The sequence below is a fragment of the Hemicordylus capensis genome, chromosome 1 (assembly GCF_027244095.1).
Source record: "Hemicordylus capensis ecotype Gifberg chromosome 1, rHemCap1.1.pri, whole genome shotgun sequence".
Lineage (NCBI taxonomy): Eukaryota > Metazoa > Chordata > Lepidosauria > Squamata > Cordylidae > Hemicordylus > Hemicordylus capensis.
The window spans coordinates 241,626,666-241,687,621 of NC_069657.1; the positions used below are offsets into that span (position 1 = coordinate 241,626,666).

Consider the following 60,956-nt stretch of genomic DNA (forward strand, 5'->3'; position numbering starts at 1 on the left):
TTCACCCAGGCTTTTAACTCATATTGTTTTGATTGTTTTAATGTTTTTAGAATATTGTTCTAAAATTTTAAATTGTGTTTTAAATTTCTGGCTTTTAATTTTTGTTTTTAATTAAAGTTTTACTTTTTAATCTTGCTGTAAACTGCTCAGAGATGTAAGTTTTGGGCAGTATAAAATATGAGAAGAAGAAGAAGAAGAAGAAGAAGAAGAAGAAGAAGAAGAAGAAGAAGAAGAAGAAGAAGAAGAAGAAGAAGAAGAAGAAATAGACCAAAATAATCCCAATGGTAATTGGCGCCCTGGGTGCAGTTCCAAATGACCTCGAAGAGCAACTCAACACCATAGGGGCCATAGAAATCACCATTAGCCAATTACAAAAAGCAGCTTTACTGGGAACAGCCTATATTTTGCAACAATATCTATAATAACCAACAGTATTGATGATAAAATTCAGCCATCCCAAGTCTTTGGGAAGGACTCGATGTCTGGATAAAACAAACCAGTCAATAACACCTGTCTGACTGTGTAAACAAGAAATAATAATAATTATTATTATTATTATTTTACACAGTCAGACAGCTGTTATTGACTGGTTTGTTTTATCCAGACATCGAGTCCTTCCCAAGGACCTGGGATGCCAGAATTTTATTGTCAATGTTGTTGCTGTTATTATTATACATATCGTCGCAGAATATAGTGAAGCTGTCCATACTGTCTGTGTCTCAGGTTAAATAAAAATAAAAGGCCAAGCCAGGATTGACAGGTACAAGCTATGCTGGTTAATTATTGGTCCTGACTCCTCCTCCGCCCCGCCCCACAATTGGCTCAAACCAATTTTTAAAAACCCCACAGCTCTGAGAAGTGAAAGTGAAGCAGCTTTTCAAACAGCACCACATAAAATGGCATGTCACTAATTTTTCTGTCATTTCAGATGGCAAACAACATAAAACTACATCACATATTTAGCTGGAAGACTTGATGTGTGAGCACTGCAAGATATTCCCCTCGGGGGATGAAGCCTCTCTGGAAAGAGCAGAAGGTTTCAAGTTCCCTCCCTGGCTTCTCCAAGATAGAACTGAGAGAGATTCCTGCCTGCAACCTTGGAGAAGCCACTGCCAGTCTGTGAAGACAATACTGAGCTAGATAGACCAAGGATCTGATTCAGTATATGGCAGTTTCCTATGTTCCTATGTCATTTTAAAATGTAGCACATCCCTAATTACAACTGTCTTAGGGGAACAGATCAGTAGATAAGTAGTTATGAGCTGCCCCAAGCAGTAGAGCCCCTGGTGGCACAGTGGTAAAACTGCCGCCCTGTAACCAGAAGGTTACAAGTTCGATCCTGACCAGGGGCTCAAGGTTGACTCATCCTTCTGAGGTCAGTAAAATGAGTACCCAGAATGTTGGGGGACAATATGCTAAATCATTGTAAACCTCTTAGAGAGCTTCTAGCTATAGAGCGGTATATAAATGTAAGTGCTATTGCTATTACTATTGCTAGTGTGCTGCAAGCCGAGCAGGGTATAAATATGTTTGTTGTTGTTGTTCTTTACACAGTCAGACAGGTGTTATTGACTGGCTTGTTTTGTCCAGACATCGAGTCCTTCCCAAGGACCTGGGATGGCTGAATTTTATTATCAGTGTTGTTGCTGATATTATTATACACATCGTCGCAGAATATAGGCCGTTCCCAGTAAAGTTGCTTTTTGTAATTGGATGATGGTGATTTCTGTGGCCCCTATGGTATTGAGGTGCTCTTCAAGTTGTTTTGGAATTGCACCTAGGTGCCAATTACTACTGGGATTATTTTGGTCTTCTTCTGCCATAGCCTTTCAATTTCAATTTGTAGATCTTTGTATTTGGTGATTTTTTCTATTTCTTTTTCTTCTATTCTGCTATCTCCTGGTATTGCTATGTCGATTATTTTGACTTGTTTTTCTTTCTTCTTGACTACAGTGATATCTGGTGTATTGTGTGGCAGATGTTTGTCTGTTTGTAGTTGGAAGTCCCATAATATTTTTACATCTTCATTTTCTACAACTTTTTCAATTTGATGGTCCCACCCATTTTTGGCTACAGGTAGCTTGTATTTTTTGCAGATGTTCCAGTATATCATCCCTGCTACTTTGTCATGCCTTTGCTTGTAGTCAGTCTGTGCGATCTTTTTACAACAGCTGATTAGGTGGTCCACGGTTTCATCTGCTTCTTTACAAAGGTGGCACTTGCTGTTTGTGGTTGATTTTTTGATTTTTGCTCTTATTGCATTTGTTCTTAGTGCCTGTTCTTGTGCAGCCAGTATTAAACCCTCTGTTTCTTTCTGCAAGTTGCCATTCTTAAGCCATTGCCAAGTCTTGGTGATGTCTGATTTTCCACTTATATTGTGCAAATATTGGCCATGCAGGGGCTTATTTCAACATTTTTCTGCTCGGTTCTTGACTTGTTCTTTCTTGTAGGCCTGCTTTGTTTCATTGGTGTTGAATAGTTTCGCATTATTGACCATTTGAAGTGCATCTTCTTCACTGTCCTTGATATATTCTTCAAGGCCTCTTTTCTCCTCCTCTACTGTTTGATGGACTTGCAGCATTCCTCTTCCACCTGAGCTGCGAGGGAGGTATAGCCTATCGACATCATTGCGGGGGTGCAGAGCAAGAGCATGATTGATGGTCATGATTTTCCTGGTCTTACGCTCTAGCATCTCTAGCTCTGCCTGGGTCCAGTCTATTATTCCTGCAGTGTATCTGATAACAGGTATAACCCAGGTGTTTATGGCTTATATGGTGTTCCCGCTATTGAGTTTGGACTTGAGGATTTTTCTAACTCTCCTGATGTATTCACTTCCAATTTTTATTTTCACTTCAGTGTGTGCGATGTTATCAGCCTGGAGAATGCCCAAGTATTTGTAATGTTCTTTCTCTTCCAGGTTCTTGATCTTGCTTCCATTGGGCAGTTCTATTCCTTCTGTTTTTCTTATTTTCCCTCTGTTCATTATTAATGCAGCACACTTGTCTAGTCCAAACTCCATTGCTATATCGCTACTGAATATACGGACAGTGTTTAGCAGTGATTTGATTTCTGACTGGGACTTTCCATACAACTTCAGATCGTCCATGTACAGCAGATGGTTGATTTGACTGGATGTTTTAGATGTTTGGTATCCGAGGCCTGTTTTGTTGAGTATTTGTGAAAGTGGGGTCATGGCGATTACAAACAACAGAGAGGATAGTGAGTCCCCTTGGAAAATGCCTCTTCTAATGTTAACCTGTCCAAGTGTCTCACCATTGATTGTTAACTGTGTACTCCACATGCTCATTGCTTTTTTATATAAATATCTGAATGTTTTTGCTGACCCCAGTTGTTTCTAAACATTTTAGTATCCATGTGTGAGGCAATGAATCGAAGGCTTTCTTGTAGTCAATCCATGCAACACTTAGATTGGTTTTTCTTGTCTTGCAATTTTCTAAAATCATTTTGTCAATCAGCAGCTGGTCTTTTGTGCCTCTGGTGTTTGGGCAATTTCCTTTCTGTTCAACTGGAAGCTGTTTGTTAGTTAATAAGTGTTGCATCACTTCATCTGCTATTATTCCAGTTAATAATTTGAACATGGTTGGCAGACAGGTTATCGGTCTATAAATACTTGGAAATGCACCTTTTGCTGGGTCTTTCATTATGAGGGGAGTTTTCCCAGTTGTTAGCCATTGTTCAATATCACCTCCTTGCAAAATGTGATTGAACTGTTTTGATAGTTGTTTATGAAGGCTTGTTAGGTGTTTAAGCCAAAAGCCATGCAGTTCATCATCGCCTGGAGCACTCCAATTTTTAATTTTCTTTGCTCTTTCACTTATTAATTCTGGTTATTGTTAGATCTTGCATTTGTTGGTTACATTTTTTGACCTCTTTCATCCAGTCTGCTTTTTTATTATAATCTATTGGATTGTCCCATAATTTCCCCCGGAATAGCATTGTTTCTTCTTTAAAATATGCTTCTTATTAATTATTATTATTATTATTATTATTATTATTATTATTATTATTATTATTCAAGATGGCAGCCACGTGAACATCTGAGGAGCAAGTGGTCTAATTTGTGGACTGTCTAACCAATTTAGACCAAATTAGGTACAGTTGCAGTGAGTGACATATAAGAAAACCTCAATGGCATTGTTTGTGATGATGTCATCCATGCTGATCCAAGATGGCAGACGGACTAACTTTTAGGCTCAAGTGGGCTAACTTGTGAACCACTTAACCGATTCGAACCAAATTTACTACAGCTGTAGCGACACATAGGCATGTCCTAATGGTGTGGTGTGTGTGTGATGTCATTCACTTTAATTCAAGATGGCGGCCACATGAACATCTGAGGCACAAGTGCGCTAATTTGTGGACTGCCTAACCTATTTGAACCAAATTGGGTATGTTTGCAGTGAGTGTCTGAGACACAGACACCTTGATGGCAAAGCTTGTGATCATGTCATCAAAGCTGATTTAAGATGGCAAACGCATAAACTTTTGAGGCCGAAGAGGGCTAACTTGTGGACCGCTTAACCGATTTGAACCAAATTTGCTGCAGATGTAGGGACACATAGGGACACCTCAATCTCAATCAAGCTAGTTTGTGATGATGTCATCTACCCCAATCCAAGATGGTGGACACATGAACACCTGAGGTTCAAGTGGGCTAATTTTGTGTACTTTCTAACTGATCGGAACCAAATTACGTACAGTTGTAGTGAGTGATACATAGGGACACCTCAGTGAAGTAGTTTGTGATGATGCCATCCACTCTGGCTCATGATGGTGGAAACATAAAGCTTTGAGACTCAAGTGAGCTAACTTGTGAACCGCTTAACCAATTTGAACCAAATTTGCTACAGATGTAGAGACACATAGGGTTTTCCAAATGGTATAGAAATCGAATAAACAAATAAATAATAAATGGTGTGGTGTGTGATGATGTCATCCACTCCAATTCAAGATGGTGGCCACGTGAACTTCTTAGGTGCAAGCGGGCTAATTTGTGGGCTGTCTAACCAATTTAAGCCTAATTAGGTACAGTTGCAGTGAGTGACACATAGAGACACCTCAACGGCTATCTGGTTGACTGGGTAGTTTGTTGTGATATCACCCAACCCAACCCAAGATGGCAGATGCATAAACTTTTGAGGCGCAAGTGCACTAACTTGAGGACTGTCTAGCCGATTTGATCCAAATTTGGAACAACTGTAGTGAATGACACACAGGGACACCTCAATGGTGCAGTTCGTAGTGATGACATCCACTCCAATCCAAGATAGCGGACATATGAACATTTGAGGCACAAGAGATCGAACTTGTGGACCTTGATTTGCACCAAATTTAGTCCAGATGAAGAGACAGTGAAAGGAAAGTAGGCTGATTGGTTCTTGCTAGATCAACTTGTTTATAAAGTGTTTTAAGCCAGCTTTGGGGAATACAGCCAAAAATATCAATATGGGTGAACAATGAAGTGAGAGGTTTTACTCACCAGTGAACATTAGATTTGAACAATTCAGAAGGAATTGACCTGGAGCCTTCTCAGATTTTAACTGTGCTATAAAATTGAATATCTCCGGCTCTGAGACTGGTTTCTACTCAGGCAACCCTTCAGTGGGGAACTCTGATTTAACATTCTGAATAGGGAACCGGTTGGACGGCACACTTTACTTTTAATTCTCTGGCAGAACCATTACAAGTGGGGGGGAAATGTTCCCATGTGATTTCAGGAATCGTTTGCTATGTCATAACCAGTAAGTGTTGCTGTGATCATTTGCCAACACTTTACTGTTCTTATTTATTGTGGCCACTATCAATATTTGCCAGCTGTTTTTTTCTGCTGTTTTCTTTCTTGGTTAAGAGATTCTTATAATTATTCCTCAGCTGAACATGGGTATGTGGTAATACTTTGACACTAGAAGCTCTGTATTGCTAATATTGATCATGAACATTCCTCTTCAGTTTTATACAATGAGGCAGCCCTCCCCTTAGCCCAGATTAGCGGACCGAGCGCTCCGCTAACCCGGGTATTTTGGTCGTGTGTTGCCATGGTATGACTCTGCACTGTGGCAAAACACAAGTAGACCCCTGGCGGAGAGCCTAATGCAGCCTCCCGGCTCAGGGGTCTCTCCATCATGCCCTGTGCGCTCACGTGGCGCCGTGTGGCCCCTGATCCCTTGCCAGCTCCGTGACAGAGTCGGCTATTGGTTCGGCCACCCAGGGCTGCATCCCTCTGCGGGGAGAGCGGCTTAATCCCGCTCTCCCCGCAGAACGCTATCTGGCAGGTCTCACTGATCGTGAGACCCGCCTCAATCTCTATCAAACTAACGATTTCCCCTTATTGAGTTGAAACATCCAATTGACTGGGTAATAGTCAAATGTTTATAGAGAACTACAATCACGGTGTCATAAGCTACTAATGCTGAGACTAATGAATCACTTTCTATGGCTTTAATGATAAAAGATCAGGACATTTTAGTAGAGCATATTGTCAAGTTTAAATGACCACCTAAGTCTCCTTGAATTGATATTTCCAAGAGCTTTAAGATAGGCTCACAATACTTTTTGTGGAAAGGGAAGACTGGCACGTTCATTCTTAATTCCAATGGTCTGCTGATGGTCACTAAAGACCTGGGTACTTATTGTAAAGCTATTGACAGTCGTTTGATTGGAGATTAATATCTCATCAATAGTTCAACTTCCTGCTAGAGTGCTGTAAGTATATTTGCCAGTAAGGTCTCCACAAGTGGAGCCATGTAAGTGTCTCAAGCGACTCCTCAATTTAAACTGAAATGATTTAAAAACTGCAGCATTGATAATATTGTCTTTAGAGTTTCTCAGCTTTACTCCAAAGTCCTCCTCATTTCCTCCTGGTTTATTAGACTTAGAGGAATAAAAGATATAATCAGTTCAAGCATTGAAATCTCCAGCCATGACCACGTAAGCTGATGGGTGTTCAATTCCTGACTTCAATAGACATTGTTCTTGATTAGTCCAGCAGGTCCCCTTACAATTTTTTGAATTGGCAGGTTGGAGAGATATAACTAATAATCAGAGAAATATGTCTAATTTTAACAATAAAAGTTATTGCTACTGCCTAAATAAGCTAGTGTGGCATTTAAAGTAGAAGCTAGAACGCTGGCATCTCATCCACATGGTCTACGTTTCTGCTCGGATGCAACTGCTTCTAATGTCAAACGCTGATGCCTATTTAATTCTATTCTATTTTGGGCCCAAGTGTTTTGAAATCATAATATATCAAACTGATGTATATATTCTAAGAACTCATTGAAGCTATTCTCACGAGCAGCAAAGACCAGGCGAGGGAAGCCCATCCCGGTTTTTGCTGCTCGTGAGAACCGCTGGGAGCCACACGACTTCCGGTGGTGGCGTGGCAGTGAGGCCTCTTAGGTAGCCCACCACTTCACCCAGGTTTTGGCCGCAAGTGTGCCCAAACACCGGGCTACATGATCGTGTGCCTGCTGCAGCTGCATGCAGCCGTGGTGGACAAACTCAGGGGGGAGAGGGGCTCCCAGGAATGCACCGCACACTTGCACAGTCATGATTGGGGCCCTGGGGGTAGGACACCATGCAGCAGTGCTTCCATGCACCTTCTCGCCCATCGTGAGATGGGCTTCATTATCTGCTGTCTTATTAGCCCATCCAGCTAATTCCATGAAAGAAAGTAGAAATAACTGGAAAATGTTTTGGATATTAGATTGTCTACGTGTAGGTTCAGTTATTCCTAGCTGATTAACGTAGGTAATGCCATTCTTCTGAGTTATGGGATTTATTCTGATTTCTGAGACTTCATTTCAGTAAGTGATTTCGTAGGGGTTGAGCTCAACCTTGAGAGTTCTGTTGGGGACTTTGGCTGCTATTCTTGAGGGAGCATTGATTTTAAATTAACTAATACTGAGTCAAATTCCTTTGGAGAAAAATTGCTACTGACATCGATTTACTTCATTAATCTTATCAATGGTAATTTGTGGATGTAGTACTGCACGTGTTTGTGGATTTTCTGAAAAATCATCGATCAAATCCTCTTCAGTTGTCTCTTCATTTCATTTACTAACACATCCTAAAGACACTGATCTATTTACAATAGCTTGTTGTTCAATTAAAGCAAGATGGAGAAGGATTGAAATAGTTGTTGTTCTTCAGGTTCTGGGCTTTCTATTTGCAAACATCTATCACTTAAAAACCTTTTTGACAGAACTTGTTTCTGGACTCAGAATTGCTTCTTTACCTGGATTAATTAGTGACATTCTTTTCACATTAGGAGGAATCTTGATAGTGTTAGTAATGCTAGGTGGTTGTTTAGCTAAATTACTTATAGAAATAGATAAAGGTTTTACAAACCTGTCTTCAAAGACTAGACTAGCTACTACTCTGTAACTAGACAGATCTTTTTGACTTTGTATCACACTCTCAATTGCACTCACAAAGTTTAACAAAATTATTTTCCTATACAATGAATCCTGTAGAATTTCTTTACCGATTAAATCAATGGTCCAACATACAAGAGAAAAACTCAAATGATGAAACACACTAGAAAAGGGCTTCCATGATGAAATAAACCCTTCCTAAGGAAATATAGTAAGAACATTTAGATTTCTATATTGTATTGTATGGGAGAACTAATTTCAAGATTATTCACTTCAGAAATAACTTAACACTTAACTGATGGATCATATTTAAAAGCAAGTTTTCTTGTTTTTAATTTTCAGATTTAGAGTGATTAGTTCAGATTTCCCATGCTCTTTGTTAATTGCTGATAAAACAAAATCCAACTTGACCTGAATTTCCCTTAATTGGTTATAAATAGATTGAACAGTCCTTGCAAGCAAGAGAGTTTGCAATCCTGCAATGATAACAGAAGGCTTATAAGGTGGTTTGACCAAGTTCAGCTCTGGGAGAACAGGGGACTGAGCTGCAGTATTCACATTTTTATCAAGGTCTAAATCAGTTTCCAGAACTTCATTTCTCACAGGAATCTCCGTTTTTTAGTTGCTCAGATTCTTCCTTTAAAAACTGATCAATTTTGCTTTATTTTTCCCGTTCAAGTATCAGCTGGGCTGGTTCCTTTCCTATGCCTTTTTTTATTCTTCCATTTAAAACTAACTATTGGCACAGAAGGGAAACGGCTTGACTACAAAGCCAAAGGTTGTCGGTTCACATCCCCGCTGGAATATTTCCCATTCTATGGGCAACGTCTATATCGGGTAGCAGCAATATAGGAAGATGCTGAAAGGCATCATCTCATACTGCATGGGAGAAAGCAATGGTAAACCCCTCCTGTATTCTACCAAAGACAGCCACAGGGCTCTGTGGTCGCCAGGAGTCGACACCGACTTGACAGTACACTTTATTAGGTTAAACAGAGGCAATCAAATCACAACCACTCACCCAGAATATGAGGAACGTTCACCAGATCATAATGGAGTCATGAACACAGCATTAAAAGGAGTCAGAGGTAATAAATGGGAATAAAATAAGAAGTTATCACATGGGTACCACACTGGTGTTAACTGACTGGTATACAGAAGATTAAAAACTTCTCGTTCAACTTAAGATTTTATTCTGCTGGGCTGGCTTTAGATCCACAGGCAAAGAGCCCTTTTGCTCTTGCCCTTTAGATCATGCCTCTGGCAGGCCCAGGCTTCTGAAATGTCTGAGGAAAGGGTGCAGAAGTAGGAAACAAACCCTCAGATTCTGACCAGGTGGCAAATTTTCCTTCCTTCTTCCCTCCACACCATTGAAACGATAGAATAGTGTGCAGCCTCCTGTCATCATGACTTTTACATTTGAAAAGCCTTTCCATGAGGTATTTGAGTTCACATAGTTCACACGGTTCAGCTGAATTCTCTCTCTCTCCCCACATGTGGAGATAACAAAGAGCCTGGACACCATGTTTCACTGAAACAGAAACTAACTTTAATCTTCCCTTCCAAAACCTCCCCTTTCTCCCCACCAGTGCTACCTAGTGTCCCTGAACTATATACGATTACCCCACACACAAACATTCAGCTGCTCCCCCCATAATATGATTCTGCTACCTGGCTGGTTGTTGCTGGGCTAGTCCAACTGCCTGTCAAAGAATTGCCGTGCTGGGTGAGCAGGTGACTGGCTCGGCTCTTGCTATGCCCAATCTCAAGAGCAATGAGTGACTTGTAATGGGTGCATTGACTCCTCGTGTACCTGGCCACAGCAGCAATATTTATTTATGATTTATGATTGATTTAGTGCGTTTTTATACCGCCCTAACCCAAGGTCTCAGGGCAGTTCACAACAAATAAAAACAAAACATTAAAATCAATTAAATATTAAAAACAGTTTAAAACATATCAATAAATAATCCAAAATTTAAAAAGTTAAAAAGCTAAAAGGCCTGGGTAAAAAGGTAAGTCTTTAGACACTTTTTAAAAGCCGCTAGAGATGGGGAGACTCTTATTCCCATGGGAAGCACGTTCCAAAGTCTCAGGGTGACAACAGAGAAGGCCCGTCCCTGGGTAGCCACCAGACGACATGAAGGTAGCCACAGACGAGCCTACCCTGATGTACACAGTGGACGATGGGGTTCATGCAGAAGAAGGCACTCTCTTAAGTACCATGGGCCTAAGCTGTTTAGGGCTTTATAGGTTATAACCTGCACTTTGTATTTTGCCCGGAAACTTATTGGCAGCCAGTGCAACTCCTGTAATATAGGAGTAATATGGTCTCTTCGAGATGACCCAGAGACCAACCTGGCTGCCGAATTTTGTACTAATTGCCGTTTCTGGACTACTTACAAAGGCAGCCCCACATAGAGCTCATTACAGTAATCAAGTCTGGAGGTTACCAACAAGTATACTACTGTTTTGAGATAATGATCCTCAAGAAACGGATGCAGCTGGCGTATCAACCAAAGCTGATAGAAAGCGCTTCTAGCCACTGCCTCGGCCGGGGGAACCAGGGAAAGGTGTGGATCCAGAAGCACTCCCAAACGGCGTACCTGTTCCTTCTGAGGAAGTGTGACCCCATCTAGAACTGGTAGATCAATATCGCTTCCCGAGTGAGGACCCCGCACAATAAGTACCTCCATCTTGTCTGGATTCAGTCTCGTTATCTTGCATCCAGCCCATTACTGCTTCCAAGCAGGCATTCAGGGAAGATATGTGTTCTCCTGATGATGTTGACATGGAGAAATAGATTTGGGTGTCATCAGCATACTGATAACACCCAGCACCAAATCTCCAGATGATCTCTCCCAACGGTTTCATGTAGATATTAAAAAGCATTGGAGACAGTATGGAGTCCTGAGGGACCCCATATAAAAGCTCAGATTTTGAAGAGCAACAGTCTCCAAGCAACACCATCTGGGATCTGCCAGAAAGGTAGGAACGGAACCACTGCAAAGCAGTGCCTCCCACCCCCAACTCCCTCAGATGTTCCAAAAGGATACTATGGTTGATAGTATCAAAAGCCGCCGAGAGATCCAAAAGGACCAACAGAGTCACACTTCCTCTGTCAAGTCCCAATTGGAGATCATCCCTCAGGCCGACCAAGGCAGTCTCCACCCCATAGCTCTTCCGAAAACCAGTTTGAAATGGGTCTAGATAGTCAGTTTCCTCCAAGACCACCTGGAGTTGGGAGGCCACCACCCTCTCAGTCACCTTGCCCAACCATGAGAGGTTGGAGACAGGCCTGTAGCTACTAAACTCCAAGGGGTCCAAGGCAGGCTTCTTAAGAATAGGTCTAATAATTGCCTCCTTTAAACAAGGAGGCATCCTGCCCTCTCTCAGAGAGGTATTTATAATTGCCACCAGGCTCTCCACAACAACCCCCTTGCCAGATAGTATAAGCCACGTGGGGCAAGGATCAAGCAGACAGGTGGTAGGACACACTGTTCCAAGCAGCTTGTCCACGTCCTCAGGAGTCACAAACTGAAATTGATCCAGCCTAACCACACAAGAGGAGTTGCTGGATACCTCTGCATCTGACACTGCGATAACTGTGGAGTCTAAATCTAGATCTAGATCGACCCGAATACGAGAGACTTTGTCCACACACAAAAACTCATTAAAAGCATCACAGCGGGCAACTGATGGTTCCAAATTCGGATTCAGGGGAGCAGGGGGCCCTACTAGCCCCCTCACAACCATGAATAGCTCCGCTGGACAAGAGCCTGCGGAAGCAATACGGGCAGAAAAGAAACACTTCTTTGCTGCACATATAGCCAGAGCACAGATCTTTAAATGTGCTCTATGTCGCAATCTGTCGGATTCGAGTCGAGTCTTCCTCCACTTGCTCTCCAGTCGTCGACCTTGCCGCTTCAGCTCCCGCAGATCTTCCATATACCAAGGAGCCACTTTTGAAGGAGGTCAGAGAGGACGCTTAGGAACCATTGACACCTTGGCTATGGTGACAACATGAGACCCAGCTTCTCCTGCTCCCAGATATGCCCACAACTGCCCCAGTTTCTCCAGAGCCTGACCACACTTGCAGTCAGTAGCAACAGGGCAGAAGGGTTGAGAGAGTGCTGCTGTACCTATTTGGCACAGTAATGCCACCAGCAGTAAAAGATCCTGAAAGGCAACATCTCATACTGCACGGGAGGAGGCAATGGTAAACCCCTCCTGTATTCTACCAGAGAAAACCATAGGGCTCTGTGGGCGCCAGGAGTCAAAATCGACTCAACAGCTCACTTTAATTAAAAGCCTGGGTGAACAAATGTGTCTTGACTGCCTTTTCAAAAGTTGTAAGAGATGGAGAGGCTCTTATTTCAGCAGGGAGCGTATTCCAAAGCCTCGGGACAGCAACGGAGAAGGCCTGTCCCTGGGTAGCCATCAAAGGAGCCTCTGGCAACTACAGACAAACCTCTCCTGATTATCTCAATGGGCCATGTGACTCATAGTGAAGAAGACATTCTCTTAAATATCTTTATCACTGCACTGCTGCTTACTCAGAGAGTTGAGTGGAGACTCAGCCTTCACTCTCCACCCCAATTATCTAGGTGCCTGGCCAGATGAAGCCCCACACTGCTGCCTGCTGCAGATACCATGAGAACGTGGGGGGGGGGGAGAAGGATCCTGCCTTGGAAGAAGTCTGGGGCACGTGTGGTCACAGTATAAAGAGGCAGTAGGGGACAAGAGCAGATTAGGGGCAGCAGGTGCATCTAGGCATTTTCTAGACTATGAGATTTGTGCCGGTTAAAGTGTTGCAAAGTACAATGGTATGAGGCAGCAGCTTGGAACCATGAGTACAGCATTTCTCAGTGCGTTTTTCAATGCATCATGACAGGGATGTGGCCGTTCAAATTGCCCACCATTGCAGTGGGCTTTCCAGGCAGGGGGTGTCCATATTCCACCTGAATCGCATTCACTGCCCCCCTCCTCCATTGTGGGCCAATGGGGTCGCAGAGGAGGAGGATGTGACAGGGTGTTTTATTTTTCATTTTTCTCTAGGTAGTTTTGTGCAAAGCTGCCACTAGGGGGAGGACCATGGCGCAAACAACAATTCATTGATTTATTCTTGCGCAAGAACCTGAGCGCGCCCCCCCCCCGCCAAAGAAATCTTATACGGAAAAGGGCTTTAGTTATCAACAAATCCTTGAACTGCAGAATGAGCCTTACACACCATTGAGAACACCTTGCAGACTTCCTGGTAAATGACTCAGTTCATTGGGCTTCCTTGCAGTAAACAAGAGGGGAAAGGTCCATTGCCTTGCAGTAAACAAGTAGGATTGCTCAGAAGTAAATGAGTCAGTTCAATGGGCTTCCTCTTAAGAAAGTGACTGTTCTCTCTCCCTCCCCTGGACTGCTCCATTGCCTTGTAGTAAACAGATGGGATTGCACAGAAGTAAATAATTAAGTTCAATGGGGAAGTGCAGCTCCTTCTGTTCTGCTTGCACAAGCAAGAGTACCAGGAAATGAAATGGAGAGAAGATATAGATATAGATATAGATATAGATATAACATATGCACTTACATATCCTCAGTCTGCCGAATGCTCCAGCCAATCCCCAGCACACACAAAAGGAGGAAACATGAACCTGTCTGAAAAACAAGTCTGATGAAAAACAAAAGCAAATGTGATCGAAATCAAAAGCTGAAAGCGGATGAGAATCGGGTTGCACATTTGTGCAAGTATCCGGGCGGAAAAATAAAAATAAAAATATTATTTCTCATGCAGAAGATGGAAAGGGGCTGTAAAAATCAACAAATCACTGCACCACAATTTGAACCGTCCACATCACATCATGCTGCAATGCATAAATGACGTGGCAAGCCTCCTACAATGGAAAAATACAGCTGTTTTCTTGCAATACACTTACAACGTTGTAGGGCTACAACACATCAATAAAATCTGAGACAAGGCATCGGAAATATGGATGGCACCCTGCTGACAGTGCAACAACTGCAATTCCGCAACATGGGAAATACGGAGGGGCACTTAGCGGACACATTGCAAATCTGTTGCAGCGTGTGATCTGGAAATGCCCTAGACCAGAGCAGCAGCTGCAAGGATGCAAGAACCCCCAATCTAGAGTGATGGAGGGAGCCGTGGATGGCCCCCAGAGATGGGTGGCTAGGGGGCATTTATCCCCCCACACACACACTCAGTTGTACCTACACCTTGAGCTGTGCCTTTCCTCTCCTCTGTAACTCTGAATGCTTTGTGTGTTGTACATGCCTACTTCTTTTCTTGGCCTCCTGTGCATGTGTGCCAACCAATAAGACTTTTCCTGCCAAGGATTTCAACAACCATCAGATTTCCAGCCAAGCCACTTCACCTTTTGATCTGGGTACCACCCAATATTAGCTGAAGTACCACTACTGGTATGGGTAATCGCTGGCTGGAAAAAACTGGTCTAATGTTTGAGAAGTTTGGTAAAGTAAGCAAATAGTGTTTGGCAAGTGGGCAAGAGTTTGGCGGCAGCAAGAATTCTGATAGCCAAATGCTGGAATTCAAGGATATTGCCGAGCACATAAGAAGATATGGTGGGTTATGCTAATGGCGAAAATAAGTGCACCCATCAAAATGAAAAATGGAAAAGCTAAAGCCATGACCATATTTGAAAGTGACTGGAGTTAGAAGGTTCTGAAATAATAAATCAGGAAAACCTGAGTGGAATGATATTATCAAAAAGTGTAAGAAATACTGATTGTCTATAGAATATAGTTATTCCAAATGCAGTTAGTTTGGCCAGTCAATAAAAATAATAATATAACAACCAAGTATATGAAGGTGGAATAACCCCGCTCTCTTGCCTTTTCTCTTCTCTTCTGTTTGGAAGGTTGGTTGGTACATTCTTTTTAGAACTGTGTGTGCATGCTAAGAATCAGGAGTGATATGCTTCCGTAAAGTTATGAATTTTAAGAATGTATTGTTGGAAATTCTCTGTGGTGAGAGAATCCCTTTCTCATTATAGCAGAGTGCACAGAGGCACAACACAGCGGAATTTACTTAGGCATGCGTGTATGCTGAGAGTAAAGTAACTTGGAGCTAATTCATAGTTTCAAATCAATATATAAGGCATTTATTAAGGAACTCCATTCTGGATAGGGAAGTGAGGAGTTAGGATCTCTAATCTATCTATCTAGCTGGATGCAGATGGATTCTGCATCTTCTCTGCACACATGGTGCAGGGAGAGGAGCTTGCCATGTTGCAAGGTAGAAGGACAGGAAGGGAAGAGAGAGAGGAAGGAAGTTAATCCCTAAGAGTACCAATCTACATTTCAAAGGGATAGTGTCAGAGCAGTGGAGAAGGGGTGACCAATGTCTTGACCCTCTAGCCCTCTGACTCACTAGTCTGTCCTCCACTGTCTGAGACAAGAGACAGCACAAATTCCTTTAACTTCCAACATGTATTTGATTGTGTATACACTTTGTCTCAATAAATTATTTCTTCGTTAAAAGCACTGATCTAACAACACCTGATGGGGCAAAATTCCAGTGGAAGCCGTTTGGAAAGAGACAAGGCCAGAGCAGGCAATCAAGAAGAGATCCAGTGGGAAGACTCCTCTGTGGACAGATACTTCAGAGTCACAAAAGGCTTTACTTTTAAAATTACAAAATGTCTCATGGCAAACTAACAATTCACTGGTTTGAGAATTACTGTTCTGCATGTATATGCTGCCACCTACAGCCAGACATTATGTACCAGTATCATAATTTCTGTTTTTCTCTAGCAAATGCAGAAAACAAAGTAATCCAGTATAACATTCTTTTAAACCTCACTTTACAGTTAATCAATCAATCAATCTCTTTATTTCGGTCAGCGACCAGCATGCGATTAAAACAAATGTAAAAGAGAGGACAATCAAACTTCTATTGCAAACAATAACACCAAATAAATTTTAAAAAGTCCTCCTCAGCATAGATCAGGATACTGAAAATACTACTAAAATAATTGGAGATAAAAGAGGCAGCAGTATTTCCTACTTATGAGGCTATTACACACAAATCAAAACTCAACCAGTTGCCTCGACTCCTAAATCTGAGGGGGGTTAAACAATTCAGGAGCTCTGGAAAATATTGTCATTAAACTTACAGCTGATATACAGGTGATACCAGTACCTGCGTGCCCACCTGCAGCTAGCCACATTATGGCTACAAGTTGCTCTGGCCTTAGATCCATCGCCTATTTTCCCATTATTAAGTTCTTCCGCAAACGGAGGGCTGCACTGCAAAATTTAGCTACCTGTCTGGTAGCGCAGGAATTGCTTCCTTCCAACAGCCTGTCAGTCATCTGAGGAGAATCAAGACCTGGGCATTTAGCTATCAAAGGGTAAATGAGATCCCGGCGCAGGTCTCTATAGAACAAACATTCCAATAGCACATGGGTGACTGTTTCCACTTGACCCTCACCACATGGGCAGAGCTTCTCCCCATAGGGAATCCCTCTATATCGGCCCTCTAAGAGGGCTGAAGGCAGGGCATTGCATCTTGCCAGGGTAAAAACTCTTCTAAGAGGGGGTTACAGTTAATCAAATCTGAGAGCTAATGAATTATTTTTCAAGAAAAATAAATTCCAGACAGAACAAAGCAAAGTTATTTCTTGCTCCAAATAGTTAGAAGCCTGTGTTGGATTCCTGGGCAGTTTTTGAAAGTCTCAGTGTGGCTAAGAGTGAAATCACACATTTATTTGAAGGATGTGGGTTTCCAAACCGGTGTTGGCTGCAGTACCACAAATGTGGGGCATTCATAGGGGAACATTTGTGGGTTAGAGGAAGGGATGGTTAACATGTCCTGCATATACCTCTCCTCCCATTTCCCCCTCACCTGAGTTTAATTCCAGTTTCAAAGCCTGGGGGAGAGGGATGAGTAAATGTAGTGGGAAGGAGAATCAATGATCTAGGGATCTGTTAAAACACCTTGAGTTTTCCCAGACAGCAAACTTTACCATGGGTTTATTGTGAGGCTTTACTGCAAGTTCAAAGTTGCCCAAAACAACCAATGCAAAAAGTGGATTTTTTTGTACTCTGAATATAAATTGGGCTGCACTCTAACATGCAATGAAAAACCCAAATCATGTGTGAAGCACTCCTCAATAGCTCACAGGGACTTCAAGTTAAACTCCTATATGTGAATGCACATATAAAAACAGCCCTGCTGGATCAGGCACAAGGCCCATCTAGTTCAGCATCCTGTTTCACACAGTGGCCCACCAGATGCCTCTGGGGAACCCAAAGGCAAGAGGTATGTGTATGCCGTCTCTCCTGCTGTGGCTCTCCTGCAACTGGTATTCCGAGGCATCGTGCCACAGCCTCCAGCCTAGCAGCCATTGATAAACCTGTCCACCATGAATCTATCTAAGCCCCTTTTAAAGCTATCCAAGCTGGTGGCCATCACCACATCCCATGGCAAGGAATTCCATAGATGAATTATGCACTGTATGAAAAAGTATTTCCTCTTGTCGGTCCTAAATTTCCCAACATTCAGTTTCATGGGGTGACCCCTGGTTCTAGTGTTATGAGAGAGGGAGAAAAATATCTCTGTCTACTCCCTCCACTTCATGCATAATTTTCTACACTTTGATCATGCCTCCCCTCAGTCATCTCTTTTCCAAGGTAAAGAGCCACAGATGTTGTAGCCTAGCCTCATAAGGAAGGTCCTCCAGGACCCTGATAATTTTGGTTGCTGTCTTCTGCACCTTTTCCAATTCTATAATATCCTTCTTAAGATACAGTGAGCAAAGCTGTACGCAGAACTCCACATGTGGCTGCACCATAGATTTGTATAAGGGCATAAGAATACTAGCATTCTTATTTTCAATCCCCTTCCTAATGATTCCCAGCATGGAATTATCTTTTTTCACAGCTGCCGCACACTGAGATGACATTTTCAATGAGCTGTCCACCATGACCCCAAGATCTCTCTCCTGGTCAGCCACCAAGAGCTCAGATTCCATCAGCGTATATGTGAAGTTGGTGGTTTTTGCCCCAGTGTGCATCACTTTACACTTACTTACATTGAACAGCATCTGACATTTTGTCCCCCAGTCCCCCAGTTTGGAGAGATCTTTTTTGAGTTCCTCACGATCCTTTGTGGATTTCACTACCCTAATTTGTTTAGTGTCATCTGCAAATCTGGCCACTTCACTGGTCACCCCAACTTCTAGATCATTTAGGAACAAGTTAAAGAGCACTTGTCCCAGTACCGATCCCTGGGGGACCCCACTTCCTACCTACCTCCATTGTGAAAACTGTCCATTTATTCCTACTCTCTGTTTTCTGTCATTCAACCAGTTACCGATCCACATGAACCTGTCCCCTTGTTCCATGACTGCTAACTTTACTCAAGAGCCTTTGGTGGGGAACTTTATCAGAAGCTTTTTGGAAGTCAAAGTATACTATGTCCAGGGGCGTAACGATAGGGGGGGCAGGGGGGGCACGTGCCCCAGGCGCCACTTGGGAGGGGGCGCCAAAAAGTACCCCTGCCAGTCCCCTGCTTTTGGCAAAAAAAAAAAATTTGTGTGATTTTTTTCCCCCGTCATTACGGAGATCTCCGGTGGGCGGGAGCTCCCATTGGCTGCCGGAGAACACATGACAACCATGCTGGTTGTCTCAGTTCCTCCCTCCCTGCTTGCTGCACGCAGGAGGAGTGGAGCGGAGTAGCTTGCGAGAGCTGCTGCTGGGGACGTTCTGTCTGCCTGCCGTTTGCCCACCACACTGCCCTCTGGCTGCATTTTATTCTTCTGTTCTGCATTAACAAAGTAAGTTTCATTGCTCAAATCTCTCTCTCTCCCCTGTGTGTGTTGTGCGTGAGAGAATGCCCCTACTCCCTTGCATAACGTCCTCCTCCCTTGCATAACGTCCTCCACAGCTCTTCTGTGCTTTGCATAGCAGGCTTCACCCCCACCCCCCACCCCTAAACCGAGGGTAGCTGCCTGCAAGTGGAGCCAGTGGCGCTCTCCTGGCTTGCATTGTGTGAGTTTCTGGCTTGCAATGTGTTTCTGGCTTGCAATGTGTTTCTGGCTTGCATTGTGTGAGTCCCGGTGGGATTGCAAAAGGAAACTCACGCAATGCAAGCCAGGAGAGCGACTTGTGGCTCCACTTGCATTGCCCGAGTTTCCTTTTGCAATCCCACCTCTGCAAAAGGAAACTCATGCAATGCAAGTGGAGCCACAAGTCACTCTCCTGGCTTGCATGCATGAGTTTCCTTTTGCAGAGGTGGGATTGCAAAAGGAAACTAGTAGTACTAGTACACAAGATCTTTGCAGCTCTGCTAGTAATTACAACTTCTGGATCATCCCTTAGCATGGGGGGTGGGGTGGCAATTTAATTTGGAACTCATTAATATAATTTTTGAATAATGTTCAGTCTGTCTGGATTAATACTAGGTTTATTCTTTATAGCAGATTTTTATTAGCAACATACAGTCTACAACATTTTCAGCCTTGTTCATTTGGTGCATATTGTAGATGTTCTGTCTCCAAAACATAAGTACAGCATCTATATTTTTGAAGCGGGGGGAAATCCCATTTAATACAGTGTGAACAAATTGGTCCAAAAAGTAGCAATGGGAAGTTTTTCTTTCTGCCCCTGTAGCTTTAATAAGATAGAGTGCACAAATATCACTTGATTAACAGCTGCGATATTAATTTCCCTTTTTGGTTGCTTGACTCACAGAGAGAATCATGTCAAGGCAGTGGAGAACCAATTAAATTGATTTTAATCTTTGTTAGGGAAGATAACATGCCTTTTTCTCTCCTTGTTTAAATAATTAAAGTTTCAGTAGGTATTATTTCTGGCTTTAAAGAAATTGGTATCTTAATGTAATGGAATTCTTCTAATTACATACTTAATAGTTTTTAAAAAGTTAATCACGGTTTTTCATTCAATGTGTATTTTGTTTTACATATTAAACTTATATTTTCCTTTGAGAGAGTTTTAAAAATAAGAGGAAATTGGGAAGGCTTTTTTAAAACAAAGAAAAATCTCACCCCTACTTATTCATGATCTTTTTGATTTGCCTGTGTAATTTCAAGCAAGTCAAATGTAATTGCAAATAACATGCAGAAGATCCCAGGTTCAATCCCTACCTCCAGGTAGGGCTGGGAGAAACTCCTGCCTGAAACCTTGGAGAGCTGCTGCCAGTCAGTATGGGCAATAGTGAGCTAGGTGGACCAATATCTGACTCTGTAGACAGCTTCCTACGTAATCAAACCATAACTTGCCCTTACGTTCAGACCAATTGGATGCATTCACATTCACAGCTTACATCCAATAAACTGCTGAGTAAGCCCTCCAAACTAGGATCACACAGTGTGGTTTGCAATTCTGGTATATGAAGGGCCCAAACCTCAGTTTTGCTGTTCAGGTGCATAGGCAAACGGTGATTTAATTAAACCAGGAGGTTATTTATTAAGATTGTGTATGAGAGGGAAGCAGAAAGAGGAGGAGATCATGGCTCAAATAATGGTGGCTGAATGTGGCCATTGAGTTTCCCAGGAATACAACCAACGTAAAGTGTGCTACAAATAGACATTATTATAGAATTAATAAACAGAATATCTATGATAGACTAGAATATATGTCTATTATAATTTAAGTCTCTATTATAATATAAGCATAAATCTTGAATAGACTAGAATATCTATGATGGAAAAGACTAGAATACCTGTCTTGTCTTTTCCATTTTGGGACACAAAACCTATTACTATGTTTAAAAGCATTTATTTTCTGGCCATGAGGACTGCAAACTTAGGCTGTTAGTATGCAAGACATTTCTTTAAAATATATATTTCTAAAGCCTCATGTTTCCTTGTAGCCTCATGTTTCCTTGTAGCCTCCTTGTAGCCTCATGTTTCCTTTTTCCTGTCCCAGTATACTTGCACGGATGCAGCCCACAACCCACATTTGACTATGACTGTGACACATTTCCATATTTCCGGGGGGAAGGAGGGGGGGCGCAATTTCAGTGCTTGCCCCGGGCGCCGTTTTCCCTAGTTACGCCTCTGACTATGTCAACTGGATCACTTTTATCCACATGCCTGTTGACACTCTCGAAGAACTACAAAAGGTTAGTGAGGCAAGACTTACTCTTGCAGAAGCCATGCTGGTTCTCCTTCAGTAAGATCTGTTCTTCTAGATGCTTAACAGTTTTGTCCTTAAGTATACTTTCTATCAATTTACCTGGCACTGAAGTTAAGCTGAACAGCCTGTAATTTCCCGGCTCCCCACTGGATCCTTTCTTGAAAATTGGAGTCACATTGGCTATTTTCCAGTCCTCTGGTACAGAGCCTGATTGTAGGGACAAGTTATATATTTTTGCTAGGAGATCGGCAGTTTCACATTTGAGTTCCTTCAGAACTCTTGGGTGGATGCCACCAGGCCCTGGCGATTTGTTAATTTTTAGCTTTTCAAGAGTCTTCCCTTATCACCTCAAATTGGCCCAGTTCCTCAGCTGCTAAACCTGAAAAACTCAATTCTGGAGAGGGTATATAGTCAGTATCCTCCACCATGAAGACAGATGCAAAGAACTCATTCAGCTTCTCTGCAATTTCCTAATCCTCCTCAATAATCCCTTTCACACCCTCATCAACTAAGGGGCCAACCTCCTCCCTTGCAGGTTTTCTACTTCTGATACATTTAAAGAAGTTTTTGTTATTCTCATTGACACTTCTAGCTATATGTTCCTCAAACTCTCTCTTTGCATCCCTTATTGTCTCCTTGCATTTCTATTGCCAGGGTTTATGTTCTTTCCTGTTCTCTTCATTTGGGCAGGACTTCCATTTTCCCCTTTATAGCTTCCCTGACTCTACTTGTTAGCCACACTGGCATCCTCCTAAACATTGTGGTACCTTTCCTCCTTTTTGTTATACATTCCAACCGTGTGTCTAGTACTGTGGTTTTAATAAGTTCCATGCTTTCTGGAGTGATTTGACCCTCCTGACTTTCCCTTTCACTTCCTTCTTACCAGTCACCTCATTTTTGAGAAGTTTCCTCTTCTGAAGTCCAACGCATCTGTGTTGGACTTCCTTGACAATTCTCCACTCGCATGTATGCTGAATTGGATCACATTATGGTCACTGCTACCCAATGGTCCTGCAACTCTGACATCTCACACCAGGGCCCGGGCACCACTCAGAATTAAATCCAAAGTCACCATCTCTCTGGTTATTTCCACAACTAACTGTTCTAAGGCACAGTCATTTAGCACATCTAGAAATTTGGCCTCTCTTACTCGGGTCTCCCCAGTCCTAGTCCAGCACTCTAACCACTACACCACACTGGCTCCCACACCACGCTGGCTGGTGTTTAAGTGACTGGAGCATGTTAGATTCTTAGTCCACACTCTTCAGTACAATTACAGCCATGTTCCTACACTCTCTGGATATAGACACCTATTGAATCAAGCCTTCAGCTAGTTGGAAGTTGATTTTTCTATTCTTATTTTAAACCAGGGGTTTCCAGCCTGTGGTACTGCAGTTGTTGCTGAACTACAGCTCCCATCATCCCCAGCTACAATTTGTTGATAGAAAGTTCTCTCCCTCTCTCACAATACTAGAACCAGGGGTCATCCCATGAAACTGAACGTCAGAAAATTTAGGACCAACAAAAGGAAGTACTTCTTCCAGCAGCACACAATTTACTTATGGAATTCTCTGCCACAGGATGTGGTGATGGACACTAGCTTGGATGGCTTTAAAGGGGGCTTGGACAAAGTCATGGAGGACAGGTCTATCAGTGGCTACTTTTAACATTTAACAATGCTTAGTTTTTTCCAGTAAGGCCCTGAAGCATGTCCTGCTCTCCATACTTGATAAAGGATCCATTTGCCAACCTGATATTTTGATTGCTCACAGCTAAAGGAGCACCTGTCCAAGGAGTGTAGCATGTGGGAAATGTTGAAAGAATCCCAAGCCATCCTGCTCTATTGGATGCAGGATATGGAAGTGACAGTGGAGAAAGAACAGAAACAGGTTGGTGAGACACAGCAATCTAAATCCTTTCTTTAGGATTGACCAAACAATGCAGTCTGCAGCCTACCCTCAAAGTAATATTAAGGCTAAAAGCTACAGCAGCTCACAGCTGATGGTAGATGATGAATATCATTATTACTACTGCAGTGCAAAGGTCCTGATAAAGTTTCTAGAGGGCAGTCCAGAACGTTTCTGCAGTCAGACAGCATGAGCATCCTCTGCAGTGTTTGGGCAGCACTGTACTTGCACAAAGTGGTGTACATGGGAGGGGATCCCCCCACCTTTCTGGTTCTCACCAGAGGTCTGTGACATATCCGTCCATGTGGAGCCAACACCACCCTACTTCCCCTCGCGCCAGCCTTGACATTGCCCCTCTTCCCTCTGCGCCAGCCTCACCTCCTGGGTGTGCCTACAGTTGGCACATGAGCATCCCACTGGCTTCTTCTATTGCACTAGTGCTGGAACAGTAGTGCAGGCGAGGGAGGTAGGGACTGAGCTGAGGGCTGCTAAGGGGAAAGACGCATGGGGAGGGCAGCAAAAGTCAGGTGGAGCAAGAGAAAAGTGGGGTGGCACCCAGGGCAGGGCCCACATGTGCACCATCTGAGGCTATTTCCTGACATTGCTTCATAGAGGGACCACCCCAAGATGTCTGACTTTTTCAGCAAAGCAAGATTTCCTCCTACACTATTTCCCTTCAGGTGTCTTGCTTAGATGTCTCAGTGTGCTTATAGTTTTCCCAGCCTCAATCAGGCAATACATATCAAGCACATATTTATACCTCTTCCCCACAGTATAGGATCATGGGATTTGGGTATATGAAGGAGAGTCTATGGGCAGGGAAGAGGAAAGGGAGACTCCTTCATTTTCTTGTTGTCTTCTCCTACTGACCTGGAGGATCTATTCTGGGACTGACTACTAGCAGGGTTTGGGTCTGGCAGTCAGAGAGTGGCTGACCAACATGAAGCAAGAAGTTAGATATAGATCTTTTCCTATCATCATGTACTTCTGAATAAAGCAGATTAGTTTAATCTTACATGAATCTCCATTCTTATCATTTACAAGCTGTTGCCCCTGAGAACCTCTGCTGTAATGGGAGTGAGTTAGCTCCTGAAATACTCTGCTATATAAGTAATCACAGGGTTATGGGCGTATCCCCTAACAGGCTTTTTGGGACTCAAATCTGATCTCAGGATTGATAAAGGCACAGCTACAATAATAAAGAGACAGCATGGATTCCAGGAAGATTAGTCTCAGCATTCCCAAGTTGGATGGCTCAAACTGCAGCAACTGGTCATTTCAGATAAAATCCTATCTGATGAGCCAAGGACTCAACAATGTTCTGGAGGACACACAGAGACCTGTTGAGCAACAAGCAGATGCAAGAAAGATTTTGGATTCAAAAGCTCTGCAACTTGAAGCTAAAGGAGAGACAAAATCCTACTGAACATATAAGCCAAATCCAGGATCTGGGAAAACAGCTTAAAGACTTGGGGACAGACCTCAGTGAGGCTGCAATTGTGGGATTCATTCTGAACTCATTGGCTGAAAGTTATCAAGCTTTGAAAATGGCAATTGAAGTATCAGATGTATCTATAAATTTAAAATACATTTCCCGGCACTTGGCGGAACATTTTTGTGCAAGCAAGAAATGGCTTCTCCTCCTGGAGATCATGTTACAGCATCTCACTCAGAGAATACAGAACAAAGGTGTATTCTCTTCTGTTTTCTGTGTAGAAGCAAAAACCATTTGTATGCTAATTGCCCTGATAAGTCCCTGAAAGCTCCTGCTAACATAGGCAAGACAAAAGGGGAGACAAAGAGGGTTAAGATTCCTGATGCTACAAGCCATAGAAATTCTATACCAGGAGGAGATCTTCATAAACAGAAGTACATAAAGGGCAGACCAAAGCTCAAAACATTTTTTAAAATGATTGTTTCATATTTTTAGTTTAATACTTTTAACTGTCATATTTATTGTATGTTTTTAACTTCTGTAAATTGCCTTTGGATTGTTTTTAATGAAAGGTGGTATATAAATTTAACAATAAATAAATAAAATAAAATACCATGACTGAAATGAATAAAAATGTATTTTGCATAGATTCTTGAGCAACACAAAATCTTTTGAAAGATTTTGAACTGTTTACCGAATTGGAAATGGATTACAGAGTCTCCATTTGTCTCACAGAAGGTAGAAGTTGTTTTGCACAGGGGAGAGGTGTTGCAAAAGTGCAGTGTAAGCTACCAGATGGACAATGTGTGGCTGTTACTATTAAGAATGCACTATTTGTGCCATCATTGGAGAATAATTTGATTTCTATGAAATATGGAGTTGAAAAAGGATGCAGAATTGAGCAAAGACAAGCATTGTTATATTACAAATGGAGGTGATTTGATTATGGCTGCAACTCTAAGAGAGTGGATTGTTTGAATTAGCTCCATAAATGAAAGAGCAAGTCAAGCAACAGTGTGCAATCACAAGTCATGTGACATACTTTGGCACCGTCATTTTGCCCATCATGATATTAAAGTGATTCATGAGCTTGAGAAGGGGAAAATAATTAAAGAATTTAAAGTGCAGACATGCAGAGAGGCTGCATCCAGATGTGACTGTTGCCTTCGTGCTAAAACTGTGAAGCCTACCTTTCATAAGAGAGAGGAGAAAGAGTCACAACACCCCTTAGAATTTATTCACAGTGATCTTTGTGGTCCATTGGAACACAGCATGAGTGGCAATCCCAACATACTCACATTTATTGATTTTTTCAAGATTTGCTTATGTTTATACTCAGAAAGAGAGAAGAGTCAAGTGCTTCAGAAGTTTAAAGAGTACTAGCTGGCCCTGTGCATAACAACTGCTTGCTAGGACTTTATTGTTCTCCTTAAAGTCCCACCACAGCCCCTGCTTTATTACTCAGTGTCAGCCACTCCACTCACAGCCACCACCTCCCCTCCACTCCCCCACTCACAACCACCAATCCCCCACTCTCAGCCACCTCCTCTCCTCCACTCCACTATCCGCAGCCACCCCCTCCACTCTACTCCCCCAATCTCAGCTACTCCTTGCAGCCTCTTCCACTCTCAGCCACCCCACTCGCAGTCACACCCTCTCCTCCATTCCCCTACTCATAGCCACCCCCTCCTCCCCTTCACCACTTTCAGCCACCCCACTCAGAGCCACCCATTCACAGCGACCTCCTCCCTTCCACAACTCTCAGCCACCCCACTTGCAGCCACCCCCTCCCCTCCAGCACTTTCAGCCACCCAACTTGGGGCCACCCCATTCACAGCCACCACTTCCCTTCCACAACTCTCAGCCACCCCCTCTCTTCCCCTCCAACACTCTCAGCCACCCCACTTACAGCCACTCCTCTCCTCCACTCCCCCACTCTCAGCCACCCCACATGCAGCCGCCCTTTAATCCCCCACTCTATCAGCTGACCCAATTACCGCTCACTCCCTCAGCTCCAGCCACTGGCCTCTGATGCCCTGCCGAGTCTCCTCACGAGGAGGATGGCCAAGCCAGGGTGAGAAGGAGTACCGAGGGCCATCCATGCAGGCTGGATGGGAAGCGCCAGCTCAGCCGTCCTTCTCATGAGGAGACTCGGCGAGACAACAGAGGCCGGTGGTGGAGCTGGGAAGTGAGCTGCGGCTGGGTGAGCTGAGGGAGGGAGGAAGCAATGCCTCTGCTCTTTCTTTGGCTCTCCTGCTCCTCCTTGGCATCAGCTGCCCCTTCATCTGCTCCTCAGCCGCCGTCTCCATGTGCGTGTGCTTTCTCTCTCTCTCTGTCTCAAACACACACACCAAGTTTTGCCAGAACACTCACAGGATTTGCTACATACCTCCTAAGGCTTTTATGTATAAAGATGTTGCACTGGTCAGTAACAAATTTGGAAGAAAGCCTCAGACTAAGGTTGCACAATGGAGGTGAGTACATGTCAAATGACATGAAAACATTCCTGAAGGAACAGGGGATTGAACATGAGACTACAGTGCCATACCCACAAGAATTGAATGGTGTGGCAAAGAGGAAGAATAGCTCAAGATGCAGGTTTGGCAAATAGGTTTTGGGGAGAAGCAGTGATGACTGCCAGCTATTTACAGAACAGATTGTCAACCAAAGCAGCAGAAGAGACACCATTTGAACTGTGGTTTAGATACAAGCCTAGCCTTAAGCATATCAGAGTATTTAGATGTGAAGTATATGCATATGCAACCAAAGCAAAGAGAAACAAGCTGAACTGCAGAAGAAAGTACTCTGGGGATATGTACTAGGATGGAAAGGATACATAATCCTTAATGTTGAAACTGGTGATATTGAAATTTGCAATGTTGTGTACTTTGATGGAAGACAAAGGCCAACCAAAGGTTGAGCCAAAAAGTTGGGCCAAGGATCCAGATGAGTGAGGAACTAGGTGAGCAGGCTTTCATAATCTCATGCCAGCCAGTGAACCCAAACCAGAACTGGAGGCAGATTCAGAAGGGAATGCCTGAACCAGAACTGCGATGCTCCCCAGAGGCCCAGCAAAGGGATTCCACCCATCAAACTCTCACTCATCAACAGAAGTGAAGAGTTACAGGAACCCTGCACATGGCAAGATGTTGAAAAGACAGAGGTGTAGCTAGGGGAAGGCAGGCAGGGCATGTGCCCTGGGTGCAGCTGAAGAGGGGTACAAAGTGCCAGATAGATAGATAGATAGATAGATAGATAGATAGATAGATAGATAGATAGATAGTCCAGGCCAGCAGCACCCCCCTCCCCCTCCCCACTCCTTGGAGTTGGTGCAGTCGCAAGATCTGTCAGGGTGGGGAGGGCGCTCTCCCATTGGCTCCTGGTGAGTGGAGGAGCAGAGAGCGTACATGCGCCGTGCAGCTGGACCATAAGGAGCAGCACAGCGTGCTGCCCTCATGTTGTGTGTGCTGCTGCTGCTGCATGGCTGCCGACACAAGGAGGGACAACGATGGGAGCGGCAACAACAGGCAAAGCTGTGTTTAAGGTGCTTAGTCCCCTTTGCTAAGCCGGGGAGGGGGAGGCAGACAGACAAGAAGTGGGGGGGGGGCAGACGCAGAGCTTCTGATTCACATTCGACTAGTGCCTCCTCATGAAGAGGCGCTCTATCTTCCTAGCAGATCATACTCAGTCTCAGAAGGGAAGCGGATCGTGAGCAGGGGCAGAGTCTTTTGCAGAGCCAATGTTCCTTCCTGCCCTGCCTGGTGCATTTCCTCAGGGTGGACCTGGAAGCCTTTCTTGAGGGACCCAAGAATCCCCACGTTCCTGCTTCTATACAGAGCTCCTGGAAGCTACCTGAAGAAGGGGCCGGAGTTGGCAAGAAGCGGGGGGGAGCGGCGGGCTGGCAAGAAGTGGGGGAAGCGGGCTGGCAAGAAGTGGGGCGGCATCCTCTGTCCTCAGTCTCAGTCAAACACTGTATGCGCCTGCAAGCTGCTACAAAGAGCCAGAGGCACAGAGGAGTTACTGCAAGATAAACTCAGTCTCTGAGTGACAGTCGCAGCTGCAGCTGCGACTGACTCAGAGACTGAGTTTATCTCGCAAACTCCTCTCGTGCCTCTTTGTAGCAGCTTGGGCAGCTCATTCTGCCGGTCTCCTCAGCTCTTGGAGTGGGTTTTCCGCCGTGGGAGGGAGTCCCTGGCTGCCACGTCCTCCTCTTATCCCTCTTGTCCCTCGGGATCAGCCTCTGAGAAAGTCCCCAGTTCTTCTTCTCGAGCTGGGCTTGCGGCTGAGCTGTTGTCCCTCCTCCTTAGCAGGTTGCCGAGCAGGGAGGTGAGTGGAGTGCTGAGCTCTTCCTTCAAGTCTGCTGGGCTGGCGATTATTTCTCACCTCTACTCTGTCTCCGAATGAAAACCGGAGGCAGGAAGGTCTGGAGGGCTGAGAGTTGAAATGATGGCAGCGGTGGGGAAGGGGGGGAGGGGTATATTGAGAGGGAAACTCTGTGGAACTCTGAGGCAAGGTGCTTGTAGCATTTGAATGCATTTCCAGCCCAACTGTTGCTGCTCCGGCCGTTGTGTTGCCGCCTGCACAGCCTAGGGCTGCAGCACGTTTTAGGGTTTTTTTGCTTCGGGTTCCCCTTCACTTTACATTGCAATGGCCAGGGGCCCTGGGGAGCGGGAATGAGTGTTGTGGCTTCCTCTGCCTGTTTCTCTCACTGGCTCACCTCTCCTTCTGTTATTTGGAACAGCAGGGGTGAGAGAGGCTTTTGTTCTGGAAACATTAAAGGTATTTGGGACTAGGGGGTGGTGGGAGACAGGGAACTCACAGTTTTGAGGCAAAAGATGATGCCTGTCATGCTTCATTGTGGTGGCTTTTGCTGAAGAAGAAGGAAAAGGATCAAACTTTCTTTCTCTCCCTTCTGGGTGCTGTGCATATGAATTGGCTAATGAAGCTGCATTTTATACATAGCTGGAAGCTTATTGTATTGATCTACTGCTCAGTGTTATTACTCAGAGAGATCTGGCTTAAGAAGCCTGTTGGAAGCCTGTAGGGAAATTAGAATTCCCTTTTTGGGGTGAGGGGTTGCCTTGTTGCTTATTACTGTTGTGTTCTATCTTCTTCCCCAGAGTGGGGGCGGGCGAACGAATGTGAGAGAGCTACTGGACTCCAGGCACCTTTGGCTGCCTTGGAAATGCTGCTGATTTGGTAACTGGAGGAAAACAGCATGGCTGGGGAGGTAGAAGTTGATGCCCCCAGGCTGTAAGGGACATGAATACCAGTAGGACTCCAGTCCAAAGTGAAGGAGTTTCCAAGTCATTCAGCTGCTCTGCTTTGTCACCAGCACGCTTCATAAATCCTAAGACACCCTTTGGGGAGATTGGCCCTTAAGCACTGCTGTTACTTGACTGACCTTCCCTGTCTGTGAAAAGGGGGAGACCATGGCTCATTCTTCATACCCCACAACTTAGTAGTAATTGTTGGTTAGCACACAGAAGTAGCATAACCCTTACCCGTGAGGGATCACAGTTTTTACAATAAATAGGATAAAGATGAATAAATGAAGTATTGTGAGGAGGGGTCATCCTGGTAAGATTCTGTGGAAGAAATAGGTTTAGGAGAAGGATTTGGCTTGATGGAGAGGATGTGTGAACCCATTTCTTTCACAGAATATTTCCAGGGTGAAGGCTGCTGCTTGGGCATAGATGTAAATAGTATTATATACATACCTGGGAGGAGCCTAAGTAAGGGCAAGTGAAGCCACAGACTAAGTAAGGGCAAGAAGTATGGGCAAAGTGAAGTCAGAGCCTAGTAAGGGCAAGACGTCACCAAGCCCCGCCCACTGAAGGGCAAGCTGTCATCAAACCCCTCCCACGGAAGGGCATGACATCACCACAGCAGGGAGGAGTTGTAAACCCTCCAGAGAACATGCCCAGGCATGCCTAGAGCCTCCTGTACCATGAGCCCTACCCACCTGACCTGTGAGGACCAATAGGAAGGAGGTCCCAGCCAGCCGTTCAAGGCTTATAGTGTTGCTGCTGCATGGAGTATCCTACAAGGCTTGTAGCATAGCCCCCTTTGCATAAAGGTAACAATTCTACTGTTTGCTTGTGGGTTTGATTATGGAATCTCCTCAGAGCCCTAATTTGGCAACAAATCAGCCAGATTCTACACCTAAGCCAAGAAAACGCTCTATTAGCACCAGTTCAGATGATGAAGGACCTCCTGTGAAAACCTATGCTGAAGAACAAGCTGAGACAAGGGAAATATGGCAAGAGATCCTGGCAACCATGGCAGCTGAGCCACAGGTAAATATATTTTACAGGCTAGGTTTTGAAGCTGTGTGTGTGTGTGAAAAATGACATTAAACTAATAGTCTTTTTTTGTCTCCCTTTAGAATTCAGCCCTTTTGAAAAGTCTGAAGCCTTCTTGTGAAGCAATGCAGAAATTCTTGGGTCTGAATATCAATGAAGAACCTTATATTGCCCCAGCGAGGCGTAGAGGGGCTATGAAAAAACTTGTGAGAGTTGTTATCTATGGAATTATGAATTATTGCCTGAGGTCTTATGCCAGGGATGCCTGTTCTGGCTGCAGCATTCGTGCCCCGGGTCAAGAAGCGCATGACTGCTTACGTTACTCTGAGAATCAAATTGCTACATTTATTAAGAAGCTCTGTTCTAAATTGTGTCTTAAATCATTTTTTCACCTACTTGTGTGTTTAGGGTTTGCAGTAAAATGTCTGGTTCTGACCGAGGAAATAGTCCACGAATCTTTAATTATTTTTACTAAACTGTATACTTCTGATAATCCACGGAATGTTCTGGACAATATTTTGAGGCCGGGAGATATGGAATTGTATTTTTTTGTGAATAATGTGATACAAGAAAAAGAGTATAAAACATTTCTGAAGTCTCTACCACCTCAATAAAGATAATGATTTTTGAGCTAAAAAATATGGCTGTCTGTCTCCCTGCATTCATGAGTGCTGGAAGGGTGGTGGGGGGAGCAGGCTGCTGTCAGGAGATAAGACAGCAGCCTATGTGCTGGTCTGTGTGCGAGAAGGAGGGGGGGCTGGGGGGGAGGCTGTATTTTAAATCAGCCCTGTTAGCCAAAAAGCATGACAGCTGGGTGGGATTAGCAATTAACACACACACACATACTAATTAAAGGCATCAAAATTACTGTCCTGTAGATGTTAGAGAAGGCTAGCAATCTACACTTGGCTTTCTCTGAAAAATAAAAAATGATTCAGAGAGAGAGAAAATGGAGCTTGTCTCCATTCTTTCTGAAGTTAAAGCAGCAGTCATAAGATAAGACCTAACAGAAAAACTCCGTTCCTGTTGAGCATAGCATGCAAGTAACACATAGACGTTAATTAAAGACATCTACATTGGCTAGAGAAATCTACATTTCTGGTTAGAGAAATCTACATTGGGTTTCTCTGTAAATAAAGAGGCATTTTTTTAAACAGTTCTGGTATTCAAAAAAACCGCCAGGGTTCTGGTATCAAAAAACGGTCATAATTAAAAATGTGTAAGAATTAGATAAGACCCGGAGGGTCTCTGTGTGTAAGAAGGGGGTGGGATGGGGTGGGAGTTAGAGAGGGATGGTCAATGCTGTAGGTTTACTATAGGCTAGTTTTCTATAGAGCAGCTATGCAGACCAATAGAAATTTCACCCCATCCTTGGTTTTCTAAGAAAAAACCGTATGTTCTGAGAACAAGGATACGTTTTTCTGTACCCCTCAATAGCTATTGGTGCATATTCTATAGGGTTTATGCAGACCAATCCAGAGGGTGCCCAGCCCTTTCTGACGTGAACCCCCCTGGGGGGTTAAATGCTTGTGCTACACCAGAATTTTTCCTCTTTCTCTCCACAAAGACCCCCCAAAGAATCAACAGGAGGTAAGTACATGGCCATTTTTTCTTATCAGTTTATGACCATGTGCTCAGCCTTGCTGAGCCGTTACATTTTTAAATATGTTTCAGAACTGAGCTTTCTATAATTAAGGAATTGTTTAAAGTGTCTTCTCCTTGCCTTTCAAAGCACATGTTCTGTCTTTTAAAATCTCCCCTCAGAGTTTTTTATTATTATTATTATTATTAATAGTTAAGCATGTGCTTAAGTATTAATAGTTAAGACTATTTTAAAGTATGGGCTGATGGTGATTTTAAATATATTTCAGAACTGAGCTTTCTATAATTAAGGAATTGTTTAAAGTGTCTTCTCCTTGCCTTTCAAAGCACATGTTCTGTCTTTTAAAATTTCCCCGCAGAGTTTTGGTTTTTTTTATTAGTTAAATGTTTTTATTAGTTAAATGTTAAATAGTTAAGAATGTTTTAAAAGCACATGCTTTTTATTTAAGCTCACAATAATAATGATTATGTTTAATAGTGTTCTATGTTCTTCATGTATTTCAAACCCCTCTCTCTGCCACAGAAACCCTTTTTCACTCAATTATTGTCATTATACCCTCTTCTCTGACCGTTTTACACCCCCCAAGCCTTGTCACTGCTTCCTCCAGCATGCCTCAAACGCCACCCCCCTCCCCAACAATGTACTCTCATACAAACACGTGCTACCCCCCACCACATGTGCTCTCATGCAATCACATGTGCTCTCACCCTACCATGTGCTATTCCTCCACACCCCTCCTCCTTCCTCCTCCCCCCCAACATGTGCTCTCTCTCTTCTTCTCTCTGTTTTAAATGATTTATATATATAATTCTTGTATTTCAAATCCCCTGTTCAGTTCAAACCGCTCTTTTAAACTATTCCTGCCTTGAAGCCATGCTTTTTATTTAAGCTTACAATAATAATGATTATGTTTAATAGTGTTCTATGTTCTTCATGTATTTCAAACCCCTCTCTCTGCCTCAGAAACCCTTTTTCACTCAATTATTGTCATTATACCCTCTTCTCTGACCGTTTTACACCCCCCCAAGCCTTGTCACTGCTTCCTCCAGCATGCCTCAAACGCCCCCCCAACAATGTACTCTCAACCAAACACATGCTACCCCACCACCCCACCACCACATGTGCTCTCATGCAATCACATGTGCTCTGACCCTACCATGTGCTATTCCTCCACAACCCTCCTCCTCCCTCCCCCCCACATGTGCTCTCTCTCTTCTTCTCTCTGTTTTAAATGATTTATATATATAATTCTTGTATTTCAAATCCCCTGTTCAGTTCAAACCGCTCTTTTAAACTATTCCCTCAGAGTTCTTTTTTTTTTTTTGAATAGTTAAACATACATTATGTATGTGCTTAAATAAAGTACATACAATTCATAAAAGTAATTACAATTAATTCTTTTGATATATTCTAGCCATCCATGTAGATATATGGCACAGGAACAGCTTGCTTATGCAGCTACACATAGAAATATGGATACATCAGACTATGATTCAGCAGGTATTGATCATAATTAATAGGTATTATTATCACATATTTGTGAATCACGTGTATTAGTAAGTTTATATATATTTTCTGTCTTCTATAGATGACTTTATACTTACACAGCGGTCTAATTCACCCATGTATGAACCCTTAACTCCCCCTTCTGAAGCAGAAGGACCGGAACCAGAACAAGAACCAGAAGCTCAAGCTCACAGGGCACAGTGTAAATAGTAGTAATTATATATCCTATATCTGGGAGCTAGATTTGTACATGTGTATGTGATAGACCCCGAGTAACTGTATATTGTTCTGATTTTAGCCAAATCAAATACCTCAGCAGGAAGTGTGAAAAGAAAGCAGCTGTTTTAGGGTAAGAAACACATATGTTCATTATTCTTATTAGGATCAAACAGTTACAAACAGCTTAACAAAGAATCTTCCTCTCTCTTAACAGTCAAACAAGTACCAGAGGATTTGCCTGAGCTCCTTATCACAGATGAAGATCTTACAGGTTAGGTAACATGTCCTAACTAACACATTGATGATGTATATATGTTATAGGCTATTAGTTTAACAAATAATCTCCCTCTCTTCACAGCCAACCAAGTACAAGTGGAATTACCAGAGATCATTATCACAGATGATGATGATCTTACATGTAAGAAAATAAAAACCCCTAACTAACACAATGCTGTTTAAGCATATATGTTATAGGTTCTGTGTAAATGTATATAATTTCTATCCTTTTTTCTATATTATAGGTAAGCCCAAGGTCTCTGCAAAACAGGGGCAGCCGTCTGCAAAGGGATGCAATGGCAAGTAACTTTTCACTCTATGATAGTTTATAATTATGCAGTTGCAAACAGGTTAACAGAGAATCTCCCTCTCTCACTCTCTCCACAGTTAACCAGGTAGCTGAGGGTTCTGGTGTTAACAATAGCGTACAGGAGCTTCCAGGTAAGAAAATAAAAACCCCTAACTAACACAATGCTGGTGAAACATATATGTTATAGACTCTGTGTAAATGTATATAATTTCTATCCATTCTTCTGATTATAGGTAAGCCCAAGGTCTCTGCAAAGGGATGCAAAGGCAAGTAACTTTTCACTCTATGATAGTTTATAATTATGCAGTTGCAAACAGGTTAACAGAGAATCTCCCTCTCGCACTCTCTCCACAGTTAACCAGGTAGCTGAGGGTTCTGGTGTTAACAATAGCGTACAGGAGCTTCCAGGTAAGAAAATAAAAACCCCTAACTAACACAATGCTGGTGAAACATATATGTTATAGACTCTGTGTAAATGTATATAATTTCTATCCATTCTTCTGATTATAGGTAAGCCCAAGGTCTCTGCAAAGGGATGCAAAGGCAAGTAACTTTTCACTCTATGATAGTTTATAATTATGCAGTTGCAAACAGGTTAACAGAGAATCTCCCTCTCGCACTCTCTCCACAGTTAACCAGGTAGCTGAGGGTTCTGGTGTTAACAATAGCGTACAGGAGCTTCCAGGTAAGAAAATAAAAACCCTAACTAACACAATGATGAAACACATAGGCTCTGTGTAACAATATTTTATTTATTTTTAAACACAGGGGAGCCTGGTACCTCTGAAGGAGGGAGAGTGAAAAGAGCTTTGAAAAGAAGACATCTTGGCCAACGTAAGAGATACAAAATATTAATCCCTAATAAATTTATTCATTCCATTTCTATACCACCCTTCCAAAAAGTGCACAGGGTGGTTTACACAGAGAAATAATAAATAAATGAGATGGAACCCTGTCCCCAAAGGGATCACCATCTAAAAAGAAACAGGATAGACACAAGCAACAGTCATAGACCTGTATAAATAAATATATTCCTAAGCTATAAGGTCTTGAGGAATAAACGTATGTATCTTTGTTCTTGTTTATAGCTCATCAGTCAGAAGGAGTTCCTCCTGTGAAGAAATAAAAAAAACAGGAACATGAGGAATCGGGTAAGTGATCTATGTATTAGAACCCCAGCCCCTGTAATACCTTGGGTAGCAACCTTAACACATAATTATGAGTTTTGGAGATCCCCAGGTGTATTAGTTTTTAAAAAGTGATAAGACTTATATCAGTAGCAGGGGTGTGGGAGTTAGGGCTTATAGTTTTCTAATACCTGTGTATGTGTTCTTGACTTTAGAACTTGCTGGTGATGCTGTGCAACAGCGGCCTGACCAAGCCCAGGTGCTCATATTTGCAAAGGAGCTAATCGAAGCTGGTGAACGTCTAACTCAGTTGAGCCGCAAGATAACAGAAAATGAAAACAGCATCACAGAGAAGCAGAAAATTGTCACGAGGTTCAAGCAGTACCAATCATGCATAACAGAATTTCTGGAAGGAGATGTCAGAAGATACAATCTGCCTGGCATGGCTGACTTTCTGAAATAAATTAAAAATGAACTGATGTATCCCTATAGCAAAACTACATTTGCCACACAGTGGGGAGGGGGTAGGACACTAAACTCTGATACACAAACTGATTCTGATTCTGTACAATCTACAGAAACAGAAGCAGAAACTCTCCCTGAAACACAGAACACTGTTGATTCAGTTGTGAGTTACCACTCAGACACTGATGATGGTGAAGGTGGGGATGTGTACTTAGAGCCTATCAGGAATTGGGAAAGGCTCAACAACCGCTACAGAGCCCGTGAAATGTATTTTGAATTTCGTTTTGTGAATTTACATAGAGCACGCTCCTATCATGAAGCCATTGCGGGCATACACACTGCCATTCAGAGTCTATTAGACACTGTAAATAGGGTGATAGGCCCCAATGATTATGTTCAACTCCGATTACAGGGTGACCGCCTGAATAATCCACTGTTTATGTTCAGAAGAAACAGGAATGAGTTAAATGCTGAGGAATACTTAACAGCCATTAGCAACTTACTCCAAAGTTATGCTGAAATCTGGGGGGATGATACTTTAAGGTTAAATGTTGTAATAGTAAACCCTCCAGAAGGGGGCGCCCGAAGATCCATAATGACCATCCCTTATAGTTCTATCATAGAGAGAAAACAACAACATTTGATTGATGCTCATATACAAGGTACCAATCTCTGTTTTGCCGGTGGCGTGCTAGCCCTCATGTCAAATAGTCCTACACTTGAACAAATAATAGCTGATGCTGAGAAAATGCACATGGACCTTGGTTGGTCACATCAGAAAAAGGTTTCCCTAACTGATGTGTCAGCTGTTGAACAGTATTTACAGGTCAAGATACCCGTTGTTCACTGGAATGGCACTAAGTGGGGGATTTTTAAAACTGATGAGCAGAACTACACAGACACCTGCCACATGCTGCTGTACAATGATCACTATTATGGGATTAAGAATATTGGTGGGTTCTTTGGGTCCAGAAACTTTTGTCAGATATGTAGTACACCCTATTCTCACACACATGATTGTATGTACACGTGTCGGCGCTGTTTGAGAAAAGAGTGCCCTAAAAAAGTAGGGAGAATACACAGGTGCCCCACATGCAAACTCCAGTGCAGATCCAAGGCCTGTCCAACCATACACGAAAAACTTGCATCAGAGGATAAGGTAGATTGCACTCTGAGAATATTATGTTCAAAGTGTGATCATTATGTAGATTTAAATCATGAATCTAAAAGGGTGTGTCAAGGGAAACAGTGCCATACCTGTTATGACTATTTTGAGGGAGATATTGAAAATCATGACTGCTACCTAGGAAAAATTAAGCAACCTAAACTATCCATCAGATATGTCTTTTATGATTGTGAATGTAGACAGGAAAGTGGGGTACATATACCGAATCTAATTGTAGCAAAAGCTTTTAAAGAGGAAACAGTGAAATCTGTTCCTAAAAAGAAATGGAAGCCCGCTGGTGAGAGTTGGGAATTTAAGGGAGACACCTGTCTAAAGGACTTTATTCGGACATTTACCTCAGACCTGAGTTTCAAGAAAACCCATTTCATATGCCATAATTTTCATGGATATGATGCCTATCTAATCCTAGGGGGGGATACTCAAGGAACGGTTTGATGTTGATTTGATTACTCAAGGTGGCAAGCTGATATGTATAACTATCAAAAGATTGGGTATAAAATTTCTGGACTCCCTATGTCATTTACCAATGGCCCTGGCAAAGTTACCCAAAGCCATGGGCTTCCAAGAGGCTAAAGGATATTTTCCCCACTTCTTTAATACAGAAGAAAATTGGGAATATGTAGGGGAAATGCCTGACCCCATACATTATGGTTTTGACAGAATGATGCCCAGTGAAAGGTCAGCGTTCCTGGCTTGGTATGAACAGAACAAGTCAAACACCTTTGACTTGCAGAAGGAACTGGCCTCTTACTGTCATCAAGATGTAAACATCTTAATGCAGGCCTGTACAAAATATAGACATGAGCTCATAGAGATGACCCTCCGAACCGTTCCTGTGCGCAAGGGTAAGAAATGGGTCTTTGAGTGTGTGGGTATTGATCCTTTTCAATACCTCACCTTGGCTAGTGTGTTCTTAAAAATGTATCGCTACAAGTTTCTTGAGGAGGGCAGGATTGCCATACCCTCTCCAGATAATTATCACAAGCAGTGTAAAAGATTCTCCACACCCTCTATTCAGTAGTTGGCATATATAGAGCAGAAGGAAAAGATAGATATTCAGCATGCTTTGAAGGGTGGGGAATTTAAAGTTGTAATCCCCAGAAACCTAAGGTATGTTGAAGATGAAGCCAAAGAGTATTACCTCGATGGCTATGCTGTCATAGAGGGTAAGAAGACAGCCTTTGAGTTTAATGGATGCTTTTGGCATGGCTGTCCCCAGTGTTATGATTCACAGGCCCAGCACCCCCTGCTGGCCAAAACATATGAATTTCTTCACAATGGTACAGAAAGAAAAGCAGCTGTGCTAAAGAAGATGGGTTTTGAAGTCAGATCTATATGGGAGCATGAGTGGAATAACATCCTAAGAACCTCTGCAGAAGTGCAGAGTTTCTTGGCAGAGCAGCAGTTTCCAGAGCCTCTGCAGCCCAGGGATGCATTATTCGGGGGTAGGACCGGCTGTGTTAGCTTATATTACAAAGCAAAGAGGGATGAACAGATCCATTATAGGGATTTTACCAGCCTGTATCCTTTTATTATGAAACAGAGAGAGTACCCTCTGGGGCATCCCAAAATCATTTATGAGAACTTTGGACCCCTCTCTGACTATTTTGGCTTAGCCAAAGTGAAGGTCTACACACCCCGGGGACTTTTTTCCCCCGTAGTACCCGTCAAGGTGGATGGGAAACTCATATTCCCTCTATGCATGACTTGTGCAACTACCAAACAGTTGGAAGAATGTGAACACACGAATGAGCAGCAGGCGCTTACTGGTACATGGTGTACAGTCGAACTGATGGAGGCTATGGCCAGGGGGTATAACGTTGTGAAAATCGATGAGGTGTGGCATTTTGAAAAAAAATCTGACAAACTCTTCACAGGTTATATCAATACCTTTCTCAGGCAGAAGCAGGAAGCATCGGGGTTTCCCCAGTGGTGTGTTAGTGCGGAGGATAAAGAGAAATACATCCGCGATTACCATAAAAGAGAAGGAGTGCTCTTGCGCCAGGATCAGATTGATGTCAACCCTACAAAGCGTCAAATTGCCAAATTGTTTTTAAATTCTTTGTGGGGTAAGTTTGCTCAGAGAACAAACCTGCCTAACACATCCATTCTGAGGGACCCTGATATGTTTTTTCACTATCTGTTTTCAAATAAGTATGAGGTTTCAATGTGTGAGTTTATTGATGATGACACATGCTGTGTTTGTTGGAAACATACCCAAGACCGCATAACAACCTCAGGTACCACCAATGTTTTCCTAGCCTGTTTTACAACAGCCTACGGCCGTCTAGAGCTGTACCAACTGTTACACAAACTGCAAGACCGCTGTTTATACCACGATACAGATTCTGTGATATTTGTAAGCCGTGAAGGTTTGTACAACCCACCCCTCAGTGATTTTTTAGGGGAGCTAACCAGCGAGCTTCCCTCAGATCAATACATCACTGAGTTCGTGAGCACCGGTCCTAAATCTTATGGGTACAAGCTGTCTGGGGGCGATACCTGTGTAAAAGTGAAAGGAATAACTTTGAATTATGCAAATAATCAAAAAATTAATTTTGACACTCTCAAAGATCTTGTCTTTGCCTACACTGCTGGTGAGGACCCTCCGCGTGAGATTGTAGTGGAACAGAAAGGTATAGTAAGGAACAAAAAGCAGTGGACGCTCGAAACAAAAACTCTAAGGAAAACACAGAGGGTTGTTTTTGACAAACGTGTCATTGTTAACGGGTTTAAAACAGTGCCTTACGGTTTTTAAATGGATACCCGCTGGCAGCACCCCTTCTCAGCCATTCTGGCTGGTCCTAGTAACTGTGGCAAAAGTTTTTTTATAAAAAAACATGTTGGACAATGCTCACTCTGTCCTATCTGTTGTTCCTGATAAAATTGTATGGTGTTATGCCTGTTGGCAGCCTCTGTATAAAGAACTGGCCTGTAAATATCCAATCATTACCTTTGTGGAGGGTATACCCTTGCAGCTGACAGATGATGAGCTGTTACCCCCCCAATAAAAACTGCTTTCTTGTACTGGATGACCTTATGGCTTCTTGTTCTGACAACAGTCAGATTGAAAAGGGGTTTACGCAATAGGTTCACCACCGGAACCTGAGTATTTTTTTCATTACACAAAATGTATTCTGTAAAGGAAAAGCCGCACGTACCATAAGCCTTAATGCTAAGTATATGGTGCTCTTCAAAAATCCTAGGGATAAGTTACAGATTGTAACTCTGGCACGTCAAATTTTACCAGGCAATGCCAGATATTTCATGGAGGCATACGCTGATGCTACTCAAAAGCCCTATGGTTATCTGGTTGTGGATTTAAATCCTGAAACCCCAGAATCCTACAGGCTCAGAAGTGGCCTTTTCCCTCCTGACTGGCCAGTGGTGTACACCATGAAGAAAGTACAGCCCGGATACAAAAGGGGAGGTCTTTAATCTTTGGTGACACATATTACAACCAGGCCTCCTCTGAGGGACATCATGTCTAAATGCCTGAAGAGAAATCTTGCCCTCTTAAAACTTATTATTAAAACTCCACCAAAGCAGAGAAAAGCCATTTTATGCTCAGCATCTGATGACCTAATTGCTGCTATATCAGAGATAGCATTGAACACCTTGAAAGGGAACATTCCTTTATCCCCAAGACAGGTGAGCTTACTAAGAAGAAGGCGCAGCATAATTAAAAACCTGAGTAACAAACGTGTGTCTCTAAGAAAAAAGAAGCTGCTTGTAAAACAATCTGGGGGATTTATTGCTCCTCTCTTAAGCATTGCCATTCCTCTGATAACGGGTCTTCTAACTAGATGCTAATGGAACACGCTGAAAAAATGTTCTTGGTTCCTAAAAGTCAATTAGAAGTTTTAAAGACTAATTTTCCCAAGGAGGAAAACATCAGGACTGGTGCTATCTATGCTTTAGACGCTGAAATGCAAGGGGTTCTTCAGAGGACAGGTTTAACAGAATATGAAAAAGCTAAACTCTATGAAGCTCTACTTCAAAAATATTTAACCCACATAAGAAAGGGTGATGAAGAGAAAGGAAAACTAAACCTGTTTCTACCCCAACCCGAGCTGCCTGCTGCTGAAGGTCCACAAACCCCGGATCCCTCCTTTCAGGAAATCTTGGACACTTTACCTGTGCGTTGTAGGAACCCAGCAAAGATTTTGTTAAACAAGCTGAGGCATAATGCTCCAGTTACAGCGTGGGATGAGAGGGGTCGTTTTGTCTATAAAGGTGCTGCTGTTGAAGGTTCCAACATGGTTGACCTGATCAAAGCATTCACCCAAGTTCATGCACTGCCCCCCAAACATTTCCCTAAAGGCTGGGATCTGTTCATGAGCGGTTTGGCAGAGTTAAATGTCCCTACCTCTATTGCAGGAAACCCTACCAGCAGGGAGTTTTTGGAGCATGTGAAGAATCCTACCCCTAGAGCTAGCCCTCTACTCTTAACTCCTACACCCCGGACTCCTAAAATACCCTTGAGAACTCACTGGCTCCAGTTGTAACCTGTTACATAATGTGACAAATAAAATTTTTCTCTGAAATATATATATATATTTTTTTCCAGCTGGTAGTTGCTGTTTTTGCAGGTAAGGAAGACACAAGCACACATATCCTTTTTTTCTTTTTCTTTTTCTTTTTTCTTTTTAAGCCTCAAGGCTTACTTTATTGTTCTGTGAAAATCAGTACAAGATCCACAGACTTGGGTGTTTTGGAAATAATTTGGGGCATGTCTAGGTATGCATTTCTTTTTCTTAACATACATCTCCACCATTTGGTCATTTCTTTCTAAATCCTCAGAATACAATTCTTGAATCTGTTTAAATGTTAACCCCTTACTCCTCTGTTGCAGAAAAAACACACAGTGGTAGCCACATGTCACGGCATCTGAAGCTTGTAGCTGACGTTGTTGAAAGATTATCTGGTTGGCATTTTTTCTTAGGAAATTCATGATGGTTTTGGGAAACAGAGGGTGATTTGGGCGGTGTCCATAAGAATAAAAAAATTCTCCCCGGTTGTCCTCTGTTAAGTAAATGGCAAGCCAATGCTCTCCGGCCTGATTGGAAGGATGCGTGTTCACCACTAGACCGGACGGTCTTTGTAGCAGTCTTTTTCTCGGCAACCCATCATTAGGAAAAACTCCAAAGAAGGTCTTTTGGGAGCAGGGGCTTACAGACAACACACGCGTTAACTGTATGCTATCCATTTCACATATAGTCAAACAGCACATTCCTCCTGTGATTTATCTCTATGAGATTATCGAATACTGCATACACAAGCATGTTGATTGTTGTCGGTAGGGGTCTGGCAAAACGTATTTCTGCTCTCAGGTTCCCGGTTTTAATCAGGGAATAGTGACCCCCACATTCTTGGTCTGGAGTCAGATCAAAAGCTAGCAGTGTGTAGCCCTTCCTATATTCTTCCCTGTTAATGAGCAGTGCTCTATCTTCCAGATGCTTACCAGTGGCCTGCGCAAGGCCCATGTACTCACGGACACAATTACCGGTTTGAAAGTCAGGCTGGTACGGCTTCATGGGCACAGGGGTGCTGTCCATATAAAACATGCAAAGTTAATTTCATAATGCTTGAAATTGAAGGGGTTCTTAGAGAATGTTCCGCTAAAGGCATCATTATCCACAAAACCAATTATGACAGTTTTGGGTAGTTGTCCTAAAAATAAATTTTCCTAATTGCTGACACGACTTCCAATCGGAATGCTAAACACTTTCATACTCACACGGTCCACAGGGTATTTCGCATTGGCTGTGAGCAAAGCCTCTGCATGTGCTAAACGCACAACAGGGTTCAGGTAACATTTCTTGATAAAGAGAGAAGCTGACACTATCTGCAACTTGTATTGGGGGTTAGCCCCATCAGCCATCAAACAGAATGCATCCTTGCTGCGTGTTAGCTTAATTTTCACATCTACACCATTTAACAGTAGTTTTTCTTGAAAAAACAGATCTGCATGAAGACACCCCAGCAGGTCTACCTTCCGGCTTCTAGCCGTAAAGGCGGCCCTTTCTATAAATCCAGAATTTTCGCCATCCAACTTTCGGACGTCCTGATGGGCGGCCGTGTCCTTATAAAATAAACCTGCTGAGAATTGGGTGGCTAGGGTGTTCTCGCTGTAATTCATCAGCATTTTGATGATAGCCCTGTAGGGATAGGTACTGCTGCTCTGACTGACAAGACGGTCTCCCAGGGTTACATCCACCTGGCTAAACAGGGTCGCAATAGGGTAATTCACTAGCCCTACTGCTGCATCCTGGGCAAGAGCCGTTCCATCCTCATTGACAATTCTACAGCACATGTATAGAAGCGTGTTATTTAAGTCCATGTAAAAATCCCCTGCCCCTGCAATAAAGAAATCCAAAGGGGCATTGTCTGCCAGAGCTGTTAAGGGTGGCACTTCAACATACACGCTTCTTTCAATACTGGTTTGCGTCAGAGCAATTTGAAACAGGTCCAGTTCAGACTTAACACATTCTTCAGAGCTGCTATGTATAAAAGCCATTGTGTGTTTTTAAAAGATATCCCCGGCGGAGCCTCTCCTCTTCCTCTTAGGGCCACATTTACGCTTATGAGCCTTCGGCTGTCTCACAGCTTTTCTTTTAAGAGGACAGGGAGGTCCCTTTAGTTGCACACGTGATGCTTTTCGTTTTCTCTTGATATACATGAGCCCTGATCCTCTTTAGGTGGTTGGGTTATGGGCCATCCTATTCACAACTGTTTGAGTGATGTGACTAGCAACGTCTTTAGCAATACCTTGGGCGGCTGTTTTAAAGTGTGGTTTAAGGATCCCCAACCCCTTTATCAAAAGGGGTGCTGCCATCCTGAATAGGCGCCGGAATATACCACCTATGCCGGCACCATACATGACAGGTGTGCCCGCATAACTGGTGAGGGCCCTTCCTGCCTGGGCCCTGTAATAGTTTTTGTAAAGGGTGGGATCCCCATAACTTTTCAGAGTTGGCATTTTTAATTTTTTTTAAAAAACTGCGCACCTCTCTGGGGCCGAAAGTGCAGCTTCACAATCACCTTGCCGAAACGGAATGATACATTCCGGTCTGGGTCGTTCTTTATTTCTACTGTTATCGTGTTGATGTGGTTTTTGCTCACTGGGATATAGTGGGGCTTATCGTAGACAATGGTAACACGTTCCCCATTTTTCCCTTGTAGGGGTACGTTCCGCAAAAGGCGCACATAGTGGTCTCCCACTATCTGATGTTCCACAATGTCTGTATAAACAAACAGCGTGTTAAACCCCCCAGTTATGTCTGCAGGGAAAGGGAATATTTTGGTAGGTGTGTCAGGATGGAGTCCTAATATGTGGGCTAATTCTGCTTCCGCTGAAAAAGCAAAAGAATTGTCACGACCATCGATCTGTATATATGAATTCACAGGGTCATATTTCAGGGTCGTACCCTCCATGGCTGCCTTGGTGCTTGCGATTTCATTAATATTGTCAGCCAAATCTGTAATGCTTGGGTAATACCCCTTTCGTACAGTGAAGAGCCGCATCCTTGGCCACCTGGTATATTCAAAGGGTGTCTCCTCCGTAATAGTGTTCCAGCTGTGCGGGTACTGTATCTCAGCGAGGCCCACTTCCCACTCTCCAGGAAGATCCAGGGGCTTTGCTAATTGGATAGTGTAGGCAGAACTAGTGTTCTGTGGGAAGGTCTTATGGCTGGCATTACTGGGCAGAGTAACAGAAAACCCTCTGCCTGCCATTCTACACCGGTTTGCATAGATCTGAAGCAGGCACCCAGCTGTTGAACTTATCAGGCCAACCTGCCCACTTCACTAAATGTTGTTTTACTCTTCCACGTCCTTTTGTATCAATAATTTTTTCAACCCTGTACACCTTGTCCGCCCCCTCTTTAACTTTCTGCATTTCTTCCGGATAGAAGCTGCCGTGAACCGCCTCCCCCATGTAATCTTTTAACAGGTAAACAGGTCTTTCCCTTCTTCTGATGACTTGGTCCACTATAAAGAATTCTGTGGTGTAGTTCTGTTCATAGCCTTTCTCAAACCTTCCTTTAATCTTTGAAATCCTGACATGATCACCTTTTTTTAGCGTAAGAGTCTTGGCTTTTTTGTGGCTAGTGTTACCGTAAACAGTTTTCCATACAGCCAACTCATTGGAAGGCTTAACATCCACAGGCCTGTTTTGTATGGTTCTGTGAAAACTGTGGTTATAGCTCTTTATGAGTTCCGGTAAAACATCGATATATCTGAAGGTATTGTGAGCTGTGAAAAACCTCCACATTCGTGTTTTTAGTGTTCGGTTAAACCGCTCAACCACAGCAGCTTTGACATCATTGTTCATGACGAAATGGTGTATTTCTTGTTCCTTTAATAGGGCCCCTACTGTCTTATTTAAAAATTCACCCCCTCTGTCCGTCTGGAGCTTTCTAGGTTTTCGGCCTTCACTGAAAATAGCTTAAAAAGCCCTGGCCACTTCCCTGCCCTTTTTGTCTTTTAGAGGTACACACCATGCGTATTTAGATAGAATATCCACAACTGTCAATATGTACTTGTAGTCATCGTTGTATTTAGAAAATTGTTGCATGTCCACTAGATCGGCTTGCCATTGTACATCAACCCCTGAAACAACCGTCTTGTTTCTTTTAAAATGTATCCTCGCAGGTTTATGCAGTGTGTAAGCATCCTGCTCTGACAGCCATGTCTTAACTTGTCTTTTACTCAGCTTAGTGTTCTGCCTGGCCTCTTGATATAGAGGTTCTACACCACCGTAGCTCCCTACGTTCCCTGGTGTGTAATATATTTTCTTTAGGATTTTCTCATGTTCCGCCATGGTGCTACTTAACACAGGTATGAACACACATTTTTTCAAACAAAATTCTTTTATTGATCGTTTTCAGCACAGACACATGTGATACAGGAAAGGTTGACATCGCCAAGATGCATGTTCTCAAAGTTCCTGGCCTGTACAAATAAGAGGGGACAACACTTTAATAAAACAGGGCATTAAGTAAAACAAACTAATCATACACAATAAAAGGCATGTGGCTCACCATCTTGGGAACCTCCACATTTTCATTTAGCTCTTCAGGCATGGCCTTGGTAACCATACCACTATCCATACATTCCTCCTCACCTTCGGCTGCTGATGTAACGCTTACATCCCTTAAGTAAGCCTCTGTAGGGCTGGATGGCCATGGTGTCTCACAATCGTCGCACATCCAACAACGCTGATCGGCACACCGGTACTCCCAAGGCCTGTTTGACATGAAAGATAGGGAGCCACACTCATCAGCACCCTTATTCAGCTGATGCTTCTTATTCACCCTTTTTTTCCTACGCAGCTTTGGTTTCACAGGAGCTTCTGTTTCAGAATCTGAGGATGATGAACTCACGTTTCTGGGATTGGGGGGTACTCGTTCTCTCCCCTCAGGTTCCACAATCGCCTCTTCAGACTCTTGGGGTCCAGTTCCCATAGATGGTTCTTCAACCGATTCGTCCTGCTCCTCAGCTGCTGTTTTCTCTGCAGGTATTGTAAGTACACATCCATCAGTGACATCCTCCTCACTCTCAGATGCTGATGTGAAACACACAGCCCTACAATAAGAGTAATGATTCTGGCTAGGACTCGGCGTCTCACATTCACATGATGACCAATCTTCGCTCGAACTGCAGCATTTGAGCAAACGATAGGATACCCTTGGCCTGGATGACCACTGCTCAGATCCGCACCCACACTCATCAGAATAAGTATACTCCCCACATGAACTATCACAACATTGCTCATCACACCAATCAAAGTGGGGTCTGCTCCTAACCCGTTGCTTTTTCCTACGCAGCTTTGGTTTCACAGGAGCTTCTGTTTCAGAATCTGATGATGATGAACTCACGTTTCTCTGCTTTAGGGCTGTTACTGGTGGTTCTCGGCTCTCAGATTCCCACTCTACTTCTTGAGGGTCTCTGTTCTCCGTTTCCACAGGCACACCTTCAGGAGTGGCACAGGAGTCCAGATCTAGTCCATTTTTCAGGCTCGAGGGTGGAGAGTAGGAGAGGCTCCTCATTAAACCATATTTGGAACGACCCCTTCTAGGCTTCACAGGTGCCATCGGTAAAGGTAGGGTCATGGGGCGTAAGGGTGTCCTGTAATCAGACATTCTCTCTGCAAAACTGTACAATGGTCCCTTCTGCAGGAACCTACACCCGAGCATGCTACTTATATCCACCAGTATCCCTTATCAACCAATAAGAGCACAATGACACGCAGGGTGGGACCTCCTTCCTATTGGTCCTCACAGGTCAGGTGGGTAGGGCTCAATGTACAGGAGGCTCTGGGCATGCCTGGGCATGTTCTCTGGAGGGTTTACAACTCCTCCCTGCTGTGGTGATGTCATGCCCTTCCGTGGGAGGGGTTTGATGACAGCTTGCCCTTCAGTGGGCGGGGCTTGGTGACGTCTTGCCCTTACTAGTCTCTGACTTCACTTTGCCCATACTTCTTGCCCTTACTTAGTCTGTGGCTTCACTTGCCCTTACTTAGGCTCCTCCCAGGTATGTATATAATACTACTGATGTATGTGTCACATAGTTAGCCTCCCAGGGAGGATTACTGGATGTCTGAGAAAGGATTCCAGTACAGGGATGAAGGAAACACCATAATTATAGCCTTGCAAAATAGATGCTGATATTGTTGAATTTTTTCCATTGACAGGTATGGCGTTGCATGGTGGCACGTAGGGATAACAGTGTATATGGACCACCACCCCTAGCTTATAGGGATTGCAAAAGCATATGGGCTCTATGTTGTGCATGTATATGTAATGTGTAGCTTATTCCTTCCAAACATGCACAAAGATGTGTGTTAATCACATTTCTTTTTCCAGCTAAGCAAGCCCAGCTTCTCCTTGTCTCCTTGCATAATTTCTGATGCAGCATTTGTGGGTTATGTTATGGTATCTATGCAGAACTAAGGGGCTTCATGGTAAAGTAGCTTAGTTTGAGTGCAGTGGTAAGAAACGATGCAATCGCATGTGAATGGGAATAGTTTGATCTAGTGGAACTGTGTCTGTACCTAGTCATGTAGACTGTTCTTGTACATGGATCCTTTTGAAGATATAATTAAGGAGGCACTTAAGGGGCACCATAACTTTATGGTAAAGTTATCTGAAAGATGGGTGTCAGATGTTTGGACGGGGTGGCGCAATTTCAGTGCTTGCCCTAGGCACTATTTTCCCTAGATATGACCCTGTGAAAAGATGCCAAACCAAAAGGCTGAGAAATGGAGGAAAGCTGCAGAAGAAGAAATTTCTGCACAAAAACAAAAACTGCACAAAAACAAAAATCAAGAAATTTCTGCACAAAAACAAAAAACAAAAACTATCTGCTGGAAGAAAGACTGTTGGATGCAAATGGGTCTTTAAAATCAAACAAGATGCAGAAGGGGATGTACAGGACTCCAAGACTAGCAGCCAAAAGATATGATGAAGACTACGATGAGGCACTTCCATCCTGACTCATGCAAGACAGCCACAAGGTTGTACAGCACCTGAATAAGGAAATAGAGATGAAGGAACTCAGGAGCATTTCCTACTACCTTGGCATTCAAAAAGAAAGAGAAGGGGATGGGACATTCCTTCTAAACCAGAAGCAGAAAATAAAGGATCTTCTAGAATGCCTGGGACTGACAGATGCCAACGAAGTCAGTACACCAATGGATACAAATTTCCTGAAGCAAGATGGAGATAGTGAACTTTTACCAACCAGCAACCAATACAGAAAAGCAATTGGCAAGCTTCTTATATAGCTACAGTGACAAGGCCATGTTGCTGCAGTGGTGTGTATCCTATGAAATAGTCAGCGTTCTCCACATGCGTGCAGATTGTTAGTAGAATTGGCCATTTAGATACATGGTTGGCAAAGGCGTAACAATAGGGGGCGGGGGGGCACGTGCCCCCGGCGCCATCTTTGCTAGTCACGTGGGGGGCGCTGCCATGACCCCTGCCGATCCCAAATTTTTTTAAAAAAAATTTTTTTAATGCAAAAAACGTGCCGCGGCGCCCAGGCAACCCTCACTTCCAGCTTCCATGAGACTTCTCCCCGCATACAGAGTGGCAGAATGCAGCCACTCTGTATGTGGGGGGAAGTCGCATGGAAGCCGGAAGTGAGGGTTGCATCACTTCCGGCTTCCATGCGACTCCCCCCCCCCCCGCATACAGAGTGGCAGAATGCAGCCACTCTGTATGTGGGGGGAAGTCGCATGGAAGCCAGAAGTGAGGGTTGCCTGGGCGCATCGGGAGACAAGACAAGGCGGCAGGAACGCTGAGAGCCCTCCAGCTGGAGGCAGGAGAGAGAAGCTGCTCGCTCAGAGGCAAAGCCCAGTCCAGGAGCAGTAAGTAAGGGAGCCCTGGCGGCGCCCCTATGTATTCCGCACAGGGGCTGGCGGAGGGAGCAACCTACCCGCTCCCCGCTGTCTAGATTCCCAAATCTTCTGCGAAGAGGCGGGAAAGGGGGCAGAAGCAGGGAGCCTGCCTGCTGCAGAACTGTGTTTGCATTTGTTGGAGCAGCCATAAACAAACAAAAAAACCCAACACAACCCACCCACCCCCACACTAAAAATAAAAAGCCTGGCAAAATAGATACATTTTCAGAAGCTTCGTAAAGGACAGAAGGAAGGGAGCATTACACATTTTTGAGTCCCAGATCAAATGCACTCTGTGTATGCTCCAAGGCATTCTGTTTAATTTCATTTGTTCTTGGCTGAGCTTTGCCATGAAAAACAGGCACCGGGGCTAAGACCTCATGAGCAATGGTTAAAATAAGCTCAGCCAGTGATTTGTAAAAGCACTTAGAAACTCGAATAAATCTAGAGGGAGCACTCCAAACTTTACTGGCTTGCATGTTCTGGAACTTAAATGCTTGGAAAGCATTAAAAAAATAACACTTGTCTTGCTTTCTGTGGGCAGAAGATAGATGTTTATTCCACTGGCTTAGCTGAGTGTGGTAAGACTGTGGAGTAAGGGGGGCGGGGCGGCAATGTTTATGAGGGCTTCAGTTCATAGCCCACCATTAACTATAGTTAATAAGAGCTAAATATATCATTTTACTATAAGGCTTCATATTATTTTACTATATCAGTGTCCTTGTCATTGATATATTCAAGCAACTACATATGGAAACAAAGTGGTATGTGACCTGTATTAACAAATGTCTCTTTGTGGTTTAGTTATTGTGGGGCTTTAAGATTGTTCTTTAGCCATAACTGGCACAAGTTAATGTACATACAAACCTGCAATCTATCCACTATAACCCAAAATGTGTCACTAAAAATTATGAAGGTGCTGCTCAGTATATCTTGGTTTTAATATGATGTGTACTGATTGCTGCTAGATGCATTTTCCCAGAAAGTGATTTTGTTGCTTTAAACACAGGCTGAAGTATTCATAAAGAGTACAGGGTTACACTTTGCAGTGATTGTATGGCAGTGAGTGGGGATTTAGTGCTACCAACACTGTGTTTATTAAAGACAGTAATTGCCATGAAATTTAATGGAATACTGCTGTCATCCAGATATCTGGCTACTTAAAAAGAACATAGGAACATAGGAAGCTGCCATATACTGAGTCAGACCATTGGTCTATCTAGCTCACTATTGTCTTCACAGACTGGCAGCGCCTTCTTCAAGAAGAATTTACAATGACTCCCAATACTACTCCTACACCTGCCTCCTACTTTCACTTACTGTAGCTTTTCTCATTACACTGTCACTTAGTGAAAGGCATACAAATGGAGGAAGCACTAAGTGACTACTATGAAGAAATACCTACACGTAGAGTGCTATCTAATGAATAATATAAAAACACATTCAAATCTCTTTTAGCATAACTTTCAGATAAATTAATATTTGAATTTATGGTGTACCTTCAAAATTGCATGGCCTCCTGAATACACAGATATTTTGTAATAGCCCTAATCACAGGGGTGTGGCTTGAGGCCAGATAGCTGAGTTTGTGTTTATAGAGGATCACTTTCTGTACCAGGCAGAATGTGAGCATAGGCAGGCACTGGTGGAAGAGTAGATTACGTGACAGTCAGATGTATGTTGGGGGGGCGTGGGGGGGCGCAATTTCAGTGCTTGCCCTGGGCGCCGTTTTCCCTAGTTACGCCTCTGATGGTTGGATAAGGATTCTGGTGATTAATGGGAGTAAAAACATCTGGCAGCTGCCATATGGTATATTAAGCAGCATTATTTGAGGTTAGAACAACCCTGTCATCAGTAGGAGTTTCAAGGTGAAACCACTGGTAGGTGCAGAGGCACTAATGAAGTAATAAATGTAAGTAGTAAGAAATAAATGTTCCCTTTGTGTAAATATGGTATTTTGTTGAAGGTATTTCAATGCTAAGGTGATATATGTATTATTGTGATTTGGTTCACTGCAGATTTCTCCTGATGAAGTCCTACCTAAGCAGGAAGAAACAGGTTAAAAGCTACCTAGGACACCTGTAGAGCAAGAATCTGAGCAAGAATCTATGAGAGTAAAGATCAATAAGTACTTTGAGGGAACCACAAGGATTGTCTTTTATATTTTATTCTTTCATTATATAGCATAAATGCATAAAGGAACTTTTGATACAATATTTGACCTTCAATTCGGGACTCATTAAATAGAAATTATCTCTCCCACAACTCTCTCAAAATTCTGTGTGTTTCATCATTGTATGTATATTTATCACAGGAGGTTCCATTGATTACTTGTGTTAAAATATTTGTATATTTGGTGAATTGCAAATATTAATGGATATGAAAAGGTTTTACTGAATTGTAGTCTTGGTATAAATTCTGGCATAACGTTTTATGTAGAACTATTTCATATGGGGGGTGTGAGTTTTGGAATAGATAACTATACATGGTGTATATAGGTTTCTTTATGTATATGGTCTGTTTTCATGGTCCGTGTACCCTCTAATTTTTTACGTGGTGTGTATCTTAAGCAGGAAATTAAGTGCACCAACCAAGAATTGACTGGACTGCAGTCAAAAGGCTGAGGAGATACCTGAAGGGTATACTATGCATTAGAGATTCCAGCAAGCAGCAACCCCAGATTAGCAGGATACATGGATCCGAGCAGTAGTGCACTGGAAAGGCAGGGTATAAATATTTTAAATAAATATAAATATTTATTTATTTATAAGCTGAAGACAGAGCTGATGTTAAGTCCACCAGTGGACACCTGTTTTTCTGTGGAAACAGCCATAAGTTGGACTAGCCGGAAGCAGTCACTTGTTGCACTCTCAACTACCTGCTGGAAGTACGTATCAGCCACTGAAACATGCAAGGAAGCTGTGTGGATACACAAGCTACTGCTGGACTTTGGAACTGAAGAAAGCCTACCGAGATGTTTGAAGACAACCAAAGTTGTATTCAACTTTCACTTATGAAGAAAGTCAAGTCTCAAAGAAAGCACATTGACAAAAAGCACCGTTACATTGGAGATGCACAAGAGAAGGAGCTAGTCAAGTTGAAGTACTGCCCAACTGAAGAGATGGTGGCAGATGGACTGACCAAGCCACTACCAAGAGATTGGTTCCAGATGCTGCGTGAGAAGACGGGAATCGTGAACCAGTTCAACAAGCGATAAGAAGGGGTGTTGGAGATCTAGCTTCAGATGGCATTGACCTTTTACACCAGTAACCCTAATGACCATTAGGGGCATTGGGAGTAGAGAATAGTCAGAGTCTCCTTCACTTTCCTGTTTATCTCTGCCTCTATGACCCCTCAGTTGATAGTGTACTCAGAAACTTCCTGAGAGTGACTTACTTCCTTCTTCTTCCCAAAATGCCTCTAGCTCACTCTTTCTGAGCACCATGCTTCTATAGATCTCCAACATGTAGCCAGAAATTAGATATAGGTCTTTTCCTATCATCATGTACTTCTGAATAAAGTAGATTAGTTTAATCTTATATGAATCTCCATGCTTATTTACAAGCGAACAGACCCAGTTAACCAGCGTAATGGGAGTGAGTTAGCTCCTGAAATACTCTGCTATATAAGTAATTATCCCCAAAGCCTGGAAGTTAGGCAGGCAGTAACTGGGTTGCTTGGTCATTGTGCCTCACATATGGAATGTCTTTTCCAGAGAAACTCAGCTGGTGCCAACTTTGATATTTTTTCGGTACCAAGACTTTTTTATTTGCCCAAGCATTCCAGCAGAGTTTCTGCTGGATTTTATGGATTTGTTGGTTTTATTGACTGTTGCTCCTGGGATATGTATCAATTTTATATGGTGTTCTATCGTACTGCTTGTATTGCTTTCATTCTACACTGTCTTGGAAATCTTCTATAAACAGGCCACCTATTCATTTGTTAAATAATCCAGCATTAAACAAACAATAGCTTCAGTTTCTCTTAGGTAGTAAGAACTGCACAAAGTTTCTTACAGATAGTAAGAGCCACCACAAAGTGGCAGCAGAGGCATAGGCAATGTATTGTTGTACTCTATGCAAGGGGTTCCTTTGAAACATAAGATTCAGTGATAGTACAGCCATATAGTGATATTATAGATCTGCTGAAAGACTTTGTAGTTCTTGACAGGAAGGCTGCATTTCCACGGACTGGCAGTGCTTTGCCTTCTGAAGGAAAATGGAACAATTTGGTAACATTTTAACAATTTGAGCCCTGTTTTCCAAAGAAAGCTTTCACATTCCTTCCATTATATTTATATTCAGATCCTGATTTCACTTCAAACAATAAGCATTTTCACTACAAACAGTAACTAATAATTTTTATTGATACTATCAGTCAGCTAACACTAGAAGTAAGGTTAGCAGTAAAAAGATCAAGAGGAAGGAGGAAGACGGATGGGATGGATGGATGACCTGAAAGAATGGCTAGAAATGGACACAGAAGATATCATCCACGATTCTAGGGACTGTGATCCCTAGGGTTTTTGATGGCCGCCAACTCCATTAGTCAGAGAAGGCACGTGGAGAGAGAGCGATCAGTCAGGATTCAGCACATTTTCGTTAAACTTTTTTTGTTAACCATAAGAATCTGTTTCCTTCCTCAAAAATTCTCTCTTCATTTTATTCTGTATTCAATGATGTATATGAAAGAATGTACAAATATGAAAGTGAGGCAATTCTCACGATCAGTAGAAAGTGGGCTAAGGGAGCATAGCCAGCTTTCCACGGGCCATGGGAACCAGTGGGCTCACAAACAAGTCCAGTTTCCCAAAGCAGGTAACCCGCTTAAATACCTCTTCCCTTAGCCCAGGTTAGCGGAGCGAGTGCTCTGCTAACCCGGCTTTCCCGATTATGTATTGCTGTGGCACAGCTCCACACTGCAGAAACACAAGGGGAGACACACACACACACCCCATCGGCTCAGGGGTCTCTCCAGCATGCCCTGCGCGCTCATGCTGGGCATCCTGGAACTTCTGGGGGCTGCACATACACGACACTGTTTTCCCCTACAGGGGCGTTCATCTTCATGATCCGCCTCGACATAATGGCAGCACTTATCACATAGTTCATGTGGGATGCATTCTGCCCGCCCCATTGCAGAGAGCTTCTTATGCCTTCCTAGACATTCTTGTGATCTACACTACATCTTGCATTCAGGTGTCCAAACAGTGGTGGCACTTCATCAAACAGTCATGGCTGTGTGCATAGGGTGTGTAACAGACATAACAAAAATTTCTGGAGCCAAAAAAACCTTTGATGTTCTTAACCCCATAATAGTGAGCATCATGAAGTAACAGTAACTTCTGGATGGAGTGTTTTAAAAGCTCCTGAACAGAAATGTAAACAGAAACAGAAATGCACAACCACAATATTGACCTTCATGTGAGTCTCTATGGTTTTCACGTCTGCAAAAGACACTTCTTTTTGCTCTCCCCACCCAAGATCCCTGAACAGTTTTTTTGCACCTTCTTTTATCTGTGTAGTGGTAGCTCTCTCATCTAGAACAGCCATGAGACTCACTGCAAAGCAGAGTGCTGTATTAGGCATGGGTACATCTATCAGGTGCAGCCTCTTTTTCTGTATAATAATGTTATAGGGTATTGATTTTATATGCCTGAGTCTGGCTCCTTGTGGGGGTATAATGACAATCACAATCAGTGCTAATGCCCCATCAGCTAAAATCTGAGCACAACTTTGAAGCAGGTTAGACATAGTACTTAAGAAAGTTTCTGCATTCAGATGCCCTGCCTGCTTCCTTGGAGAGTAAAGGGGGTTTGAAATCCCTGCCCCCCCCCCGCAATCTGAGCTGAACAAAGTCCCCTGGTTCTATATGGTTGTTTATATTGTCCAGAACCCTTTGAACAGCAGAATACATCCCCAATAGTGCATCACAAAAGGAGTGTACTCTGTCCAAATTCACAAACTTGAATTCATAATACATTTCAATGCCATTAAAGCGTGCATAGTTCCTATTATAACGTCGAATAAACTGTAGATTCAAGGGTGGGGGTTCTTCAGGACTTGCTGCTGTTCTCAGAATTCCCCATCTGCAGACAAGGGAATCATATGGAATTATTAATAAAATGATCCACAGATTAAATAAAAGCTATACATAAATAAAATAAAAGAGTCAAAACATTTTTTCTTTCTTTCTCCTACCCTTACTCTTTGCTTTTCTCTTCAACCTATTTAGCTGTATGGGGGATGATTCAGACACTTCTGTAGAAAAATGTAAGGGGGGGAGACAGAATTAGTCAGAGGTTTCCACACGCTGAGTTCATTTGCAAGGTTAGTTTTTAAAAAAATTAAAATCTATTTTACCCTCTAGAGCATTTTCAGCCAGATTCTGCACCCCACCCTGGGTATTTGTGAGATCTACTGTAAACAACATAGGGCTGTATTAATCAAAACTTATTGAATTTTAGAATGAGATATTACAGAGAGAGAGAGAAAAGCCCCTGTTCTTACCTACGTTATCACATCTCTGGCCTGTGCCGGCTGTAATAAAAATACAGATAGATAGTCTTACTCAGAAAAATCCTTCAAACTGTGCTCATCTAGATTTTATTTTTAATTTTTAAATGTATTTTACCAACTGCCTGAGTTGTGAGAACCTCCTCCTTTGGGAGGATATGGGTCCAAAGCCTTTGAGAGCGAAAAAGTGGTTCTCCCAGGCTGACGGGGCTGAACAGGCCCTTCTGCAGAATATAAATCAGCCATGTATACAACTTCATAACATTTTCAGACAATCTAAAAAGAGAGAGAGTAGAATATATTCATGCCATTATCTTCAGAGATCTCGAGGGCACTCAATTCTAAATCCCCAATGCTCATCATCTTTGGTGGAACCTTTTTCTTTTTTTCTTTCTTTGTTTTTTTGGTGAGTGCTATTGAATATACAAAAAGAGGCAGGAACATGTTCAGACATATCCTACCCTGCCCTCCCCAACCATTTCTTTCTTTGTTTTTTGGCAAGTGCTGTTGAATATACAAAAAGATCCAGGCAGGGATATGTTCAGACATATTCTCCCCAACCAGAAACCTAAATGGCAGCCAATGGAGTACCATCAAATTTATGCTCTGGCTAGGGAATGTATAGAACAGGCCTGTGGAAAACCCAAACTGGAAGGAATAGGCCCCTTGCAACTTAAAATGGAGGCCAGTTTAAAGCCCACCATGGCTTCTCTACACCCTAACAGCCTGATAGATATTGAGAACTTTTTCACTGCCGCGATGGCTACAGAATTTGCAGATGGAAAAATCAAGAAGGGTAGACTTTGAACAATATTTCTCTTTGGTGGGTTGCTTACAAAACGCCTACGGCCCTCGGTGAACCAGCAAATCAAGGACAGGATGGCCCTTTTTATTACAGATTACATTGTGAGGACTGGGTGGATTGAACATGTGTGCTGGGTGAGTGTATTTAATTTAAGCAAACATGATTGTGATTTGTGCACGCATGACCCTATTTATTTATTTAGTTGCAGGAGAGCTGTTTTGCAGAGAACAGAATTCGCCCTTGGAATACTAGATTTCTACAGTTCTTGAGGCATACATTAAAAATGCTATATATAATACTGCCTGTGTAAATATGTGCTTTAAGAATAAAATTTAAAAATAAAAATGTGAGTGCTTTAATTTTAAAAAGACCCTGTGGCTAAGATTCCCTACAGTTTGGGAGGTTTATATGAGTAGCAGGCCCATTACCCATCAGAAGGAAATTATGAAATTTCTAAAACTGTCAAACAGTTTTCAAACACTAACTCTTCCCAGCCACACAGCTTTCAGTGTACAAATTTTAAAACATGTTGAAAACATTGAAGTAAATAAAATGCCCCCCTCCATTTTAAACTACAATTAAGAAATTGCTAGCAAAGAGGTATAGAAAAAATAGATTTGCTACATTGAAGAAGCACATAAACCTCCATTTAAAATTTAAAACCTCTATTTACCATCTAGAGCATGAGGTCAGATATTCCACTCCCTTGCTCAGTGCAGGAAACTGCTGCAGCCTGGTAGATGGTTGTCTTATCTTTGCTTGAATGAAGTAAGATTTGTTCTTGATGCAAGCAAAGCATATTGGACAATGAAGTAATGCCTGCCCCTCCTTCCCTCCCCCCCGAAAATATAATGTTTATATAACTGCTATTGTTTATATTTACAAAGGAAAAGGAAACATTGGCTGACATCCAGACCAATGCTGCATTAGCACAACAAAGCTGCACACATGCAAGAAGTCTGCATAGCTGCGCAGATGCTGAAAGCTGCAAAATCTTTTGCGTTCCCAGTCCACTTGCAGAAGTGTTAGAATTTGATGCAACAAGCATGTGGTCATTTCACAGCAGGCGAGTCACAAGTTGATCACCTTGTTCTGTAAGCACAACCTGTTCAACTAACACAACATTAATCTAGAATGCAAGCTCCTAACGTAGCAGAACTAGTTAGCATAGCATCCTTGAACCAGTTAGCCTGGATGCTAGCCGTTGTTTTGAGGTGTTCTTGCACAAAGCACAATTTTTACTTAAATTTGAAAAGGGATGCTTACAGAACCAATCTTTGGATTTTGAAGTTCTGCTTTACAAGCTATGTTGGAGTGGGATTCCAAACATTGGAATTCAGGATTATTCCAGTAGTATAGTTCCAGAATTTTACAAAACATTAAACAAGAAATTGAAAATTGTTGAAAAGAACAGCTCCATTAAATGTAAAAACCAGACTGGGACTTTCATCATGTTCAACAACTTCCTTCCCCTCTCACCCCCTTTCCTCCTGCTTAACATCTTCATGAAGAAGAGCTCTAGTAAATTCAAAAGCTTGCACACCACTTCATGTTTTGGGGTTGATTCAAAAAACGTTACTGTTACTATCCTGTGTTTTACTGTCCTGGCATTTAAATGTCTATTAACTTCCACATTCATCATTATTTGGGCTCAATACATTCATCCTCATCTTATTTTAAAATTTTAAATGCCCCTTTTCAATTTTCTCAGTCTATGAAGTGGATCACACAAAAACACAGGAGGGAATAATAACAATGGACATGAAGCATGTCCAGGATCGCTTACAAAAATAATATGAATACAACCAATAAACAGACATAGGAACATAGGAAGCTGCCATACACTGAGTCAGACCGTTGGTCCATCTAGCTCAGCATTGTCTACACAGACTGGCAGTGGCTTCTCCAAGGTTGCAGGCAGGAATCTCTCTCAGCCCTATCTTGGAGAAGCCAGGGCGGGAACTTGGAACCTTCTGCTCTTCCCAGAATTTTTTATGGGGGGAAACTGAATTGTTTAGTGTGGATTTGTAGCCAACTGAACATGAATCAGGAACATGCTGTTGCACAAAAAATGCAGTGCTATTTTAGATTTAGATGTCAACAAAACCTGCAATGTGTGTGCTTTGTTCTGGAAGCCACATACACACCCTTTTCAAGAAGACAACTGATGAATTTAACAATCTTCCAGATGAAATCTAGAACAAAAGTTTAAAAAACAAATAACTGCTGAAGCAACTAGGTACATTTAACCTAGATCACTCCTGAGTTCTAGATATATTAAAGGACTTGATTGATTGATTAAGTGCCATCAAGTCGGTGTTGACTCTTAGCAACCACACAGATAGATTCTCTCCAGGATGATCTTCCTTCAACTTGGCCTTGAAGGTGATGCATTCATTGCTGTCATAATCGAGTCCATCCACTTTGCTGCTGGTCGTCCTCTTCTTCTCTTTCCTTCAACTTTCCCCAGCATTATGGACTTCTCAAGGGAGCTGGGTTTTCACACAATGTGTCCAAAGTATGATAGTTTGAGCCTGGTTATTTGTGCCTCGAATGAAAATTCTGGATTAATTTGTTCTATGATCCATTTGTTTGTTTATCTGGCTGTCCACGGTATCCTCAAAAGTCTTCTCCAGCACCAAAGTTCTATCTTGCTTCTTCAAAGTCCAGCTTTCACATCCATTGAGGTACAGAAATGTCATGGCATCTAAATATTCTTTCCAAGGCCTTCATTGCAGCCCTACCAAGTGCTAATCTGCGGTTTATTTCTTGACTGCTGGATCCTTTACTGTTGATGGTCAATCCTAAAAAGCAGATGCTATCCACCACTTCAGTGTCTTTATTATCAATTCTGAGGCTGGTTGCTGTACCTGTTGTCATTAGTTTAGTCGTCTTTACATTTAGTTGTAGTCCCATTTTCACTGTGCTCCTTTACTTTCATTACTAGAGCTTGCAGATCACCCACATTCTTAGCTATCAGAGTGGTGTCATCAGCATAGCGCAAGTTATTGATGTTTCTTCCTCCAACTTTAAAACCATGCTCATCTTCATCCAATCCAGCTTCTCTCAGTATATGTTCAGCATAGAAACTGAATAAATAAGGAGAAAGTATACAGCCTTGTCTTGCTCCTTTGCCCATCTGGTACCAGTCTGTTTCACCATGTTCTGTCTGGACTGTGGCTTCCTGTCCTGTGCATAGGTTTCTCATGAGAACAATGAGATGTTCTGGGACACCAATTTTCCTAAGGATATTCCACAACTTGACATGGTCAATGCAATCAAAGGCTTTTCTGTAGTCAATAAAGCACATATTGACTTCTTTTTGGTATTTGGCTTTTTCAGTTATCCAGCGTGAATCAGCAAT

The 60,956-nt window shown here is 42.8% G+C and overlaps 3 protein-coding genes across 9 annotated transcripts; 2 read left to right on the forward strand and 1 right to left on the reverse strand.

Annotated features, from left to right (window-relative positions):
* Positions 1-30,945: 30,945 nt before the first annotated feature.
* On the forward strand, positions 30,946-31,791 carry LOC128333925 (uncharacterized). Its single transcript, XM_053270057.1, has 2 exons — positions 30,946-31,171; positions 31,261-31,791. Exons 1-2 carry the CDS (start codon positions 30,986-30,988, stop codon positions 31,789-31,791), a joined length of 717 nt encoding a protein of 238 aa, XP_053126032.1. The 5' UTR covers positions 30,946-30,985.
* Positions 31,792-35,657: 3,866 nt separating this feature from the next.
* LOC128339959 (uncharacterized) lies at positions 35,658-40,896 on the forward strand. 3 transcript variants are annotated; one of them, XM_053284509.1, is made up of 4 exons: positions 35,658-35,776; positions 35,860-35,925; positions 36,180-36,242; positions 36,434-40,896. In XM_053284509.1, the coding sequence occupies exon 4, from the start codon at positions 36,697-36,699 to the stop codon at positions 38,302-38,304; it is 1,608 nt and encodes a 535-aa protein (XP_053140484.1). In that variant the 5' UTR covers positions 35,658-35,776; positions 35,860-35,925; positions 36,180-36,242; positions 36,434-36,696; the 3' UTR covers positions 38,305-40,896. The 3 variants fall into 2 exon arrangements, with proteins under 3 accessions (XP_053140484.1, XP_053140486.1, XP_053140485.1); XM_053284510.1 differs by having other exon boundaries at positions 35,724-35,925.
* A 5,852-nt stretch (positions 40,897-46,748) lies between these two features.
* LOC128339960 (uncharacterized) lies at positions 46,749-51,915 on the reverse strand. 5 transcript variants are annotated; one of them, XM_053284515.1, is made up of 4 exons: positions 47,751-48,014; positions 47,256-47,383; positions 46,997-47,118; positions 46,749-46,824 (listed from the first exon to the last, which is right to left on the reverse strand). In XM_053284515.1, exons 1-4 carry the CDS (start codon positions 48,012-48,014, stop codon positions 46,811-46,813), a joined length of 528 nt encoding a protein of 175 aa, XP_053140490.1. In that variant the 3' UTR covers positions 46,749-46,810. The 5 variants fall into 5 exon arrangements, 4 of the variants coding, with proteins under 4 accessions (XP_053140490.1, XP_053140488.1, XP_053140489.1 ...); XR_008313360.1 differs by having other exon boundaries at positions 47,256-48,014; XM_053284513.1 differs by adding an exon at positions 51,772-51,915 and having other exon boundaries at positions 46,767-47,118; positions 47,256-48,000.
* Positions 51,916-60,956: the final 9,041 nt, after the last annotated feature.

Excerpts from the sequence above, each read along its gene's own strand:
- LOC128339960 (XM_053284512.1), bottom strand. The coding sequence starts at position 48,014 with ATGTCTGATTACAGGACACCCTTACGCCCCATGACCCTACCTTTACCG. Across the intron at positions 47,119-47,255 it reads TACCCCCCAATCCCAGAAAC|GCCTTGGGAGTACCGGTGTG; the intron begins GTGAGTTCATCA and ends CATGTCAAACAG.
- LOC128339959 (XM_053284509.1), top strand. The coding sequence starts at position 36,697 with ATGTATCCCTATAGCAAAACTACATTTGCCACACAGTGGGGAGGGGGT.
- LOC128333925 (XM_053270057.1), top strand. The coding sequence starts at position 30,986 with ATGGAATCTCCTCAGAGCCCTAATTTGGCAACAAATCAGCCAGATTCT. Across the intron at positions 31,172-31,260 it reads CCATGGCAGCTGAGCCACAG|AATTCAGCCCTTTTGAAAAG; the intron begins GTAAATATATTT and ends GTCTCCCTTTAG.